Source organism: Hoplias malabaricus, chromosome Y, assembly GCF_029633855.1.
Source record: "Hoplias malabaricus isolate fHopMal1 chromosome Y, fHopMal1.hap1, whole genome shotgun sequence".
Lineage (NCBI taxonomy): Eukaryota > Metazoa > Chordata > Actinopteri > Characiformes > Erythrinidae > Hoplias > Hoplias malabaricus.
The window spans coordinates 7,276,794-7,348,882 of record NC_089820.1 but is presented as its reverse complement, the minus strand read 5'-3'; the positions used below and the strand labels follow the sequence as shown (position 1 = coordinate 7,348,882).

Sequence of the window (72,089 nt, the reverse complement as noted above, 5' to 3'; positions counted from 1 at the left end):
ATGTCTCAAAAAGCATTCTTCAGTTGATATTGACTTAATTCAGATATTTTATTATTCATAAATAAATGAATGAATGAATAAATAAGCTGTATTGAATATTTTTATACATATATAAAAGAAATATTTATGTATGTATAACTGTCTCATCTGGCTTTTATTTTCTGGCAGAAATTCCTCTGTTCCATGTCTTGAACGCCCGCATCACGTTTGGAAATGTTAATCAGTGCAGTACGGACGAGCCTCTGGATGCCAGTAAAATGTCTGCTACACCATCACCAATCACAGAGGAGGCTGGACAGAGCAGCAACGCCTCAAGTACGCCACATTGGCCAATGCTAGGGGTGCACAGTCTTGGAAATATTAACATGAAAAATTTGTTAGCAAGGCATATTTGATAAAAAATGTTGTTATTTTTTGGTAGTAAGCTAGTGTTATTTACTGTTTTTATAGAATAGGAATTTCAGTTAACATTGAACACTGCAACAATGCGCATGTTGCTTTTGTAGTTGAAAAAAAAAATAAAACAAAATAATTAGCTACCATTAACCATGGGAAAACATGGATATCATGCTTGTAATTATGCCTTGAAAATATATAATGTAGGCAGAGACTCCTATTTACAATTCTCATTTCTCTCTCGCTCTCAGCTTTCCAGGTGTGTCCATCAGTGTTCACTGTGCCTTCTCACTATCGCCTCCGAGGGGGGAACAGACACAGTGCACCACGGCACAATATCTCCAACCATGATGAAGAACTGCTGCAGTATGCCATACAGCAGAGTCTCTTAGAGTCCAGCAGCTGTAGCCCACAGGTCAGATACAAACCTGTGTGTGTGTGTGTGTGTGTGTGTGTGTGTGTGTGTGTGTGTGTGTGTGTGTGTGTGTGTGTGTGTGTGTGTGTGTGTGTGTGTGTGTTACTTTGATTGTATCATTATTATTATCATCATCCTTTTTCAGTATACTTTTAATTGTATTAAATATGAGTAGAAGTTTGAATCTTAAAAGAGCAATCTGTAATATAGTTCCTGTACTAAATCATAAAATGACCAGAGGTTTAAGGATCAGAGATTAGGGAAACATGCTAAGTTTGAAGCACTGGCAGTTATGGCAGCAGTGCTACAGCCACTATATGTTTCTATGAGGAGTGTTCATTTATTGGTGTTTTACCCTGTGATCCACCCACTGTACAATCGCTGTTGGCTAACTGTCTCCTGAACAGGCAAGCAAGTAAATGAAGAAAATGAGGAATAAGAATTGTTTCAGAAGATATCTTTAGCCTCACAGTCGTCTAATTAAGGTGGAACAGAATAATGAAATAAGAATCTGGCAAATAGTGTATTCTCTAATAGTGATAGTAATAGTGTAATAGTATTATTCTCATAAAATTACATATTTAAGGTGGAATTAACCAGTTGAATATGAAACTTGATGAAAATGTCTGCCTCCTAAAATGACCTTTAAGGTGGAACTGAAAAAAAATTATAAGGAAGGTAACATCAGTCACTATTGTGACTTGGAAATTTTACAAACAACTAGAATGTCCTGTAGGCCTGTGTTTTTCAAGGCCAATAAATGCTCTGCAAGTTGACATGTAACCCTTAGTCCTTACTCAGCTCACTTGGAACCATGACAGAGCAAGGATTAAGACAGTACTCTGTTATAGGTATCAGGTAACGAATTTGCCTAATGGAACAGCAAAAAATCAGAGTAGGGCTGAGCTGAGATGAACAGGTACCATGAAGTGGAAAATCATGTGTTAGTCCAGGTCACTTAAACACAGCATAATTACCTTCCTATATCACAATTTCAGTTTTGATGAGGAGCTATAGATTAAAGTGAATAGCTAGACTTCTTCCAGTGAACCTTCTAACTATAACTAAATGTGTACTATAAGAGAATTAAGAACAGAATAATTATTTGAGCAAAATTACATTAATGCAGTTGGATAAAAACCACGTTCTGGTGACTTTTCTTTCTAGGACTCTTGGGGTGACTCCAATGGAATTCTGACACAAGGAATGGTGAACAGCCTCAGTGACGCGTGAGTGTGCAGTGTTTGGGAAATTTATCCCCTTTATATTTTGCATGTTGTACCCTCTAATTTTAACCCTGTATTCATCTCTATACCGTCAGGACCGTCTCAGAAGGTGTCCCGGACCTGGACATCACACCCACAAGCTCAGGCTCTGCCTCCAGCCCAGACTCTGACCTTCGTTTGGCCATGGAGCTATCAGCTCAAACCCAGGAGGAGGAGGAGAGGAGGCGGAAAGAAGAGGAAGAGGAGCTCCAGAGGATCCTACAGCTTTCTCTTACAGAGAAATGAGAGAGACTGAGGAACGACGGAGTGAGTCAAGGATGGACAAAAGGGAGAGTCTGTCCTGGCGTTGCCATAAACCTCCAATTCGTCAGCACTTGAGTTCACACACAACTAGCCACTTCTTGCTCTGCCACTCACTAAGCATATACCTGTGTGTAGTAGTTTATTCCTGTGTGCATTTTTGAACACCCCTGATCAAATGATTTTTTTTGATTTTCTTGATTAAATTTGTTTGTTAATAGAATTTCTATCTACTATAATCACGTTATTTAGGGTTTAAATTAAAAGAAGTAGGATGACAAGGAAAACAATTACAACCTGAAATAGGACGGGAGGATGTGGCTTTAAATCTTGCACAAAGCAGTAGTTTAAACATTGTAAAATAATTTGACAAAGAGGACATGTTATTTAAACTTATTTTCACCTAAAAAGAGAACAAGCCATTTAATTTGTCCAGGGGTGTACAAGACTTCACACACGACTGTAAATGACATAAGGAAAGAACATGTTTCAGAACGTTTCCTTTAACTCATGATCATAAAAGCTTATTCTATAAGAAATGTATTGTGTATTCTAAGGATAACTGTTTATTCACCTCTCCTGAGATTTTCACAGGAGTTCTGAGCTGCTTCATTGAGATTATGTTAATGGCATGGTGTGTGTGGTTGTAAAAATGTCCATGAGAGGCCATTTTGTTTGTGTGTGTGTGTGTCAGTGTAATTAGCAGAACTGTAAAGATAAGGTCTTTGGAGTTTATTGTGGGTTTTTCCTGTCGTTACAGTATCTCAGGGTTCTTACAGGTTCCTGTAGAAGTCATTGGAAGAAGCTTCTCCTGGCGCCTCCCAAAAATCGATTATTTTCAAACAACTGCTTGGTTACAGCTTTATAGGACACTGGCAATGAAAACCTAGACCACAACACAGTCTGTATCACTATGACTGTGACTGAAATGGCTCCCTACTCCCTAATTAGTATCGTGAAGCACTATTTAGTTCAGTGAGCAGTGCTAGAATCGTAAATGAATTTGGACTGTAGTAACAAAGAAAAATGGAGTGCGTTTTGGTTCACATTCAATTCAGGTAGTGAATGTACAATGTTTTTGAGCAATCACATCCATGCAACATGAGAAAATTTAAATTGAACATGAATAAGTGCCTGGAAATACAGGTATGGTGGTGGCGTTTTACAGTTTCTCATAAGACTGAATGCGATTTTTGCCAGTGTTCTTTAAAGCTTGTCTTACATAGCAACACTCGCTATGGAAAAAACACATGTGGGCACAGCCTGGGTGGGTGGATGTAGATGGACAGAGGACAGAAGAAAGCATCCCTGGGTCTTGTTTCCCAGATCCACTGTCTGCAGAGTTAAGCTCCAGATCTTTTGTCCTCTGTGAACAGTGGGCCAACAATGTTGTGTTTCACAGAAATATATTGTCACTGTTTCTGAACCTAGCTACCATCAGCTAGAGTAGTAAGCCTGTTTTATTAGGTTTTGGACACCTGCACATCCATAATGACTTCTGAAACTGATTATGTTAGTTGAGTCCCCCCCCTCCCCTAATTTGCTGTAGCAACAGCTTCTACATTTCTAGGAAGGCTTTAATGATAACGGCATTGGATAAAGCTCCTGTACTGTAGAGAATGTAGTTTCATTGTTCCACAGAAAGGCTGGGGGAACGTTTTACACCACTTGCCTGCACCTGGAATTAAACATGGTGACCTTGTGCTTCTGCTGCTGCTGCTCTAGAGTTTCTTGCTTCACTGTGGAGATTTTGCGTGGTGTCTCAAGAATCGATGACGTTTATGGACAAGGGCCAGGTTTAGCCTTTCCTAGACTAATTTAAATAACAATATAGACACAACATATCATATATACAGCATACACTTACCATGAATCTTAAACAGATGCACTGTTAGATTTGTAGCTGAACTTTGCAGAGTGGTCAGTCTCGAGGATGAGTGTTGGATGGCCCAAAGCCAAAAGTTTCCAAACATTGGACCCATAAGAGTGCCTCAACACCGAAAGCAATAAAGAAACCATCGTGCCTCCTCACTGTGAACATGACCACAACCTTCGTCCTGTTCCTGATTCTTTTACTGTAGATTCACGCAGTGATTCAATTCAGCCTTCAAGCTTTTTCAATTTCTGTCTAGAAACCTTCACCACAGGTAACCCACATGGCATTGGTGGGGCCATTAATTTGATAGTACTGGCAAAAATTCCATTCTATTCCAAATATTCTCTGTCCCATGGATTTGGTGCCTAAAATCTGCTTCTTTAGTTTTACGCTGGATCATTTGAGGGAAAACTTAAAACTTTACGTTATTTTCTGTAAAATTTGCATCAGGAGTTGCTTTTACTTTTCTGGAGAAATGTATGCTCTATCCCCTTTTTTTTGAATGGACATATTCAAATACAAATTTAAAGCGACAAAACCTGTCAAGCTATTAAGTTCTTAGCTGACAATATCTGCAGCAAACATGCAGCTCAAATAAACAAACATTGCTCAGTGCTGGCCCCTAAATTTAACAGTCATTACTCATCTCGAACACCACTCACCTGTTCTTACGTTCTTGTTAACATTAATTATATATACAGTTAATTATTTGTGTTAAATAAAAAACAACACCCAGTTTGATTTGTGTTTTTGACATATGCGTATGATAATGAAAACAACAACTCTGCAAAATAACTGCAGTCACTTGTTTAGTAAATGTGACAAACCTACATTGCTTGTTGGGTAGATTAGCCTTGTGACTTCAGTGCAAAACTAAAGAAGCAAACATCTGAGTTTGAGCTAAGCCAAAAAAAAGAACTGATTTACTTTGCAGAACTGTCACTTTTAAGTTGTGTGAATTTTTGTTGTTTCAGTGGTTTTTGAATGCGGAAGAGCCTGTTTCTGTGGTGTAAACGTTTGCTTTGTCACTTTAGAGGTGCTTTCCTTCAGCCAATGCAAAAAAAAAAAAAAGTTTTATCTAGTTTATGTAGGCTGGCCTTTTTTTTTTTTTTAAACTAGACTCTGAAGGTGTCTGGCACTGGAGATGGGGCTTAACCTTTTTCTGTTTTATACTGTAAAAAGCAGTGTTGCTTGGACGATTGATTTTAAACTTCGCTGCACCTTTTTTACTGAGTCAACTGACCAAACATACTGCAGTCCAAGTGGAAGTTTCCAGTTTATAACTAATTTTATAAGATAATCTAATAATTGTCTTTCTTTCTTTTTTTTTAAATAAACAATTTTCATAGGCTACATACTCACTCAATGAATGACAAATATGGCTGTGATCTCTGACATGCCACGGACAGTGCCCATTTCTCTGTACAACAATATTTCTGTTTTTTTTTTGTTTGTTTTTTTCCATGGGTTTCCTCTGTTTAACTTTAAGGATCTAATTGCCAAATGACCTAACAAGCTTTACCATATCAGGGTTATATAGTAAAGGCTAATTATTTTACAGTAACTGAGCAAGTATATGATGAAATCTAATCATGTGGAGGAAATCCACAAGGCATTTGTAAAATGTGATGTCTGTTTGGGGGGGGGGGTAGTTTTCAGTACAATAAAAGCACTTTATAAGACTTCATTCATGGATTAAATTAATACTGTCTCCAATTTAATACTGTATTTCCAATTCTGAAATAGTTTAATTTCAAGCTATTCAAGATGTGTTTATTGAATACAATCATGGCTGAAAGTGTTGGCACCCCTGAAAATTTCCAAAAAATGATTGCAATCTCTGATGGTACAGAGGTGTGTAAGTGCCCATGGCATGGGAAACTTACACATCTGTGAAGGCACCATTAATGCTGAAAGGTACATACAGGATTTGGAGCGATATATGTTGCCATTCAAGCAATATCTTTTTAAAGGACGTCCCTGCTTATTTCAGCAAGACAATGCCAAGCCACATTCTGCATGTGTTACAGCAGCTGTGGCTTTGTAGTAAAAGAGTGCAGATAGTAGACTGGCCTGCCTCAGTCCTGACATGTCTCCCATTGAAAATGTGTGGCGCATTAAGAAAGCACAGAATACGACAACGGAGACCCCCCCCATGACTATTGAACAACTGAAGATGTACATCAAGCAAGAATGGGGAAAAAATTCAACCTACAAAGCTTCAACAATTAGTGTCCTCAGTTCCCAAATGCTTATTGAGTGTTAAAAGGAAAGATGATGTAACACAGTGGTAAACATGCCCCTGTCTTTTGGAATATTTTGCAGGCCTCAAATTTAAAATGAGTGAATTGCAAAAATAAATATAAAGTTTATCCGTTTGAACATTAAATATATTGTCTTTATAGTGTATTCAATTGAATATAGATTGAAAAGGAGTTGCAAATCATCGTATTCTGTTTTTATTAATGTTTTACACAACATCCCAACTTCATTGGAATTGGAGTTGTAGATCCGGACTCATTGCTGGCTTCCTAAGAGCTCTCAAGCACTTTGTTTCCATCCATTTCTGGGTGCTTTTTGAAGTAGATTTGGGTCATTGTCCTGCTGGAAGACCCGGGACCTAGAATGCAAACCTAGCTTTCTGACACTGGGCCCTACGTTGTGACCCAAAATCTTCAAATTTCATGATGCCTTGCACACAGTCAAGGCACCCAGTGCCAGGGGCAGCAAAATGACCCCAAAACATCATTGAACCTCCACCGTATTTGACAGTAGGTACTGCGTTCTTTTCTTTGTAGGCCTCACTCACTTTTTTGGTATACAGTAGAATGTTGTGCTTTACCAAAAAGCTCTAACTTGATCTGGTCTATCGACCAGACATTTTCCCAGAAGAATTTTGGCTTACTTGCATACCTTTTGGCAAACTGCCGTCTAGCTTTTTTATGTCTCTGTGCTAGCAGTGGGATCCTCCTGGGTCTCCTGCCATAGTGTTTCATTATATTCAAATGTCGACGGATAGTTCGCGCTGACACTGATGCAACCTGAGCCTGCAGGACAGCTTGAATTTCTTTGGAACTTGATTGGAGCTGCTTATCCACCATCCAGACTATCATGCCTTGCACCCTTTCATCAATTGTTCTCTTCCGCCCACGTCCAGGGAGATTAGCTACAGTGTCATGGGTTGTAAATTTATTGATTATATTGCGCACCATGGACAAAGGATAAAGATCTCTGGAAATGGATCTGTGGACTAACCTTGAGATTGTTGATATTTTTCCACAATTTTGGTTCTCAGACAGTTCTCGTCTCCTCTTTCTGTGCTCCATGTTTAGGAACACACAATGAAATCTTCTCTCCTTTTCATGTGGTTTCAGGTGTGATTTTTATATTGCCCACACCTGTTACTTGCCACAGATGAGTTTAAATGAGCATAATTTAACATAATTGTTTTTTGGCCCATTTTTGGAGTTTTGTGTAAAATTATGTTAATTTTGACTTTGTTTTTTCCTCTGTTTTTGTGTTGTTGTAGTACACACAAAGGAAACAAAGGTGTATAACAAAACTACAAATACATAGAAGGATATTCAGATCTTGTCTGTTACTGAGGACACTATGATTAAAAATGTGAAAAAATATTGTAATGTACCCAATGATTTAGGGTGGGGATATATATATATATATATTTCATTTAGTTAAATATTAATTAATTTGTGCATTCTGCGGGAGGTTTTAAGCAAGGCCAGTGGTGTCTATGGCATTATGAGATTCTGATTACCATCAACACTGGTGACATGGACAATGTCCTGCAGGGGTCACAGCACCACAAGATCACCTACATCTTCCTTAATTTTGTACGGCTGCTTAAAGTGTGGATGTGTCAGACAGTCAACCTAGTGTCCAAAGAGAGCAAGAAGCTCTTGAAAGTTAGAGTGGGTCACAACGATTCTGGATATTAAGCCTTCCTTCTCACTTCTCACTTCCGCACAGGTCTTTGAGTCTGGACTATGGTTACAGAGGCCAAGAACAGGAACCCCTTAGAAATGTTTGGATGAGTTGAATTTTCACCGAAACGAGAATTTAGGAATCTTTGATCAAGATCCAGGACAGAAAGAGTTAAACTAGTACAAAACTTTAAAAAAGCTGGACTGGGTCAGGTTTGTGACCTTCTCACAAACCTAAGTGGATAAATCTGCCACAGTCACTATGACTAAATAAAATTTGTCATTAGGGAACATTCCAATTATATATAATTTTTTTATGTTTTTACATAATACAGTCACTGATTGGAAAAAAATATGATTTATTTTCTACATTTGCTGAATGCTTGTATATATACTGTATGAGATATGTGTTTACTTTCTGAGAGGAGTGCAGATTTGATGATAAACATTTCTTAATTTTAACCAGATTATATTATTAATAGTTATGGACCATCCCACCTACTTATTACCACATTTTAATAATAAGGAGAAGCCATGTTTCCAAGAACGCACTGTCCAATAAACTTCAAGATGTTCTCACCCACACACTATTCTTTCCCAGTGAAGCTGTGCATAGGGGCAGGACAAAAAATAAGTAGTAGAGAAGAGCCATGGTGATCCTGAATCCAAGTCTCTGATGCTGATAACATTTTTGTTGCTGATCTTTATTCGAGGTTGTTTGAATATTCCTTAGAGTAGGATGAGAAGCTGATATAGTTAATGGAATTCCTAAATTGCCTAGTACACTTTAAAATGATATTTAATACAACTAACAGAATCTAGCAAACATTATTCAGAAATATTGAGGCCTCTTTCTGTTGCTGGCTAGTGCTGATACCATATTTAGCCAGTTGTAGAGTACAGTGAAGCTTGCGAGATATATTCCATATAGCCATAGTAATAACCATCAGTTATTTAGTGATTGTCAAATGGATTTCATTTTAACCCCTCGGGTTCATTGTATTCCTCTTCAATTGCTACAATGTGTCAGAAAAGTATGATGAAGTTGCTTGTCTCAAATCGCTGCTTGAAATTAATGTCATATTGTGACAAGGTGCACTGCTCTGAATGAAGGCTTCTCACTGTCCTGTCAGAGAGCTCAGAGGATGATGATGTCACAGTTCATTTGTGCACTGAGGCATCATTTCTTTGAGATAAGCAGATAAGACCTAGTGTGGACTCTGCAGTCTCGTCTGTGGATACGTGCACTGCTTGTGAGGTTGTTGGTATATCACCGTTGGTGTATCCTTAAAGTGCATCCATAAGAATGATTGATGGACAGTGGTTTCTCATGCATCTGCTGGGAATAATTCACATCCTCCAAAGAGAAGGAGAACATTGACTAAACACTTTGGTTAAAGTGTTGTGCTCTGAACGGTGGGTGATATAGATTCTGATGATCCCACAATCACCCTCTGTCAGTTTCTGAAAGGATCCATGTTTAACATCTTTGACAGGGCCTGGATTTTGTAAGACCAATGTAGACCTGATGACAGCCATAATCAATCTTGTACCCAAATCTAGTGCATTTCTATATTCCACTTTTTTGTGGCCTCTGCATGTGCTTGTTGGTACCAGAGCAGGTAAAACCAATGTAGCTCAGGAAATGTCCAAATTAAACTGGCGTGTCCACTATGTGTAATTAATGGTAATCATCATGGGAGTGAGTTCTACAATTGTAGTACTATTTTACATAAAAGATCATTTTGGTGACTTTTCCCCATGAGAATTCAATAACCTTAGATGCGGATTTGTTAGAACGATGTTATATACTGGTAGGGAGATGAATAAAAACAGAATTAGATGTATACTACATTGCAAAAATTTTATATATGAATTTGAGTGACATCCCACTCTCAATCTATAGGCTTTAACATGATGCCGGTCCCTCCTTTGCCGCTATAACAGCTTCAACAGCTGGGAAGGCTTACCACAAGGTTGAGGAGTGTGTTTATGGGAATTTTTGACCATTCTTCCATAAGTGCTTTTGTGAGGTCAGACATTGATATTGGGGGAGAAGGCCTGGCTCGCTGTCACCGCTCCGATTCATCCCAAAGGTGTTCTGTTGGATTGAGGTCTGGCCTCTGCGCAGGCCAATCAAGTTCTTCCACACAAAACTCACTTTATGGACCTTGCTTTATGCACTGGAGCACAGTAATGTTTGAACAGGAAGGAGCCATCCCCAAAATGTTCCCACAAATTGGGAGCATGAAATTGTCCAAAATCTCTTGGTATGCTGAAGCGTTAAGATTTACTTGGCACAATGCCGTCAAACAAGTACCGTTCTCCTGGCAACCATCAAACCCATACTCGTCTATCATATTGCCAGATGGAGAAGTGTGATTCATCACTCTAGAGAACATGTCCCCACTGCTCTAGAGTACAGTGGCGGTGTGTTTTACGCTACTGCATCCAACACTTCACATTGCTCTTGGTGAGGTAAAGCTTGGAAGCAGCTGCTCAGCCATGCAAATCCATTCCGTGCAGCTCTCTATGCACAGTTCTTAAAACTAATCTGAAGGCAACATGACATTTGGAGGACTTCACTGAGCTCCTGAGAGCGACCCATTCTGTCACAGATGTTGGAAGAACAGTCTGCATGCTTGGGTGCTTGGCGTTACACATCTGTGGCCATGTATGTGATTGGAAAATGAGATTTCAATCATTTGGATGGGTGAGTGAATATTTTGGGCAATATGTTTGGGCTACCAGTTTGTTTCTCTAACCTCTGGGCTACTGCCCAAATTTCCAGCTAGTTATTTCTACCAGCCCACCCTCATATAGCAGGCTTAAACTGTCCCTGGCTTTAAGACTATAGTTTTGTAGGTTTTTTTTTTCCTTCGGACTTCTCATGTTGTCCAAAAGATGTCGCTATTTAAACACAATGGTCTCGCACAACTCTCAACTCCAACAGGAATCTGTTTATCACACCAATCTCCATCAAAAGACCGGATCTGGTTTTGGTGCTGGTGCTTTTTTTCTGGTGGTTTTTTTTTTTTTTTTTGGCCTACCAAGAGCCAGGAAGCAGGCTTTCTAATCCAATCAGATGTCAAGAATTAACTGTATATGATTCACCCAGGTAAACTGGGTGTAGGAGGGCACAGGCCTGGAAATAGAAACCCTGACTTAGTTAGGTCTAGATTTAAACCCATGTGTTCAGTGTATTGCGCACACTGATGCGGAACAGCTGACTGATTCATGAGAAACAAAATGGTGTAAGCATACACTGTGACATTCCAAGTCCATATTCTAGCAAATGTACACAACCAATCAAAAGTTCATGAAGTCTGTTCTAGATATATTCAATTATGACCTTATTATAAGCTATGTATTTATTATGTTTTGTTTACAAGCAAGTCAATGACATCTATTACTAATACCTTAACATGTTTTTATCATTTTGGAAATGGGAATTTAATTTTTTTATATTAAACATCAGTTTTTATTAAAAATTTTATTTTGGCTGCTAATTTTCATGTAAAATTTTTAATGTAGTCTGGATATTCATACATCGCACATTATATATCAGTGCTTTCTGGATAAAAATATCTTCTCATCAACTTGTAACTGTACAAGACAAGAAAAACTGCAACAGGATTAAGTTAATTTGGACCATTTCTATTGTTTCACCCACTGTGATCATTTTTTACGTTACCTTGAGGACCGAATTAGCTTCTTTTTGTCTGTGGGAACGGCTCCATCCACACACTCTGTTGTCATGGCTGTGGATTAAAGAGACTTTAAGAAGGCCCTGCTTTCTGCTCTGTGTTAATGAGAGGCTGGAAGATAGATTAGCAAAAGAGCTCTTCAGGCTATGCTAATGCATCTGAGGAGGTGCTGAGGAGAGAGTGCAGATATAAACATGCAGCCAAGGGAATGAGCAAAAATAACTTGGATGTGTTCATTTTGTGTTTAATCTAAATCCACTAGTAAAAGTATTTTTATTTTGAGATTCAGTACTAACTAAAAAAAAAGCCATGCTGAGAATTAGTAGCTTTTCCTGTTCGTTTTTCAAACACTGACCTCTCTGACTTTATATCTCCGCACTTGTCCAACAAGGTAGTTATGTTTAGCAGAGTGGACACAGTGTTTAAAAACTCCAGCAGTACCACTGTGCCTGATCCACTCATATCAGTGCAACACATGAACACTTCACCACAACATGTCAGTGCACAAAGAATGATCTAGCACAAATCAGAGAACAAGCTGCAGAACAACAGATGGACTATAGTCTGTGAAAACTATGATTTTTTTGGTCCTTGCTTGTTTGATAGAAGACATTAGCTGTTCAGTACTTTGTGGTTACTGATGTCTAATTCTTCTCTTTTTGAAGAACCATATATGTTTAATAGGAGACATATCTGGGCTGCATGAAGTCAGCTCAAGAATACGTACTCAGAAAAGCCATGATGTTGTACTAGATGTAGAATGAGAACTGGTATTTTATTCTGAAATAACCATGGACTTCCTATGATATATTGCAGTAAATGTATCTTAAAACCCAATATACAGCTCTGGGTCAGCGGTACCTTCACACATATGCATTGTTGTTGTTTTTTGTGGCACAGTGGTGATTTTTGCCTTTGTGTTTTTTTTTTTTGTTACATAAACATATTTTTTGTTGCATTTTACAAAATTTCCCAGCTTTAACAGAAATGGGTTTTGTTTGCCTTTTGTTACTAGACTCTTAATCTACTCATTGGCAGGAGTTGTGGCACAAGCTTCCTTCTTTCTTTTCAATGGCGCTTCACTCCCCTCTCTTTTTTGCTCCTTGAAATTTCTTCTTTTGAATAACATGCTGTTACTGTATTTCCCCTCTAAGCTCTAGACCATTTTCCATTGCTCTTCTGGTACATTGGGCATTTTGATTCACAAACTGGTTATTCCCTTGAGAGGTCTCCATGTTGGGATCTCACTTATTCTCCTTTGTGATTTCAAACTACCATCAGAGAAACTGCAGCACTCTCTCTTCTCTGATTGCCATTATCTTTCTATCTCAACTTCAACAACTCTACTCCAGGACACAGAAGAACCACTCTAGACCTGATCTCCAGCAGATCTGTCCCAGACAGGGACGCCTCAACTTGATCATCCATTACAATTTCCCTCCATTTTCCTGCACACACCACCTCCACATGATATTCTACTCACCATAATCTTTGCTCTGTCTCTCTTTCATCTCTTGCTTCATCTAGTAAAACCATTTTTCCAAACCTTGTATCCTGCACTTCCTCCCACTAGTTTGTTCACATGGAAACAAAGATTAGATTTTAGGTTAAGCTTTAAAAGATTCAAAGTTGTAAAAACTGAGAATGTGATTGTAAATAGCAGTTACTAAACAGTGTACGCTTAAGACTCTTGGTCAGCAGTAAGAGACATGACATAGTGGTTGAAGAAAACAACCATCAGACAGTTCATCAGGATAAAGGTTCTACAATTCTGGTCGCTCCATACAGCTCACAGTGGCTCCAGCAAAATGGATCACTCCACCTGTACCGATCTGACCGTGCAGCTCCAGATATTTGGGAGAAAGGGAGATCATCAGGTCAGTTAACACAGGTTAGCACTTAGCATAGCATGAACCAGCTTGCCTCTTGCTCCTCTCTTTAAGGTCAGCAAGATCCTTTCCACCTACCTCATGGCTGATGGATGTTCTGCACAACATGAATAAAAGTGGAGGACATTGCAACCTGACTCAGAACTCTGATCTTACCAGTCTTTCCTTTTATAGGTTTTCAGTGGAAGTAACTGCAAAAAAAATCATCCTTCTATGAAGAGAAACTAGGAGCATCAGCTCTGCATTGCAGTGATTTGCTTCATAGCTGGAGGAGTGCACTTACCCAGTAGCTTGGCAGTGGGCAACATCTGTGCCATGTAGACACAAGACTCATTCAAGAACTGGCTGGTCACTTCATCTGCAGATGCCCAAGACTTGGTGTAGCTGTGTATGACCAGTTAATATTCTCATCTCATGTCATGCAGATTTCTCCTACACAATATTCAGAGAATTTGACCTTTGCTCTCTAGAGAGGTCACCCAGGTGCTTGTTCAGTCTTTCGTCATTTTAAAACTTGAATACAACAACTCTCTTCTGGCTGGGCATCCTATGTATACCAACAGGCCCTTGCAACTGATCTAGAATGCAGTGACATTACTTGTATCCAGTGCTCCTAAATTCAGCCATGGAACTCCTTTTCTGTATTCTCTTCACTGGTTTCCTGTAGCTGCTGTACCAGATCCAAAACCCTGACACTGGCCAACAAGACCAACAGGACCAGCCCTCTATACTTGATTTGATGGCAATGGTCAAAATCTTATCCATACGCAGAGACCTTCTATCTTCATGTACAGGATCGACTTGACCCACCATCCTTCAAGATGAAAAAAGAACATCCACTTTTTTCTGTATTGGCCCCTGTGGTGGAACAAACTCCCCTTTGGGGTCTGATCAGCAGAGTCTTCAAATGCCAAACGAAGACCACCTTCAGGAGTACATTAATCAGCACTTATCTTGCACTAATTAAAGACTTACGATTGCACTCATATCTTACTTGATTTGATATTCATTCAAAGTGTAGAATTTGAGCATTGTACACTTAATGATATTTGCATTTGTAAGCTTTAGGCATCTTTTGGATTGTCAGACTATCTATCATGGGCCTCAAGACATTTGCCAGTTTGGACACTGGATAAGTGTTTCATGTAGTGACTGATTATATTACTTGTTAGCTGCATTAGTATCATAGGTCAAGAGCAAGCTAGTGGGTTCGATTCCCGCTCCGGGTGACTGTCTGTGAGGAGTTGGTGTGTTCTCCCCCTGTCCGCGTGGGTTTCCTCCGGGTGCTCCGGTTTCCTCCCACAGTCCAAAAAACACATGTTGCAGGTGGATTGGCGACTCAAAAGTGTCCGTAGGTGTGAGTGTGTGAGTGAATGTGTGTGTGTGTGTGTGTTGCCCTGTGAAGGACTGGCGTCCCCTCCAGGGTGTAATCCCGCCTTGCGCCCCAATGATTCCCGGTAGGCTCTGGACCCCCCGCGACCCAAAAAATTGGATAAGTGGTTACAGATAATGGATGGATGGAAGAGCAAGCTAAAAACAAATGTGTTCAATAATGATACTGAGATGTATAGAGATGGAAGGGGAGAATCTTAATTAATTAAAACTATTATGGTAAAAAGACTCAATTTGTAATACAGATGAGAATAGTGGTTTTGAAAAACACAAAATGTCCCCCTGCAGAACAAGACACATTAAATTAGTTTGTTTTCATAAACATACATAAAAAAACGACTAACGATAATATCAAACCTACATTAACCCTGTTATATGAAGCTGTGGACCACCTGCATGACTTATGTTACAACACAGACAGAACTACGAACTAGTAACAACAAAAGACAGACATTGAAATTTCAGCATGAAATTTATTACACATCAATTTTTTACGACACAAAAAGTAATAAAATAAATCATCAAATAAACATCTGACAATAAATATTGTAGTACATACAAACAAAGAGATAAAAATCAAACTGCAGGTAATGCCCTGGGTAAAAATAACATAGCAGCTTTAATAATAACTTAATAAATTAACTGATCCAGTTTTAAGCACTTAAAGTTGATCTGAGGAACTAGAGACAAATTAATGTATACAGTAATTATTCTAACAACAAAATGTTCAAGATTCTAAACAAGAGTTTTTCCCAATGCTTCAAACACTGGGGACACTGTTAAAAAACTTTTGAACAGATGTGTGATATTTGTAGAATAAAGTCAATGATTTATTGAAGTTATACTCTTAATAGAGTTCATAAATAAAGAAATACTCAGTCCATCAGCAGCAGATAATTATTTAACACAGCATTTGTACTAAAAAAGAAAGGGTAAAAGTAACAAAATATTGCCATTATTTTCCATAAAACATTTGTTCTCAAAATACTGACTTTATTGTTAATGTGCTACCACTATGTCCTTTAAATATTTTGACTTTATTCTGAAAATATCCTTGAAATGTAAAAGTTTTTAACACTGTCCCCTAAAATGCAACCCCAGGACATATTTTTCTTATAACAAATAATTCATGGGAGCAACGTATTTGAAAAAATATATATAGATGAATCCTGTGTATTTCTTGTCAAAAGCATCTGACTATTCAGTAGGCATTGATTGGTGGCGAATAGATGTACTGGGACATCTCTGTGATTCTGGATGGAGCTCAGGCCAGCTGATCAGTCCAAAAACATCCCATTTCTTGTCCCTTTTCGGGCCCTGTTCCTCGTCATCTTCTCCGCAGGGGTTTGTAGACACACACCGCCATTATCAGCATGAGCACCAGCAGAACAGACAGGACACTGACCAACAGAACTAAAAGAGAAAAATACAACAAATATCACAATAATAAATATATGAAGCTTGGATGGAGAAAATTTTGTTCATTTTCATGACATCAAAAAGCCAATTCATTCGAAATGAACTGTCTAGCTGCAGCTTAGCTTACACATAGAAACAGATGTCAAAATGATTACTTAAATGTGATGTCTACGTTTCTGGAGAGACACTGTTCTCTCAGGTTTGTACACATCCAGAAGCTCTTTTAAGGTGAAATGGTTTGTTTGAGGGAAAGAAACTGTATGTGGCCTGATGCTTTAATTTGGCACTGCAGTAAAACAAGTGCAGTTCCCCACAATTGTAGATGTTCCTTTAAAGCCAAAGTTCACCTATTTTTCATATCTTCCCTCTAACCATTGTCTGTGTTTTCTGATGAATGTGCTTTGAATTGGTGCCAAGGATATGACTCATCTTTTGAGTGATTTTTAAATTATTGTCTCATTCCTCTGTTGGATTTTATAAGCCCCATTTCCAGAAAAGTAGGGATATTGTGTAAAAGTGAATTAAAACATGAATCTGTGATTTGTTAATCGTCATGAACCTTCTATATAACTCACACATACAAAAAAGATTTCCAAACTGGACACTGAGCATATTCATTCATTCATTATCTGTAACCGCTTATCCAATTCAGGGTCGCGGTGGGTCCAGAGCCTACCAGGAAACATTGGGCGCAAGGCGGGGAATACACCCTGGAGGGGGCGCCAGTCCTTCACAGGGCAACACAGACACACACACACATTCATTCACACCTACGGACACTTTGGAGTCACCAATCCACCTACCAACGTGTGTTTTTGGACTGTGGGAGGAAACACTGAGCATATTAGATTTTGTAAACAGTGAAACCTTTATAGAAAAATAATTCATGTAACACCGAGCTTTGAAGCATTGAAGCAAGTGTTTGTCCATCACTTTACATCCAATTCATGAGAGAACTGTCAAAAACGACAAACAGATCATTTCGGTTACGAATAATGAACGATTATTATGTTTTTGTATTTTTGACCCTTATACTTCAGTAATGAGGCTTGTACTACAAATATGCTCCAGTATTAAAGCTGGGATATTTTTTCTAATGTTGCAGGGAGCTTGTTCCTCTCTTGTTTTTTGAGCACTGTTTATATTTGGTGTGTGATTGTGCTTTGGTCTCTGAAATTGTTTTTTCTCAGCATTTGTATTTGCCTTCCTTTTGTTCAGTGATGTCTTAATTAAAGTCAAAGCAAAACACATCCAAACCACAGATGCTGTGTTTTTCTTTGGTATGAGCTGCTCGAGTAGCATGGTCGGCCTCAGCGTTTAGGTTGCTTCCATGTGGCAGATAGGGGCAAGATCGCGTGACTACAGCTTGGTAGCATGGTTTTAAAGGGACAGTACATGAACACACAATGGGGACAAAAAAAATAAAATAAATAAAAATTTAAAAATAACTGAAATGATTGATAAAGACATTATTATGTTGATTAGAAGTTCTGAATGTCAATTTAAATTAATTTTTCAATTAATTGCCCAGCCCTGGGACATAGTCACATGGGCCTGAGTGAATGGAAAATCACTGTCATCTAACACAGTCCACTGCTGCACCAAGAAATGCAGCCTGAAACTTTATCAAAGAGGAAGCCATATATTAATTTTGCACAGAAACACTGGCGAGGTCTCTGAGCACAAAGTCATCTGAAATGAACAGAAAAACTGTGGGAATGTCTTCTTCACATTTCAAATTGTTTTTGGAAAAACCCGGATTGCACGTGCCAAAAATTACTATTTAGACAGAACAAAAAAGTGCAACTATCAGCACCTGTGATGTCATAGAGCCCATAAAAGGCATGCACTGCATTATAATTTCTAAAAGACATGTTGAAACAAGCTACAGCTCTCCCAACACCCTGTGAGAATTTTCCATGTCATAAATTATATTTTATTTGCCAGCCGCTTCTCAGCTCTTGTTCACTGCAGGGGCATCCAAACTCAGGCTAACCGTGCTAGCTCCCCTTTGTTTACATTGTCTTGGCAGTGCCACTGCCAGTCATTCTCAAATGGGTCACACCCTCGCAGCTCACAGGACGTTTTTGAACACTCTAAAACTGCAGTAATATATGAATTGACTACAATAAGGGTAAAGGCAAGCTTTTACAAAAAGTGGATAGTAGATATAAATAATCAAAATACTGACGTCTTTTCTTGATAAAATCTCAACATAGTTTACCTAGTAATAACCTTATGTAATAATAATAAATTATAACTGCAAAATAATTGCTTTCATGAAACGTTCCAACTCAAAATTATGACAGTCTCTTAAACTGAAAATTATTATTCTTAGAAGGTAGGTCTTTACTGTTATTAAAACCGTATTGTGGCGTCGGCCACTATGTGGATTAGTTGGGCTACATACGACGTCACTACCCATAAACACCCAGGTTGTAAACAGTCGTGTTTTATCGTTAATTAAATAATTGTTTAAGTGTTTCAGTTTATGTAGTGGGCTTGTGGGTCTCGTGCATCATCGTTTTAGCTTTCATTCTGCGTTGTTGTATGTGGTTAATTTGATTTATTATGTGACTTACCATTTTCGTGTTGTGTTAATGTTTAGTGTTGTCAGCCACTCTGTGTGTGTGTGTGTGTGTGTGTGTGTAAGGGGAGTTTTTATTCAGGTAGAATACGTGTTACCTTATTCACTGAAAGAGGAATAAACGACCGTTCTGCGTTATCCTTCTAAGCCTCCTTCTTCGTCCACCACGCCACAATATTTTTATTTTCAAACGCTGCCATGTAACCCAGAATTCGTTCATTCATTAATTTTCATCCTCTTAAAATTAGATGCCCAGTTATTAAATTTAACAGTTTAAAACATGTCCACTGGAAAACAGACTTACATTCTTCTTTTGTTTTTCGAAAAACACGTTTTTATCAATCTTACAAATCAACAATCATAATTACGACGCTTTGTCCTATACTTCCCCGTTCCACCTTAAATGGTGCATGAGTTCCATTCGAGCTCCTAGAGCCTTCCAATGTAACTCCTGCCCATTTAAGATGGAATGGAAAAGTCCAACAAGAAGCCAAATTTAGCCTGCTATATTAAAACACTTAAGTACATATTGAACAATTTCTTACCTAAGTTCTGACTCCGAAGCACCTCATAAGGTCTTTCGTTGGATTTAATGTCTCCATAAAACGAAATAAATCCAGAAAAAGCAGAAAAACCGGGCTGATCCGCCATCATAACCTTAACGGGTGAAGAACAGTCTGCGCATGCGCACTGCATCAAATCCGTTCTACGGAGCCTTAGCGCAGCTAATCATTAAGCATGTTAACACAGATCAGCCAAAACATGAAAATTGCCCCCTTGTCGTTTTTATTAGATCCACTTTGAACTTTTACAAAGTCCCTGGCGAGGTAACAATATGTTCAAGAAATCTATATTTAGACTTACAAATCTAATTCTGTGTCTCTCTAATAGGCTTACAGTTTGCACCAGTGATATTTTTCTTTCAGTTATCTGAAAGTATAACAATAACTTATGAAGATATTTAAAATTTATCTCACTTACTTTATGTGTTAGCTGATATATTAAATGCAGGAATTTACATTGTTGACAGTCAATAAGGAAACCCTGAATTGAAGCTTCCATATTCCATAACTAATAATGCAGGCAAAATATTATTCTTAATTAATCAAAATATAGTATAATTAAGCATATTTTAAATTTGTGTTATGTCAAACCTTGAATGAACATACATCTCATATAAATATGGTCATACAAAGAAATGTTCAAGATGTCATACCACCCCATGTTTCGGCATTCTTGGGGTAATTGTTTACTAATTGAAAGTTAACTATCAATAAAGTAACTCTAAACCATTCATATTGTAGTACTGTGTAAATGCTGTATGTGTATGATCGCTTTTTATTTGCTGCCCTGCATTTGTTTCAGTTTTAAATGGATTATTTTATTTCTCCATTTTTCAGTGATATAGACTTTTTAAACTGTGTATGGTGGGATTTTCTGCTTCTTCAGAGAATAGTACTGATGTAATACAGGAGTGGAGAATGCATCTCAAATGCCACAGAGACAACAAACCTGCTTTGCTGCTTTGACTGTGTCAGAAAAGTGGGCACCTTTTCACATCCATCATTCAAACACTATTAAAGAGTTTCAGCTTCTTGACAACTGTTCTTGACATCATTAACAGTTTTTGTTATGCCTTCCCAGGATATCTTTCACATCTGTATCCATCCTCTCCATACCGAACGTCTTTGTTTCTTTCCCTTCTTTATCTATCCTCTCAGTATCTTTCCACTCTGTACATGTCTTCTCTTTACTTGTTCTCTCTTTAACTTTCCCCTCTGTATCTCTTTCTATCTTCTTTCTGTCGTCTCCATTTGTCTCTGTAATGGCAGCTAGCGCTCATCCTACTCCATTCAATCACCGTTGCACCCTACACCATGTACAGCTCTATTCATTGTGGTGGTAATTAAAAGAAAGTGTATTGAGCTTGCCACTCTTTTGTGTGCCCCCTTCTATGAACCTGAAATCCACCAACGCAACCAAAACATCCCCCCACCAACCCCCCACCCTACCTCTGAAGCCTTTGATCCATTCTGTTGTCCTGTAGAAGTGGCTGAATATGGACTAGCATGGTCTCTTTTATATTCTCTGACCTCATACCTGAGGCTGGTGCGATCGGGGGCCTGTAGATGCTCCCAGTTTTTAATAAAACATCTCATTTAAATACTTGACACAATGTGCTTCTCAGCCCAATGCAAATTAACATTGTGATTAAAGGATGACATTGAAGCAGCCAGCCCAGGTCTCTGCTGAAAAACGGGATTCGCAAGTAGAACCAAAAGCAGGAATATATATTCCTGCTTCTTGATCCGTTCCTGATTTCTGTTTTAAATTTAGCTATACTATCAATAAATGGGTCTCTATCAAGGTTTATGAATAAAAATCTTGCCAAACTCGCATGAGCACATTGCTAAAACATTGGTGGAAAAAAACAAATACTATGAAACGGCACTGTCACTGATGCTGTGAAACATTCTGTGAAACATGAGTGAGTTAGTTATACAACCTGCAGATATAAACAACGAAAGCAGACCTAAAATGTACACTTAGTCACACACACACTCACACACACACACACACACATATACACAATCACAGCATTATTTTAATGATGTGTATTGGCTGGGATTTTAATTTGAAATTTTGTGTTGTTTTTTATTTTTTTATTTTGTTTTGCAGAATTCTAAACTTGGGTGTTATGTGAAATATTCAGCAAAATTTTAATAAAAAGCACAAAACATAAATATGAAAAATCTCTCCTTAAAAATGACCAGTACTGCTCTCCTCTCGATGTAAAATGAGCAGACCTAAAAGTGGGTAATGCTTATGTCACAATTACCCTGACCAATCACCAAGCTACCATAGCCACGCCTCTTCTCTGAGTCAAAGACTGCTGAGCTAAAGCTTTGGAGCTATTAGTGAGCAAGCTAGCCATCCAGCTATTCACCAAGCTATGGGGAGGGAGTGAAAGACATAAACAGAGCAAACAGAACACAAAATAACAAGCATGAATGGATTAAGTCTGAGTACAGCAGAGTTAGCAGCAACACATGGTCAGCATGCTTGATAGAGTATCAGCAGAGATATCAGCCAGCAAGGTTTAACACAGTGTCGCCACTCCTTCACCTACTGCTACAAGCGCAGAGAGCCGCAGTGAGCACTTGCCCCAAGCGCTGCGCTGTTTTCACCTGTAGCCTGTTAAAGCATATAACTGATATTAAATTGACCTCTTCTCGTTTTTATTTTGTTTCAGAACGCTTTTTGCCCATAAATTTTAAATGTTCTCTAATGTATTACTGTGTTTAAAACATTCAGTTTAGGGTTAGTTATTAGTATTCTCTCTATCAGTTTTAGTAATTATTTTAGATAATTTTAAGCATGCAAATTTGAAGTAAATAAAAAGCAAAAAAAAAACATGCAAATATTCTGGCAAGATTTTGCCTTATGCCCCCGGAACAGAGGAAGAACTAGGGGCGCACATGTTTCTGTGATAAAAACCATAGGTGGTACTTGGAGGTTTTGGTTTGATAATGTATAATGCCAAGTCTACCCCCCTGTGCCATTTTACTGTGTAATGCAGGGGCATGGTAAACGGGAGGGATTCCAGGTAGGCTCTGGACCCCCCGCGACCCTAAATTGGATAAGCGGTTACAGATAATGGATGGATGGATGGTAAACGGGAGGGGATGCGGGTGTTTCAACACCTCCACTTTTGAACAGTTCTGAAACACGATGCTTTTCATTGGACGTGACCTTTACTTATCCAATCAGCAGCCAGAGTTATCTGTCTATCATTCAGTGCTTCAGCCAATGAAGCCAAAATCCCTCCTACAGGGGGTGGAAGTTTTGCAGCGGCACAAATGCACATTTCCGCAAGTCAGATTCACAGCTGTGGACGTGATTAGAGTCGCCAACCCTCCCATATTTGGACACTAAATGCCGTGTTATATTTTGGACGGATACGGGACGTGTTTTTTCCCATATGTTTGAGAAGAGACTGTTAAGATCATGATTAATATGGAATCAGATTTTTGCCAAAGAGAATCGTACAAAAAAATCATCACAAACATAACATAAAACAAAATATCCAGCTCTGATGTTTGTGCTCCATGACTTTTGCGCGTGAGCTCTGAGTTCTACCTGTGCTCTCTTAGCTTTGTGCGTGAGCTCTCTCAGGATTGTGCACCTGATCCCTGCCCAGGTAAACAAGGAACGTCCCTGGGCGTTCAAAATAGGTCTAAAAGTAGTCTGTACATCAAGGACATATTTTAAACGTCAACGGACGTCCAAAATCCATCTTAACCAATTGATAACGTCAGTGGACGTCCAAAATGCGTTTCAAACAAGTCATTTATTTCGGGACCAATTAATAACGTCAATGGACGTCCAAAATACGTCTAATAGTCGTCTTTTCAATGTCTGTGTTTGGACGTCTTTTCAACTTTCATTTTCAACCTTAAGAGAACGTTGATTAGACGGTAGTCATTACGTTATTTCAACGTTGCATCAACGACACAATGTTTACTGGGTGAGATTTGCGAGCAGTTTTGGCACAAACCTCTCACGTGGGCGGGTTTTCTCATGGGTGCCTTCCCATTGGCTAATGAATTTTTAAGTGACAACTCAGTGTCAAAGGTATTTTGGATTGCGCATGCGTACTCCAGCAGTGGAGACACACAGTGGGGATTTTACATAAACATGAATACTCTCTGTGATTTACTGGTTTAAAATGCTGAAATACCTGCAAAGTCCGACGATATCAATGTAAATATTGAGGTAGTTTCGTCAAAAAGAAAATTCCTGTGAAAACAAACCTGTTTGTCTCTCGTAAATACTGATCTGAGGTAAATGCACAGTGATGTCTGTGTTTACTCAGGATAAAACAGAATAAATGAGCATTTATTTGTAAAATATTTTTATATGAGTGCTTGAGTTCCTGTACAGAAACCAATGCACTAACGTATTGAACCTATTCCACAACGGCTGTTATGATTTAAATGCTCAGATTTTATTTTGATGATCAGAGTTACTCTGTTTTTAACAAATTTCATATGTGCATTTTGTGTTACATGAGGTCGGAGAAAAGAGAAACATGACGATAAGGAGTGTGAGAGATGTTCCTGTTCCTTTAATGAATGCATATTTAATAAAGTTGTATTTAACTTCTGCAAAATCCATTGTAATTTTCACATTTTGTGAGGAAATCATTATTAGCAATCAGCAATAATTATAATAATAAATATTATTAATATTAATAAACAAAAACAGGTGAAGTGACAAAAAATGTAAAATCTTCTAATTGTATGCAGTTTAAGCAAAAAAGGGCTAAATGTTTAAATATTAGGAAAGGGGAAATTATATGAGAGCTATTCAGCATCGTTCATACGCGTGATACTCGGCACATGCGGAGTCCCAAAGCCAAATAACACACGCTTGCTGCAGTTGAGTTGTGAACAACGTCCAGTTCACTGGGTTGTCACTCAAAAACTCATTAGCCAATGGGAAGGCACCCCTGAGAAAACCCGCCCACGCGAGAGGTTTGTGCAAAAAATGTTTGCAAAACTCAGGGATCAGACAAAACACAGAGAGCTCTCGCACATAACTCGTGCAGCTCGCACACAAAACTGAGAGAACACGCGCAGAACTCAGAGCTCACTCGCAAAAGTCATGGAGCACAAATGTCAGAGCTGGATATTTTATTTGCAAGTTATACGTTTTATGTTTGTGATGATTTTTTTTGTGCGATTCTTTTTGGCACAAATCTGATTCCATAGATTAATTTGAGACACGCTGTTCTCCCTCAGTCAGAGGGCGGGACAGATACTCCACGTCTCCTAAACCGAGAATGCACCTCTCATTGGTCGTCACTTTTATTCCGCCAATCAGAAGTCAGAATTAGCTGTCCATCATTTAGTTCTGCTGCCAATGGAGTCACAGTCCCGCCTTGTTTTGCGGCGGCACTGAGAAACAGGTCAGTATTCTTAAATATATATATCTTATTTTAGCATCGTGTCTTGAAGAAACTACATTTATTTTATCCCTCAACACATCTGTAATGACAATTAATTATAATCATACACTGAATAAGATGTAAAATATCCTAAGCCAATCCATTAGCGCTGCACCTAGGGCCGACCACACTCTCTTTCTACCTGCAGCCTCAAAAAATCCTGTTATCACCCATTGTTCCTACACCTAACAACTAAGGTCGATGTGTCCGTTTATGATCCAATCAGCAACCAGCTACATCTAGTTACATTTAAGTATAATAGTATCCTACACCTACCCTCTATGGTTGCTGTGGCCTTTTTGATCCGATCAGCAACCAGCTACACTTAACAACTAATGTTCCTCACCGAGCCCAGCTCATGAGTACCAAAACCACCTTCTGCATCATTAGCTCTTCACAGGGGTCATCAGGTAGGCACCTCCTCTTGTCAGTGTTTTGCTGAATTAAACCCACGACACCTTCAGATGGTTCAACAGTGAAGTCTGGCTGATTTTCAGAATCAAAATAATTATTTATACATAAAAATCACATTAGATAATTTCATGTAATATTAAAAATAATATGAAATTATTTATATGGGTTGTCTGTGAAGACACCATTTTAAAATATTGTTATATAAAAAATTAAGCAGCAGATGGATACAGGCAGGGGCGGCACGGTGGTGCAGCAGGTAGTGTCGCAGTCACACAGCTCCAGAGACCTGGAGGTTGTGGGTTTGATTCCCGCTCCGGGTGACTGTCTGTGAGGAGTTGGTGTGTTCTCCCCGTGTCCGCGTGGGTTTCCTCCGGGTGCTCCGGTTTCCTAGAACACACGTTGCAGGTGGATTGGCGACTCAAAAGTGTCTGTAGGTGTGAGTGAATGTGTATGTTGCCCTGTGAAGGACTGGCGCCCCCTCCAGGGTGTATTCCCGCCTTGCGCCCAATGATTCCAGGTAGGCTCTGGGCCCACCGTGACCCTGAATTGGATAAGCGGTTACAGATAATTAATGAATGAATGGATACAGGCAATTTCTTTCTTAATGCAATATAATCAGTGTCAAGCAGTGTAACAGTACTATCTAGGAAAATCTACGAATCGAATTGGGACTAGGTATTGGCAGATACTCAATATTAAAAGACTCAAATGGAGATCGGGGCAAAAAAAAAAAAACTTGATCGGGACATCAGTAGTACAAATATGTTTTAAGTGGTGTTTTTGTTTGTTTGTGTTTGTGTGTGTGAAAGAGACTTAACATGCAGGTAAAGCATAAAAAAGTTGCCCTGTAATGTTGTTGATGTGGTGTTTTTAGTGAAGTGTTGATCTTTCCCTGTTCCAACACATTTGTGTCTAAATTAGTACCATCATCAGAAAACTGTTTATATTATATACCGATGTTTTCTTACTTTTGAAACCTGCCGTATTTATCAGACAATTACACAACCTCAGTGGTAAAAGGCAACACTTATTATTTTTATATTGTGTCCAACGTTCCTCAAAAAATACAGAAGGGGATTGACCTCAGGATCCTGAGACCCTGAGGCTGTGTGACAGCAAAACCACCTGTTGCGTTACTTCACCTGCTTCTCATGATTTGTGGTATTACAGTTATGGATGTAGACTCATCTGTCTGGACATCTCTATTTCAGTTTCTGTTTTCTAAAATTAATACTCTCTTCAGGACAACAAACATACACAGACATGTTCTCGTGTAAAACGTGCAAACACGTGACACACAGGCCCACTTGCAGCCATGTGCACATCACATATATATGTGAGAAGCACATGTTTTCTGGAAATTTGTCCACTCAAACTGATAACTCAGTCCTACAGGGAGAGAGAGAGAGAGAGAGAGAGAGAGACAGAGAGAACTGGCTTAAATTTCAGTGTAAGATATATTTGATACAAACTATTAGTTTTTATGAAATGTTCTTCTGATGCTACTCCTCCTAGGGGTTTCAAGATACAGCCATGAAACTTAACATGGTCATAGAACCTATATATAGAACCAACTCGGGTTGCTTGTGCTTTTTGGAGCGATTTGAGGTTCCAAAGTGGGAATTGTTCCCATAGGAATGCATTGGCCAAAATTTCAACCTGGTCTAAGATGGTCAGACCTGGGCACACTGAGACCCATCATGTAGAAAATCGGACCTCTTGCACTCATCCATCACGTTTAATCCCTCTGTCAATATCCCCCCATTCACTTGAATGGGGGATGGCTACAGTGTGTGATGTGGTAGAGAAAAGTCCTGTATATTTGAGATCCTTTAAAAATATGGTTTTTGACTTAAAAACCTCCCATAGAGTTCAGTGTATTTTCAAAGCAGCTCAGCTCATCATAATGTGATCAATTCTTGCTCAAACTGCTAAATCCATCCATTCATCCATCCATCCATTATCCACAGCTTATCCAGGTCCTATAAATTTAACGTCATAGCCATTAAGCAGCATATAATCTAATTTGGCAACGATGCTAGCAATACACGACAAGCCAAATTCACGTAAGTTCATGAACTTTCACCCTCTAGTTAGGGTTCAAGCACTCAGTGCGTAGAACCCTCTTGTTTTTGTTACGGTTTTTTAGGGGTCCAAGCAATGCAAGTGCTGGAGCCCTATTGTTTTTGGTCTGTTTCCTCTTCTTCTTCTTCTTCTTCTTCTTTTTCTCCGATGAAACGCAATGGGCAGCCCAAACCGTAGGTCCTACAGACTTGTGGTTTGGTCAACTGGTAGTAAACCCTCACGCTACTCAGGCGCAAAGAATCAGCCCAATCAGCCTGATGGTGGCGCTATAGTGATGCGGAACGCGCCGCTGCCTGTATCTCCTACCTTGTGTGGCGTAGAGACAAAATTATGTATATATAATAATAAACAACTGGTATTTTTGAAATCTGTAAATACTGTAGGTAAATAATTATTTAAAAACTTTTGACACACTGTTGTGGCAGTTATTCAACAAATATGCATGGGCGGGGCTCCATGCATTCTTTGAGCTATAACTCAAACAAACTTTGCCCAAATCAAACAAAACTTGGTACAAATATGTATGTCATTATTCTGAAGTAGTGTGCCAAATGTGACCACATTGCACAGAAAGGGGGCGCTACAGTTAGACAGCAACTGGTTGCATAGGTTATTATTTGATTACACCGCCACCTAGAGATGCAGTACCAGCAAGATGCGATCCCTATTTAAGCAGAGGCTGCAATCACACAGTAATGAAACTTCCCAATTCTTTTGATAATTACTAAACTTAAGGTTCTTACAATTCACATGATACCACATATATGTCCGTGATATCTCATATATACCTGCAGAATCCCCCCTCAACCCCTCCCCCTCCTCCTCACACACAGACTGTTACCTCCCCCCCTCACCTCCCCTCCCCCTGCCAGTCAGAGAAGGCCAGAGGACACAGACAATTTAATGCTGATCTAAACAAATCAACCATAACATTAAGACCACCTCTATATGGAGGTTAAGATCCTTTTCACCTGCACACGTCAATGGTCATACAATATGAATATGAATATTTATCATGATTAAAAATGATAAAGTCACCTATACCTCTTCATGTTGCCATTTACCCTCACTCAGTACATCAGAATAAAACAAACCATAACAAATGGTATTTCCTGATTAGTTATAATCATCAAATTAAAAGAAATAAACACGAGATATATCAGTCTGTGTGTAATAAATGAGTATAATATAAGTTTAACTCTTTGAATGGAATTACTGAAATAAATCAACTTTTTCATGATATTCTAATTTTATGATCAGCACCTGTAATATACAAGTTTATAGTATATATTGTATATAGTAATATACAATATTACTATTCTGAAGGAGTTTGTCCAATTTTAAAAGCACTGCTCACACATTACATACATCACACAAAGGCCCTCTGACATTACACACATCACACAGAAACAAACACACCTCAGAGACTGTAGAACACACGTCACAAACACAAGCACCTATTACAAATAATCTGACACTGCACATACCTACTTCGCTCAATGTCTAACAATTTTGTCATAAATGTTAATACATCCTCTCCCGATCAATTCATAGTACAGGAGTTGTCAGATTCGACTTGACTGCCATATTAAGCCAGTTAGTGCTTGAACCCGCAAATAGCCGCTAGCAGCTCTAGCTATTATTATTATGTGATTTATTGTCTTTTTTACTTATTTTTTTTTACATACCTGTTGTATTAAAATAATAAAAATATATATGGTGTTAAATTAATTTTCAATTTTATTCTCAATATACTATTATTATTATTTAATATATTTCTTATTTCATAAAACTATTTTAAACTAATTTTAGCCCCGTCAACACTATACACCGAGTACCGGTCATTTGACCACAGCAACCATTTCAACACAATTCTTTGTAATAGAGGGGAAGTCATGAATTTTTAAAATATTTTAAATAATGATATTTATTATTATAATGATATTTATAATAATAATGATTTACGTAGTCACACAGCTCCAGGGACCTGGAGGATGTGGGTTTGAGTCCCGCTCCGGGTGACTGTCTGTGAGGAGTTTGGTGTGTTCTCCCAGAGTCTGTGTGGGTTTTCTCCCACAGACCAAAAACACATGCTGGTAGGTGGTTTGGAGACTCAAAAGTGTCTATTGGTGTGAATGTGTGAGTGTGTGTCACCCTGTGAAGGGCTGTTGCCCCCTCCAGGGCATGTTCCCGCCTTGCACCCAGGGATCCCGGGTAGGCTCCGGCCCCACCGTGACCCTGAATTGTATTAGTGGTTTCAGACAATAAATGAATGAAGGTTTTTCTATCCTGACCATCGCCATTTTATATTCATTTAGAAGTGGTCATTGTGGATAAAGTGGCTCTGAGTTTGAGGTTAAATAAAACACAGCATACATTTTTAGAGATCTAAATGTTTTAGCATGTCATTTACAACATCTACTTTAAAAAATTATGGCAGAAATCAAGAGTCATGAAGAATGACTTGAACAGAAGAGGCAGATCAATGGAAGAAGAAAAGCAGTGAAAGTTCTGTGCACTGCTTCATTACAAATAAAACATGAAAACCATGAGTTTTTAGTGGATTACAGCATTTATTAATAACACAATAATCAATAACAAAAATATGATAATTAACATCAATGAAATCAATATTTACAGATTACATAATTTAATCAATTACATCAATAAAATCAATATTTACAGCTTCAGAAATTCAGAAATAATTTAAAAAAGAAAGGGTAAAGTCAGGGATAGTTTTATATTTATATTTATAGCCATAAAAAAAGGTTTAGAACTAGATATGTGGGACGTGTCCTAAATTTGCCCCAATTCAGACTGGTCGGTGTGTGTGTGACGACGGCCTGATTTTGTACGTTAGGTTGTATTTGGCTTTACACTTTTAGGTTTAGAAATTGGACGTGTCCTAAATTTTCCCTAATTCAGAATGGTCAATCTGTGTGACGACAGACTGATTTTGTATGTTAGGTTGTATTTGGCTTATACACTTCACATTTTTATGGGTTAAAATGTGTTACCCAACCCTAGCGATAAGGTACATTCATTTTAAAGATGAATAATCCTAACTAAATATATGCATTTGTTTTGTGTGCACTGATAAGACAGACTCAAACCCAAGACTCCAGTGCTGGGAGGCGAAAGTGTTAACCAACATGCTGCCCAATTAATACTGCACATGTGATTAATTAATGTATAATATTTGCATAGATGACACCAGCAATGCCATATTTTAACGTACAAACCATAGAGTTGATAGGCCTGTCTTTACAATTTTATTTATATTGGCATTTTCAAGGTGTACTGTCACTTTAAAAATGTTTAGCTTCATGCTTGTACTTTCATCGAGTGTAGGTTTAAGATTTCAGTTAGAGATGCACCGATACCACTTTTTCCCTACCGATTCCGATATTTCATGTTCAAGTATCTGCCGATGCGGAATACCGATACCAACTCTGTCTATTTTAATTACTAGATAGGTGCCAATAAATCAAGATACGGGAAAATATTTCACAGGACAAAAATAAAATTTGAAGAGTGAAGAGAAACCCACCATGTTCACCTGGGCACAAGGGAAAGTTTCTGCGCTTGTGTTCTGACAGGGGGGTCACCATTCTAGAGAAAATGCACCCCAAAACACAGAGTGAACAGGAGACTGTAACATTTTATAAATATATAGATATATAGCTGGGAACTGTCTTTTATTCCCGCTTCGCAGACACATTTCTGCATGTCTGTCAACAGATATCATTAGTTTGTTTGGCTGGACTCACGAATAAGTAAGACCACTTATGCATGATAAAAAGTTAAATACAGTGGAACCTCTACCTACAAACTTTCCGTGACCCGGTTCGTAAGTGGAAAAGTTCGTTTCTCGAGTCAATTTGTCCCATTTAAAATAATGGAAAAGCAATTATTGCGTTCTAGCCCCCACCCGGAAAGTCACCCTTTTTGCACTGATATATGTTTACAACACTCTCAGAGTAGTACAAAAATACATATAGCATTACTAAAAATAAAAAAGAAATACAGTGGTAACAGTAATAAAAAAAAATTAAGTTTTAAGTGGTTACATATTGAAGACGTGACGACTAGCTGGAGGAATAACACAGGCACTGGCTGTGGAGGTGGAATAACGGAGAGTAGGAGGGTGAATGTGGGGAGACGAAGCATAGATACGGCTTAACTTAACACAAATTTCGATGTCTGCTATTTACACTAATGCTAAATTGCTAAAGCTACAATTTGCTAATCTTAAACGCTCACTCAAGTCTGGGCGCTGGGAGACTCGCCTTTTGGGGTCAGTGGCAATTTCCAGCCGCCGGCTCAGGTTTGTTTCTTGAGTCATGGTTCGTTGGTGGAGGCAAAAAATATTCAAATGCCCGGTTTGTATCTTGGAAAGTTTGTTAGTATGGGCGTTCATTAGTAGAGGTTCCACTATATTCACATAAATAGAGTTTGGTCTCTTATGTAGCCTAATTACCCCAACTTCCGGTCACTTTAATTACAATATTGGAAATCTTAGCTAACTGTAAATAAATAGAAGTACTTTACTCACTCAAATTAACATTTTTCAGGAGTCAAATATGTGTAGATGTCCAAGACTTGCTTGACTTTGAAAGAAAATATGTTTTTAGATATAAACGCTTTTGTTTAAGTAGGTGCCAATACTGCTGAGATTATTGGTGCCCCCTAACTTTGGCCACCTCCCCTGCTTGTGACAGTCAAATGAGACCGTTGCTACCACATTCAACGGTTTTGAGAGGTTTACAATGAGATTACGTTTGTCCTGTGTTGGTATCCGTACTCTACATGTAAGGATTACAATGGTGGTAGATTTTCCCCTCAGAGAAAAGGAAGCTAAGCGGTAAGCTAACTTTTACACTGAGGAAAATATCTGTCGTGAAATGGAAATGTGTTGTGTTCCACATGCAGTTTTGCAAACAAAGAATTACGACACTGTTAGAGACACTTAAATATTGTTTAGATGTGTGATTTCTTGCAAGACTGATGTTTAAATGCCCTACTAGGGCTTGATCTTATGTTTTATTGTTTTACCCAATGCGATTGGCGAAAAGAGAGAGCAGAATTGCACCATATACAGCAGTGGCCGGAATTAGGGGACGGCCGGAGTTAGGGGAAAGACTGATACTAATAACACAATACCTCTCACTCCAACGAGAACTTGCTTGTTCAAGCGGATGATTTTTCATGTTCCTGTCCCAACATGACGTTTGACTTGCCTTGTGTTATCAGGCGATTGTTATTATTGAACCCTGTACACAATACTCATTGTGAGGTTTGAAAAGTTGAAACAGAAATGTTTTATTATGTGATATAATTTGTTCAGTGATTAAATATTTCTTGTAAATGTGTTCACAGCAAATAAATGAAATTGGCCCAACCGAGCCAGCTACGCCAGGTGATCCAAGTAAACACCCCTCTCAGAAAGCTGCTGAAGAGGTAAGTGATACGTTAAATTTCTCTTCTGTACCGTGTGCTGCAAGCACAAACTGAATGAGTGCTGTAGTTTATAAACTCAGCAAATATTTATGCCAAATTATAGTTTTTCAACAAGTAGCTTGTTGCTATGTCACAATACACAATATATATATATATTGAAGTACAATCTGCTCAACATTTACTGATTTTTTTTGCCCTATAAAACCACATTAATTATATTATTATAGAAATCACCAAATATTACACACACAAATAATTTCCAAGGATTTCTTTATTTCTAACAATATAAAATTAAGTTTTTTGTTCACTAATGAGAACGAATTGGAAGCACTTTTCAGTTGCGCTGTCTCACTCTACACATGCTTAATAAATTGGACAAATCTGGTGTTTCATTTCTGGTGGCCATTCAAACAAAATAAACATAAGAAAAGAAGACGGCAGAATGTGGAGATGCTCAGCAGCAGAAAATCACTGCATAAAAACGGAAGAACTTGCCATTATGAAAACCTTATTCCTCATTTTTATTATTGGAATACCACAAACAGTTAACTGAGCACTCAAATACCTGTGGACATTCCTACTGTGTCTTTACATTTAGTACTTGTAAAGTTATAATTAGACTAGATAAATATTCTGGTTAAAGTTTACAGAAATGTGAATACATTTTCTTTTCAAAAACCTCTCCACAGTTAATTGACAAAGTGAGTGTCATCGCATTCAACTCAAACCTACCGGTGGAGCAAGGCACTGAAGAGGTATGCATTGTATTTTGTTTTGTTAGATCTTGATGTTAATAAACTGTGATGTTGCCATGTTTTGTAGGCTGTTGTTGGCATTTTTCAGTAGTAAGGCCTTTTTTGTTGATGAGCTTGAATACAGATGGAGAGTACCATTTCCTTTATGGATAGCATATATTGACAAATAAATAAATAAATAAATATCTGAGTCTCAGAATTAAAATCTGAATACTTTCCCCCTTTTCCACATCTCTCCATGTGGCATTCCTGTATTATTTGATGTTATCATCCAATCCCAAATTTTAGAGGTTAATAAATATTTCATTATGTTAAGTCAACAAGCAATTACAAACAAAGTGTTCTGTAGTAAATAAACACCAACACTCTGCTTAAAAATGCATGCAAATTTAAGGTAATCCACAATGTTGTGCTGTGAAAAATGTTAGTTTCAATTAATTTAATACAATACTTTCATTTCTGATTGTTTGTAGGATTCAAATGACACTCTCAAATGATTTCTGTCTTCAAATTACTCTTCTGACCATACAGACTACAATGACAAAGACCATGTACTCGATTCATGTGATAGCTCCTCAGATGGCAGCTCCAACAGCAATGAATATAACACCTTTCAGGAATTCAGTCCTATAAAGGGAAATAGTTCGAAAGCATTATGTGAAGATGTGAGCCAGTCTACCTCAATCCCCCAGGACTCTACACACGAGGCATCAATGCCTACTTCTGCAAACAGGTGGCGATACAACAAGAAGCAGTTTTGTTATTATTGTGAAAAGTCATATTCAAAAATTTCCAGACATCTGGAATTTGTACATAAAGATGAACTAGAGGCTTTCCAAAAAAATCTAAATCAAGAAGAGTGAGATTGAGAATTCTAAAGAACAAAGGAAATTTTTGTCACAACGCTATGGTAATCCAACAGGGGAAGAGAGAGATGGTTGCGTGTAACCAGCCCAAGACAGCAAAACGTCCACAGGACTTCACACATTGTTCGCATTGCCATGGTCTGTACTCTAGAAAATCACTGTGGAGACATGTGAAAATCTGTCCACAGAAACCCAGGCAAGATATGCCCGGTGAAAAAACGAGAAAAAAAGGGTTCTGTCCCATAACTGCCTTCCATGTCCCCATGAAGTAAGTGAGCGTCTTTGGAAGATAGTTTGTGATATGACACAGGATGAAATTTCATCTACAGTAAAACAAGACAAGTACATCTTGCTTTTGGGTGAACAGATGTACAACAGACTAAAGTTAAATAGTGGAAAAAAATGAGGGAGATTGCAAGGCTGCTCTTAAAAGCAAAACAACGGACTCCTCTCTCGTGTATGGAGGACTTCATTAAACCTTACAATTTCCCTCATGTAGTAACTGCAGTGAGAGCTGTGGCAGGTTACAATGAAGATGACAACACCTACAGAATACCCTCCTTGGCACTGAAACTTGGCAACAGTTTGATGAAAATTGCAGGTTGCGTGAAATGTAATGCACTAATGTCTGGACATCATGAAGCAGCTGAGGGAGCAGGGAACTTTCGAAGACTTTATGAAACCCAAGTGGAAGGAGGTTGTTTCATCTTCTGCACTGAACACTCTGACAGAAGGGAAATGGACCAAACCCAAAATTGTACCATTTACTGAAGATGTAAAGAATTTGCATACATTTTTAACTACTGAGCAACTGAATGGCAAGACTGCCCTTCTTTCACAACCTAACAGCAAAAACTTTGCAGCCCTCTGCAAATCAACACTTAGTCAGGTCATACTTTTTAATAGAAGGAGAGAAGGGGAGGTTTCGATGATGCTGCTTCATAATTATGTCTCCCGTGTGAGGACACAGTTGCATCACGATATTGCTTTGTCTCATGGAGTTACGAAAGCAAGTTGCCACATTGTCAACTGTTTTGAACTTAAAGGAACATGAGATGGATCAGTTGGCAAGTGTCATGGGCTATGATATTTGAGTTCATCGGGAATGTTATCGACTTCCTGAAAGTACATTGCAGTTAGCAAAAATGAATAAGCTACTCATTGCCATGGAGAAAGGGAAATTGAAGGAAATCCATGGGATGAATTTGGATGCTATAGTGATAGACCCACTAGGTAAGTGATTTTATGAATCATTACTGCTGTTCATGGTTTTGGCCATTGACGGTTCTCAGAACAGTACTGATTAATTGCATGGTTCATATCCTGTTAGATGAACTCGATGTGTCCAGTGATGAAGACGAGCAAAAAGAGCAGACAACTTGTAGAAGTAAAGATCTTTCAGGTAAGAAATATAAGCAAGATTGGTTAATGGTCACTGCATTTTGAAGTGATTAAATTGGATCATAGATATACAGGACAAATGTAATTTTTCAACAATTAACCATAAATTTCCTGTTCGATCAAAAAGAAGTAACTACAAATTGTTTTTGTGATAAATTATATTTATAAATGATCACATAGATCAATAAACATTTAAACAGGCTAATATGCCTATTGCATTATTGCATATTGCACTGGAAAACATTAAAAATCTAGAACCTATGCCTTGCTCCTCTATTACCTAGTACCATTATGTAGAAAGTTTTTTTTCCCCTCCCTCAGTGTTTGAGAAAGTATTTAAAGGAGCAGTCTTTAAGACTGACACCAAGTGTTTAAAACTACAGGGTGGGCCATTTATATGGATACACCTTAATAAAATGGGAATGGTTGGTGATATTAACTTCCTGTTTGTGGCACATTAGTATATATGGGTTGGAGAATACTTTTCAAGATGGGTGGTGACCATTGCGGCCATTTTGAAGTTTGAGGAAACCTGAAACTTAGTTTGAATTAGTGACACTCTATGATCACTGTACAACCATACAATGAAATTTGACCTCAGCATTTAACCCATCCGTGTCGGTGAACACACACACCTGGAGCACGGACAGCCCGGGGAGCAGTTTGGGAGTTAGGTGCTTTGTTCCAGGCCTGGTCCTCTAACCATTAGGCCACAGCTGCCCCACCGTAATCGTTAAAAAGAATGTGACATAATAAACCAATTTACACAGACACATGTTCATCATTTCAGATTACAACATCTACATAAGCTAGAGAAAGGCAAAAACGTGAAGGAGCGGCTACCATTTTCGCTGCATTTACAAGCCTTTACTGTGTAAATCCAACTTAAATTTTTAGTCTTGACAAGGCTGGTGTTATCTGAATTCTCGATTTTCCCTTTCACCATAAATGTAATTTTAGCAGATCTTTTGCTTATTATTAATGTAATGTACTTAGTTTTGTGTTCTGGTCTGTTTTTGTTCCTTGTTTGTGCTCCCCTTGTCATGTGACTTTCCCCGTATTGTTTGCAAGTCATGTGATACCCTTCCCTTGTGCATCTAGTGTCACTTGTCTTAGTGTCCAGGTGTCTCTTGTTGGTGTGGTCTTTATATAGTCCTGTTCAGTGTTTCTTTTTGTGGGTCATTGAATGTATCAATGTTGTTTGTATGCATGTTGTCACTTCTTCATGTCTCTCTCTTGGCACGTTATATCTAGTTATATGTTTAAAGCCTTGTTTAACCTTGCTCTGTGTTTAGCCTTGTTCTGTGCTTAGCCTAACTCTGTGTTCAACCCCTTTATTCAGTAAAGACTTGTTTAGTGTTTAGTCTGTGTTTAGCCCTTGTGTTTAGTGTCCTAGCCATTGTGATTTGCCCCTCTGTCTCATTCCCTAGACTCTCTGTTTAGTTCTGTTGTTGTTATTAAAAGTCTCCTGTACTTACCTACATTCCTGTTAATATCCTTGACCACTCCTACACAACCCCATTGTTACAGAATGACCCACCTACTCAAGGAGGTAGTGGGAGATTTGGGACTCTCTGTGGGACTTACAGAACACACTACTGCAGGGGGTCAGTGCAGTGCTCAAAAAAGGAGCAAAAAGAGTCCTGCTCCTGCTTCGAGTCCTGCTCCTGCTTTGAGTTCTCAGGTTCCCGAGTCTTCACAGGCTTTAAGTTCAGGCCCCATGGACGTAACACTGGTGCGCTCATCTGCAAGCCAAGGTGACTGAACTTGTAGCTTCGGTCCGGCTTTCCTTGCCAGTGTTAAAGTCTTGTGAAGATCGGGACCTTATGGACATAATTTTTAAATTGACTGCATTTATGAATTTGTTTGGGGGGAGCATGTTGACCGGACCTCAGAGTCCAAAGGATCAGCGTGTCCAAAGCTCACAGGGGCTGCTCCAGAGGACCCAGAGCCCCTGGCTGCTCCAGAGGATCCTGTGCCGGCGGCGACCTCCGCTGCTTCTGTTCCTGTGCCGGCGGTGTCCCCTGCTGCTTCTGTTCCTGTGCTGGCGGCGACCTCCGCTACTTCTGTTCCTGTCCCCGAGAAGGCAGCCAACCCGGCTGCTCCTGTTCCAGAGATGGCGGCAACCTCCGCCACTTCAGTTCCAGTGATGGCGCCGACCTCAGCCGCTCCTACATAAGTGAAAGGCAATATTTAAAAGAGCCGCTGTTTAGACTAGACAAGGCGGGTTTTTTTTTTTACCCTTCAATTATAAATGTCATATTAGGAGGCAGATCCTTGCTTCTTGTTCACAATTTTCATATTTAAGCATTTAGTTTCACCTTAAATGGGTCGGTTTAAGGGTCTTATAGGTGTTATTCTCCTGATTCTTACTTGAATGTTTCATTCCATTTTAAATAGATGGCTATGCAAAGCTAAAAATAAGTTTAAACAAAACTAATTTTGAAACAATTCTTATTTCCAAATTCACCAGTTTAAAAAGTGTCACTAAAATATCTGCCTACACTAGTTTAATTCTCAGAGGCTTTTCAAACAAAATACTTATTAATTTGTTTAAAACACACACGTACACCATGGAGAGAAACACATGAATCTGCCACAATTTATTTAAAACATACTATGGTATGTACACTTTTCAGTTATGTTGTTCAACTTTTTCATATAAAATGCACAAAAAACACTATCTTTATACATTTCAGTCTCAACAATACCTCACTTTCTTTATATAAAACTCACAAACTACGGCGTTTACACCTTTAATCTATACATAAGCATCTGTACTTCGGTATTTTTTTTCCCCCAGAAATAACATGCTTATATGTTCTAGAGAAATTTAACCAACTCTGGATCTCTTTTGTAGTGTTGCTGTCTCTAAGCTGCTGCCATCATTCAAAGAAACGGCCAGTGTTTCCTCTCCTTTTACTCTTGACTCTGGTTAAAGAGATTTTTGGAAGGGCACTGAGGCTTTTGGGTCCGATAAAAATATTATTATTATTAAAAGTTATTTCTGGTCACTGTGATTGGACAGAGGGTGGGATCTCAGGCTGGAACTCCAATAGGGATCTGCTCTTGACTGGGTAATTCTCAAAGAGAATACAGTGCTGCAGCACCGCTCTCAGAGACACCAGTGCCAAAGCTTAGACTTTTCTTTAATCTATAATGACACACCGTGGACATTTTATGACTGAGTACAGTAAATATATCATATATTGATTGATTACAGAAAAGGACAAATGCAAAGAAATCAAAATGTATAGTTGATCAAAAAAGAAAATGGCATAATAGGCTTTATCAGATCAGAACTCCAGTCCTGGAGGGCACCGGCAAAATCCAGCAAACTTTGGTGATTCCTCACCTCACACACACCTGATTCAACTCTGTTAATTGTCAGCTTTTAGGGGATGTGTTTTAGCAGGGGGATCTCCAAAATTTTGCTGGATACCGGCCCACCAGGACCAGAGTGGTGACCCCTGCTTTAGATCAATGACTTGTTAGTGTACATTTCATGCAGTTACTATACACCGGGTGATGTTTACTGGCTATAAAAATGAAAGAAAAATAATTTCTTTAAGGTAAATTAAGCACAGTGATGCAGCTGTTAATATTAAGTTTACAAATACATTTTAAATTGTTTGTTGTGTAATGTGTACTTCTAATGTAAAATTCAAACATTCTACTCATTTGTCATGTTATAGTAACTGTTGTGTTGTATTCAAGTGATTATTGATTATTGCAAATGAAAAGATGCATTTCTTAGTTCCATCAAGGGATACACACTGCAAAAACACATGCAATGAAAGCCTGTGAGTTTTGGTTTAGATGATTTAATGTTAATGATTTTGATGTTGGTGATGAATGTAGCGGTTGAAGAACTCCAAAAAGGACTTGCTGAACAACTTCACTGTAAAAAAAAAAAAAAATCAGTAACTCCAACTTAAAATTATTAAGTAACTGATTTCATCACTATTTTTAAGTTAGTACAACTTTAAGCTCGAGCAATTCCTGTGAGAGATGGGGATTTTGTGACATCACCGGGTTCATTTCACGGGGGAGCTGTGCCAGTGGAAAAGCGACAAGCTTTAAGCGAGCCTAGACGAGTAGCGTAGAGCCCGTCCCATGCCATGGAAAAATTTGTATATTTACGCCGTGGAATAGTGTGTATGATTGACTGGTTTGCCTATTGTGCAGACCTGTCCCTTATTCGACCTGCGTAACGCATCATGAATATGAGAATCAGATGACGGTAACTATGGGATGTTGGGCAACTATCAAGCAAAAATGTGAGAAACGTCCACCCATAAAAATGCCACCATTAGTATCTTCAGTTCCCAAGTGCTAGTGTCATTAAAATGGAGCTGAAACAAGAGAGGTACATGTCTCTGTCGCAACTGTTTTTAGTGTTTAGACAACATCAAATTCTAAATGTCTTTATATTTACAAAACACAACTCAGTTTGGTCAGGGACAACGCTAGAAATTTTTGTTTGTGATTATGCCATTTAAATAAAGGTTCAAGAATAGTAACAAATCGTGTCCCAACATTTTAGGAAATGGGGTTTTCGAAACTAAAATGGCGCCGGAGTTTTTCCACACCCTGACTCACTCGCTCGCTCAGAATACAGGTCGAGCTTGATGTATTGGTTTCAAATGAAAAATCAGCATTATACTGATAGAAAGATTATGATAGTAGTCGATAACGCACTCACATATTCACAAGACGTCCTTCACAACTTTTTGAAGACGTTATTTTTCAACAACACGCTCACAAACGGTAGATTAATCCACTCCGAAGCACGACCAGCATTAAAGATGTTCCTCCGCGTGCTGTGCGCAAAATCATTTCCAAAAGAGAAGTCTCCAAACCTAAAAACACAGATTATGTATTAAGCACAGTATATATTTTTCACTGTAATTATTTCGCTTCCATTTTTTAAATTTGTGAATAAACTGTTAGGTTAATGAGTTTTAAACTTTTTACAAAATAATATTTTTTAAACACCCACTGCTAGTGAAACTATGCATTCACACGTTCATGATTTTTCTTGATATTTTAGTGGACATTTCACAAAATGTACATTCAGTCCTAATATATATATTTTAGGACTGAATGTACACTTTGTGAAATGTCTATATTATATATAACTTTATTATTTTAATAACGACTATAATAGTAATACTCAGACAATACTCAGTATATTAATCTGTACTACTACTCTTCTTACATATGCAAAATGCACCAAAGTACCCAACCAAAGAACACATTGGCCATGCAGCTTCCATAAAGCTTTGTTTCAAAAAGTGTTAAATACGTACTCCTTTTGAAGGCTTGTATGGAGGCATTGCATTTAACCTGATAAGTTATCAGTAAACTAGGATCTCTTAAACATGGGACATGCAGGACATATTTAGAAAGCTTGCATCAAAATAAGTAACATGTCAATGTATATCGAATATTTGATTAACTTTTTTTATAAATCAATATTTTTATGAGCTTAAAAGTGTATTACTACATACCTTCAGTGTAACGTAGATCTTTCAAGGTCACCGTGGCTTGCCGCTTTAGTGAATTCAAAATTCTGTGACCAATAATTTTGCACATGCTCATCTGCAGATTCAAGCTGGCAAACTAATGCTTCAATTCAGTTCAACACATTATTTTATGTTTGCTCAGCTAGATCCATTATAAGTTCAGATGAATTGATGTAAAATGTTGGAAAGACTTAAATGCTGCTGTTAAGTTGATATCACTTGTAATTTTATGTTGCCACAACATTTTGAATATCTGATTTTTTACAGTGAGTTCACATGCAAATCAGAAAGAAGAAAATTGGGTGCCACATGAATTGAGTCAGAAGAATAAGGGAAACCTATGAAATGTTTGAATCTACACAACAAACGGAGAAAGGCTTTCCTGTGGAAAATTGTGACTGGTGATGAAAATGTAATTGTTGAACCAAGAAATCCATTGAAACATCCATTTACTGGCAAAGGATTGCATCCTGTGAAATTCCTTCATGACTTTGCTAAGCCTTGTTGCTAAATGTTATTGATGGTTGGGAAGTTCTGGAGCACCCAGCATATAGTCCAGACATAACCATTTCCGACTATCATTTGTTAAGATTGATGCAAGGTGCTTTGTCTCATGTACACTTCAAAACATTTGAAGAAGCACAAAAATGGGTTGATGACCTTGTGTGAAAAAACAAAACTTTCTTCAGTGCTAGAATGCGCAAGATGCCTTAAAGATGGTACAAGGTGATGGATAGTAAAGGAGAATACTTTGATGATTAAATGTGTTGTTGTTTTCACAGAAATGCCTAATACAAAAAACCCCACTATAAATATAACAAAATATAACTAGTTGAAGCTTTTTGTAAGTTGTAGTTCATATATGCATCATGTTTCATTACTGCATTTACTGGTATTTCCTGCCATAATTTTTCACATGCTCCACTAGCCTAGCCTCCAAGTACTCAGTCCACACAACTTGTTGCTTTTGTGCCATTGTTTGTTGACACCTGCTGACATGGAGTAGATCTGCAAAGACTTTTGGAAAAACAGATTGAGACATTGAGAAATTGGCTGGCTCACACTGTGAGACAAGCGACCAAAATTTCGGACATGTCAGAAATCCATCCAATCGCCCGACTTATCCATCAAAGCTCGTTTGGGCAGTTAATCGGAGGTTGCTATCCTTGCCAGGACTTGTATCCTAACAAACTGCCTTAATGCTAAGAAATGGAAACTCCTGAAGTACAGCCATGCACCCATTCATCCACTTTGGCCTCCAATCAGTCAAGATATCCAACACCCAAAAATGCAATATCCATGGCCAATGAAAATCAAAAATACTCTGGCAACAGATCTATTTGCAGCAGTTCAACCAAACACTGCTTCACTCATTTCTACCTTTCTCCATACACATCAGCTTGTGTGCTAGCTTTTTCTCTCCAACATACAGTTTGCCTCCTGTTTATGTCTGAAAGTCTCATTGGACTGATGTCAGCCAACATGATGATGTTGGGGTAGTAAGACGTATGATATGAGTAAAATATCAGTTTTATTAAGCATGATTTTAATCTGTTTTAAATAAAAACCTGCCAGTTCAGAATTTTTTTTTAAAACACATTTGTAATTTTGTCATAAACACTTCAAATACATGGTTATTTCCTTATTTTTGTGTATTTTCTTTCAGACTCCGCGATGCTAAGTAAGAAAATAAAGTGGTCAGCTACAGAGGTACAGGCTGTTGAGAAACACCTGATGAAATTCATTAGGACATGTCAGGTTCCTGGAAAGAAGGAGTGTGTCTCTTGCCTCATATCAGAACCTGTGGCACTTAAGAAAAGAGACTGGACTGCAGTTACATTTTATTTTAAAAACAGAATCACTGCATTAAAAAGGAAACACAGTATGTAAAGAACCATCTGGGCCAGCCGTTTTTGTGAAATGTAGGTGTAGTGGAAATAGTATGCACACGCTGCGGTGGCATAAGCACTACATAGCAGAGTCAATGATAATTAATTATTATTTGATTAATAATTAATTATTTAATTCATTTGATAAGCTCAATGTTTGGGAGTAATTAAATAATGTAGTGTCTTTACCTGTCCAAATTTAACTTGGAGGAGTAGGCCATCTTCACATATTATACAGCAGAATTAGCTAGAATTAATTATTATTAATGAATTATGCTAATTATGCCCTTGAAGCCCTGATTGGGTCGCAAAGATTGAGGATTGGAGCCCCTCTTGCTCCTGATTGGCTGTTTCCTGTACCTTGGTAGTGACATCACATAAAATGTATGACCCTTGACAAGACAAAGGCTTGAAGACCATCCCTTTTTGAATGAATACCCCAAGATTTTGAATCATACTTTTGCAATATAAAAGATTATATGTTAACACACAAAGTAATATCATTAAGACAAACCATGTTTAACATGTCCAGGGGCCTGGAGGTTGTGGGTTTGATTCCCGCTCTGGGTGACTGTCTGTGAGGAGTTGGTGTGTTCTCCCCGTGTCCGCGTGGGTTTCCTCCAGGTGCTCCGGTTTCCTCCCACAGTCCAAAAACACACGTTGGTAGGTGGATTGGCGACTCAAAAGTGTCCGTAGGTGTGAATGTGTGTGTGTGTCTGTGTTGCCCTGTGAAGGACTGGCGCCCCCTCCAGGGTGTATTTCCGCCTTGCGCCCAATGATTCCAGGTAGGCTCTGGACCCACCGCGACCCTGAACTGGATAAGCGGTTACAGATAATGAATGAATGTTTAACATAATTCTTAAACACATACCACACATAGTATGTGGCTACCTTGGTTCTACATAAGTTCATATAAAAAAGAAATGACTTTAAACACATGTAAATTAATCCCACATATTTTGATTTTCCAAATGGAATTAATTTCAAACAATTGTGCCCATAGGCAACTTGTTCATCATGTAAACCAAGGAATTAAGGAATGTGATTATTTTGTTTAACAATCTTTCAAAATGTGTGATACGACAGTTTTAATCAAGGTTGAGTCTGTGTGTCTCTCTGCATTCTGCATTTGAGAATAGTTGCATGACCCTCCAAGACCCTGTGTTGTAAACTGTCCTTAAAAGGGCCTGTAGTGTCAGTTTTATGACTCTCTGACACAGCCCTTCAGGCACCAATTTGGAGCCAGTTCTTGCTGAAAAGCTTATCTCAAATTCCAATCTTGGCTTGGTGTGGCTTGGGGATGTCTCTGAAAACCAGCGAAAGCTTGGGTATTTAAAATCACATCTCAGAAAGTCAAATTTCTTATTAGAAATTAATACACATTCATCATATCACACTACATAGGTTTAGATAAAATGTTTTTGTTTTAATAAATATTTTAGGGGTTGAGGATGTAGGGATGGTGTAGCAGGATTGAGGATGTAGTGATGCAAGGGGTAAGGATGTAGAAATTAACCAGCGGAACTGATGTAGAGGGATTGAGAAAGTAGGGAAGATATGGAGGAGTTGTTGGGATGTGTATGTAGGGATGGCGTTGAGGGATTGGTGAGGTGAAGGGACTGAGGATGTGGGGATGGTGTTGAGGGATTGGTGATGTGGAGGGACTGAGGGTGTATTTATTTATTTATGTATTATTTATTTATTTATTTATTGAGAATGATTGTGAATATAATGATGTAGGGGTTGAGTAGAATTATATAGGGGGGGCTCATGGTGTAGTGATGTAGGGGTTTGAGGATGTAAATGTTTTGGGGTATTGTTTGAGAATGGAGAGATGTAGGGGGATTGAGGATGCATGGTGACTAGGGTACGTGTTATTGATGTTGAGGATGTATAGTGTTGGGGAACTGCGGAAAATATAGAGCTTAAAAATATAGGATATGTTTTTAAGGTCTTTTAAAGCTCTTTAAAAAACATTAAACTATGTTTTCTTATCACTATACTTTATCATATTGACTGGTTATACTGCAATGCAGTCTTGTAAAGTTCATGGAATCTAAAAAAAAAACAAAACATAAAGGCTGTGCCTGAGATCAGTTGGGGTCTATGTTCTTGTACAGTTGTATTTTATGTTCATCCATGAAATGTATTGCTTTTAGAGTTTTTTAACTTGTTGACTGTTTTGTTCAAGGAATTTTCTTATATATTAAAAACAAAACATGGCCAGTTGAATTGCTGCTTTGTTACATTTAATTTTTTTCCTGGCTTTACATTTACAAAAACTATTTTTTGAAGTATGTCATATATTGTACTGAATATCTCTTTTTTTTTTTATTTCTACTCACAGTAACAGCCTGTGGAGAAATCTACTGAATTGGAATGTACAACAAATACCACATTTTGCACATTCATTCATTCATTCATTATCTGTAACCGCTTATCCAGTTCAGGGTCGCAGTGGGTCCAGAGCCTACCTGGAATCATTGGGCGCAAGGCGGGAATACACCCTGGAGGGGGCGCCAGTCCTTCACAGGGCAACACAGACACACACACACACACACACACACATTCACTCACACCTACGGACACTTTTTGAGTTGCCAATCCACCTACCAACGTGTGTTTTTGGACTGTGGGAGAAAACCGGAGCACCCGGAGAAAACCCACGCAGACACAGGGAGAACACACTAAACTCCTAACAGACAGTCACCCGGAGCGGGAATCGAACCCACAACCTCCAGGACCCTGGAGCTGTGTGACTGCGACACTACCTGCTTTTTATTTTTTTATTAATAAGGGATTATGATTCCAAGATTCAAAGTTCAAATCAATTTCATTCTCACATATATGGTTAAACTGAAAAAAGATCATGAAATAGAGATGTATATAAGGATCCAAAAAATATATATATTGGTAATGAGGGAAGAAAAAATACAGTGATAGAAATTAAGTTACGAATAAATAAGAACACCCCATGAAACCTTTGACTAACGTTTACATGGAATGTGGTCTTTGTTTGAAAAGAACTGAGATAGTGGTAATATAACTAAACACAAAATGTAAGAGTGGAGTACAACATAATGATGTACAATTGGGAATGAAAAATTGTAATTTAAAGTGTATGTTGAGTCAAATGTTGTGTGTGCTAATTATGTACCTTGTATATTCATAGTCACTGTCCTGGTTGAGGGCACAAATGGCCTGGAGAAGAGCTCATCCTCTGTATTTGCTTTCAGAGAGCAAAAGCGATTACCTGACCGCATCAGAGAAACGAGTCTGTTTTTTGGGTGGTTGAGATTCTTGATGATCTTCTGGATCTTGGTCCAGCACTGCATACTCTAGATCAAGGGTATTTAATTAGAGTTCATTAAGGTCCAGTTAGAGGAAATTTCCTCAGGCCAAGTTCTGGATGTCATAACTTGTGTTAAGAGTCAGTGCCATGTCCTGTATACTGAAGTAGCCTAGTTCCATCATCTCAAAAGATTTTTTTTGTTTTTTAGGTGCGCTTCACGTTGCTGCTTTTATTTAGCTCTAGATTTGCCAACTTTCTAAAATCAAAACAAGGAACACAGGCCTGGCCTGTATGCACTTGTATATCTTTTTTGAGTGTAGTCAATCAGATGTAACATTTTTGATGTCAAACATTTATTAAGCCAAGTGCCATCAGGATGGTCAGTGCTCCTCAGCGGACCGTGTATTTTGCCAATACTGTTACCAGTTTTAAAAACTATTCTTTAAATTGCTCATTGATTACAGTAAGATCTGAAGTGAAAGATTATTGGTCTAAGAGTCTAAAAGACAGTCTTGTCCTCGTTACATTATCATACTTAATTTGTGTCCAGACATAATTCTGGCTGCTGATTGGCGAAATAAAGGTGAAGACCAATGAAATGCACGTTCTCTCTTTAGGCGCTGTGTCTCAATAGTTTATCTGTTTTGGTCCATGTTGATAATGTCTGTTTGAATAATAAAAATAGTGTTAAACTCAAGTCTACAAGGATCATTTCAACATAATTACCCCCTCCTGGTGCCCAGGTGAGTCAGGGCGAAGCAGATGAGTGATGGCCTCATCTGTAGGGCAGTCAGACTGGTTGTTAAGAGCTGTTAAAGTTTAACCAGCTTTTTCAATTAGTATGGGATGGTTTGAGGCAGTGGGTCTGTTGTCCTTGATTTTAACCATAAGAAAGATGTGTAGTCATGTACCCAAATTCCACCATGTCCTTGCAATGTGGTATGAACAAGAAAGAGTTGTGTGTGTGTTTCCGTGTCCTTGTTTATCACTTAAAACTGAAAATGTCCTGATTTGCAGTAAAAATTCAGACCGCTTTAAAAAAGTATTTAGGCAAAATATCAACTGATGAACTTAACATATGCAATTTTTGTAATACAAAACTGTTTTCTCCTTGTCTCTAGCCCTCTCAGAAAGGCATGTACCAATTTTGTAGGTTTGTTTCCCATGTCCTGAAAAATCACAAAAACAAGCATGTGTGTGTGTGTAACATCATTTTAATTTAAAACTGAAACATTCTGCTTGTTTGTCATTTTATTGTATCTGTTGCACAGTATTAAAAGATGGCTATTGTCATTTTATTCATCAAAATAGAACCTGAAAATTAACTAGTTAAAATATGGTGAGCAAGAAAAATTCATTTGTCACTGCATTTGTTCCACATGTTTTTGGGGATAATATCGTATCCAAACATACATGTGAGTTTTGGTTTAGATTATTTAAAGATGCTGATTTTGATGTTAGTGATTGTGCATTTAGTGTATTACTTCTTATAGTTTTTAAATATATATGTATATTTTTGTAAAATTACAATTGCTATGCAGGAAACTATGTGCATGATTTCAGAAATAGAACTGAGGTGATGTCAAACACATTCACAGTAAAACGATTTACATTACATTTATTTAAAATGCAGTGTGAATGCTCATTCATTCATTAACTGTAACCGCTTATCCAATTCAGGGTCGCAGTGGGTCCAGAGCCTACCTGGAATCATTGGGCGCAAGGCGGGAATACACCCTGGAGGGGGTGCCAGTCCTTCACAGGGCAACACACACACTCACACATTCACACCTATGGATACGGATACTTTTGAGTCGTCAATCCACCTATCAACGTGTGTTTTTGGACTGTGGGAGGAAACCGGAGCACCCGGAGGAAACCCACACGGACACGGGGAGAACACACCAACTCCTCACAGACAGTCACCTGGAGCGGGAATCGAACCCACAACCTCCAGGTCCCTGGAGCTGTGTGACTGCGACACTACCTGCTGCGCCACCGTATAAGGTTAAATGTACACAAATAGAATATGGTTCCATTTTATAGTGTGTTAAACTAAGCATCTTCCTGAAGAAATTGTAACACCTTGTTGGCTCACATCATGAATTAATTAGACATTATTCATTGAATTAGATTCATTGTTGATCTTTATTATTACTTGAGACATTTATACAGGCAGGACTCTCTTTCACAAACGTTACGGTACCCTACTAGTTTTACAAAGGACACACTTCTCATCATAATAGAAACATTCATGCCAACAAGAATTAAAAATGTGGTAACATCCTCAGCTGTTCTTTTCTTTTTTCTGAAAACCAGGCAGAAAGGAAAATGTACACTCGGTTATAGGATGCTCAAGTTTTGTCAGGGAGCTCGGAATACATTTATTTTTAAAACAGTCTATTAACGTGTTCCTAAGAGGAACACTGCACATATGAATGAGTACTAGGTGTATTTAAAATTTCAACATAGAATAGTTAACTTTTTACATTTTTGTTTACATAGAATACTTATATATAGGCAGATTTAAGGCAGAACACAGTTTTAAAAAATTAATTGAGAAAAGTGCGTGGCTTCTCTCTTCCTTAGCTGAGATTCTCATGATGAGGTATTCTCATTTGAATGATTTACCATAGCTTCCCATTTCTGAACTTAAAATAAAATAAGAAGCAAAGACTTATAAAATACATCAAATTTTTAACTCAGTTAGAAAAAATTAGGCCCGTTTTCCCTGTGGATCATATGTAACAGATATTTAGAAGTTTATTAAAATTACTTTACACTGATTTGGTTGAAATGATTGTTTGCATTCGTCTTCTCAGATCATCAAATGATACTGAAGCCAAAGGAGCAATAAGTAGCACTGAAAACTGAAATAAACAAAGGTGGTACCGTGCTAAAAAGTTCAAGATTTTTTATTACTTCTGACAATTAAATTTGGCAGTTAATTCTTGTTTTTTGGAATTTAATCTTTGTAAAAAATAAATAAATAAATAAATAAGATCTGCTGAATGATAATGTAATTTCTTAGACAAAGTGTTTCTAGGCTAAATTTGAAAGTGACCCCTGCCTCCTGCTTTCTGACCAGACAGTGGCAAATATTGCGAGTTGGACAAAAGATGCTACTTATTGCTTCTTTAATCAAGAGTCTGTGCATCACCTTTTGTGAGTAAATTTTATTTGGTTCCAGTGTGTTTTGGGGTCAGCTTAAGGTACAGGAGTTAAACCCAGTGTGTCTGTGTGAATGTCCGGGAGGGTCCTCTCAGGCCGGAGACAAACAGCCAGGCGCTGAAATCAGAAAAAAGAGGAAAGTAATTGTTCTGGTAATTGTACTGTAATAAGAGCAATCAATTATCCTAACATTTATAATGTATCTAAACCAATGTGCAGAAATCCAAATACATTTCCCATATCAGCCAATGATTATTTGCAAAATTTGGATTGGTAGCTTCAACAGAACTCAAGAATTATTAACATAGAGCACATTGACTGATCGACTGACTGATAGACTGTTGAAATATTGTTTAGTGTTCACTGTTTCCTAGGAACATTGTCTTAATCGAGTTCTGTTTCTACACTTGTGCAGACATGGAGAAACTCAAAGTATGGGTACACTTTTAAAACTTGTTCTTTGATTCTTTGGTTCTGTAGTAAAGAAAATGGCTCTATGTAGAACCATGAACACTTACAAATCCCTTTTCATAATTAAAGGAATACTTTACAATGTGCAAGCCTTCTTCATGTTCACAGAATAGGTGCTAAATGGATCTGTGTTGCACAAAAAGCATTTTTCTATAGTTACAACGTCAAGCTTGTTACAACAGAAGAATCATTTTTGGTGCCACAGAATGCTTTTCTAAATGGTGCTAAATAGAACCAGCTATAGCACATTTTCTATCAATATAAAACCCTTTCCCCTTAATAATGCAATGGGTTCTTCAATTGTTCAGGGTTCTATATAAATCCATTTTCTTTACCAAAGAAATCTTGAAAAAACCCATAATTTTTAAGTGTGTATGTGTGCTGAAGGACCTCTTTTACTGAGACTTTTGTATTGGATTTCATAAAAGGTATTCTATGTTAATAATACATTTGAACTTATCATCACCTAAAGTGGTATGTTGAGTTTATTGGCGAGTTGCTAAACAGCAGTAAAAATGTCTATGCTATATTGCAACTCATTATCACATTACAATTACTAGGCCATACTGTTGGTCATGTTTTTTTCTTAAGTTATCAAGTTATTATGTGTTAAGTTGAGTCCTGCTTTTCTTTGTGTGAGTGTCTAATGTGACGTAGCCCACCTGCTTGAGAGAGCCGGGGGTCCACACCAGTTTATAAACCATATATATAGGGATCCACATGAAGGAGGAGATGCCGATGATGTAGCCCACTGTGATGCTCCAGTCAGGAAACTCATAATCGAACAGTGTGAGAGGAGCAGGGTTCAGCAGGGAGCTGATGATGATGTACTGGACATGAAACATGAAACAGGACATGGTCATACACTATTTGCCCAAAAGAATGTATACATCTAGTTTTCTAACATCTCTTCTAAATTGAAGGGTACTGATTGGGAATTTGTTCCTTCTTTGTGGCAGTAACAGCCTCTGCTTTCCTGGGAAGGCTTCATACTATATGTAGGAAGATACTGTGAGAATTTGATTGCAGGCACAAGAGCATTATGAGGTGGGGAGCTGTTATTTGCTGATTATTTTGGATCCTAAATCAGCTCAAAAGAAAGATTACACCAGAGAAGGCCACTCAAAACTCGACTGACCAGCCCTGGGGAAGCTTTTTATCCCTCCATCCAACACTTGGTATGTGCAGCTTCAAAGTTTACCGTTACATTCCAGGCTTTTCTGAAGAGATTACATAATGTACACACAGTTGATCATTTGTGTCCACGCCTTAAAGTAGTTGAATTTGTGTTTACAAACTTCTGCACATATGTTATACTTTCAAAAGATCTTCAAAAGGCACCGATACATATTTTTAACCTGGGAATTATGGACGGGTGCCATTTCTTTCTTTCTTTTTTATTTTATTTATTTTTATTTTTTGGTCTCTAAACAAACCCAGTGTTAGAAGAATGATGAATGTCCTCAGCTCTCCAACTCAGCTTTCAAATAACCCCCGAACACTGGGGAGATGAAAAAGGCGTCCATTTATCACAGTTAGGGAGGAAAAAAGAGCAATATGGAGAATAGACTTGGAGGAATGCAAGGAGAAAATGTCACGTTCCACCTGTCCAGGGATTAGTGATTTGCACATACAGAGTTGTGGGAGGATATTAGGTTATAGAGGTGAGATTGACATTTGGTGCGCACTGTTTTCAGACTGAGATAGGGTTAAAATGGGATTACTGTGTCACTGTGGGAACTTCAGCTCTTCAAAATGAGAAAATGATGGACTGGAAATTATACTGCCTTGTGTGATGTCCAAAAATATCTAGACACCTCTTCTAATCCATTACAATGCAAACAAAAGCTTGTCCAGTCTGCATAGAAAAGAAATGATCAAGAATGTAGTAGCTAGACATGAGGCTATCACCACACCAAGTCATGTAAACTCAGTGGCTTAGGCTGTGGAGCAATGGAACTTCATACTCTGGAGTAATGCATCCCCATCCAATGCTTTTGGGATAAGTTGTGATGTAGACCTAATCATCTATTCTCAGGACCCAACCTCACTACTGCTCTTATGACTACCATAAAATACTCGTAGCAATTTTTTCAGTCTCATTTAAAGCCTTCCCAGGAAATTAGTAGATGGAACTGCAGGAAACAAGAATGAATACCCTGTTAATTTTATTCATTTGAGATGAAACCAAATGAGCAGATGTCCACAAGCTCTTGGTCACCCCACATTATAAACACAAGGCAGCAAATATTCAAATACTCACAGCTAAAAATGCTGGGCTGATGGCCACCCAGCACACCTTCCAGAATAGCCCAGGAGTGTAACCTAGCATAGCCTTAATGTCGTTGCTGAATCTGTTGATACCTTAAAGGAAATGATAGGAGAATGTAAAATGAATTCAGAATTTGTTAATCTGAGATGGCATGTGCACCCTTAAATTTGGCTCAGATCTAAATTTCAGTTCACTATAACCTTTTTAGCAAATTTAATTGTGTACTGGGGTATACACACTAGCACAAGCTAAATTCACATAACTCATGATAACACACTACCCCTCGTATGCTTCACAGCTGCCTCACTTGTCGTCATTTTAGCCATGTTTATGCAAATGTACTCATTTTCATATTCTCATGCAGTGTTTTTGTTAATTATGTTTTATTTCTGTATGCTTACAATCGCAAGTAACTTGATGCCAGTGCTTCCTTGAAATATTAGGATTTTGGGATGCAAATGAATTAACTATATTGTTGTTTTCTGGATCAAGGTTTCTCTTTCCTTACCATAGAACCAAGAGACAGCAGTGGCCTCAAGGAAGACCACAGCAATTATAGAGGAACCAACTCCAAATTCCTCCAGGAGTTTTACCACATACGCACCTCCCTGAGGAAACAAAACAAAACATAAAGTGCAAGTTAAAGAGCCAGTCAGCAAAGGAAGATTACTTATTCACTCTCCATGAACACAAAATTTCAATTGTAAATACACTTCAATTGTAAATTGTCTGGAGCAGCAGTATATGAGCTTAAGGACACCATGCTCAATGCCAAGCATCAGGTATATTAGGCGTATAATGTATGTGGAATTCTGTTCTCAGTAGAGATGGAGCTGCATTGTTTTCCAATAAACAAGCAATTTATTTTAGAATAACCAATGTACTTTAAGATAACCAGGACCATGTGATAGAAACTCACCTTAGTAAGGGTGCTGAGGGAGCCCAAAAAGCAGACCACCACCAATCCCAGCACAAACAACTCCCTTCTGTGGGACAGGAAGTCTGGGTACTCGTCCATCACAGCTGTGATTACCGCTTCAAGGCCACCAAACTGTCAAAAGAACATACAACACCATTTTACAACATGGGAGATAAACTCCCCTCCACTGACAAACTGGAAACAGAGATGCTTTACAGCTTATAATACAAAACAATCAAAACAATTAAGATTTTTTTATTAAATGATTCAGTGAATTTTTAAATATCTATCTAAATGAATACATTATGCCTGTTTTGAAAATGAAATAACATATAAACTGAGTTTATATTTGAATTTTTGCATTAAAAAAAATATATATGTATAATACTCCCTTCAAATCAAAAAATTGCTAATCAATTTTTCTAAGCTTTTTTGAAACAATATATTTGTGTGTATTTTGTGTAAGTGTGGATGCACCGTGCTGTCCAGTCCTAGGGTTATCATCATCACAAAGAAGATTATGGCAAAAAATGTTGAGCCCATCATGTTAGCAATGGCTTCTGGGTAAGTGATGAACAAGAGACTTGGCCCTGTAGACAGAAAAATATCCAGTGTAGCAGAAAATGACATTTTATAACTTTATTATTTATCACATGACCAGTTGTCTTGGGTAAGGTTTTATTTACATTGTTTATTAACAGAACATGCATCCATTTAAGTTGATAATGAACCATAAGGTTGATTCTAAACCTTCTTTTTGGGCCTCATTCCCTACATGCATTACAAGCCTGTCTTAAAGGAGAAATCAGTCATTTTCTCCAATGATTCTTCATCATGTCATGAAACCTGGATGTAGAAGAAACCCAAGTCTAAACTAAATTCCAACATTTCAATTGTCCCAATGTGGGGGAGCATAAGCTGGTTCAGAGACTACAAAGTAAAATGATTCATCATCATCATAAAAAAATATAAAAATAATACAATTTCACTTTCATAAATATGGTTGATCATTTTTGGTGGTATAAATACATACATACATATATATATATATATATATATATATATATATATATATATATATATATATATATATATATATATATATAGTAATAGAACTTGGGTTATTACCTTTGTTCTTGGCTACATCTTCTACATTCACATGTCTCTGTTCAGCCATGTATCCCAGCACAGTGAAAATTACGAAACCTGACACAAAGCTGGTCAGACAGTTAACCAGACTGGTCACAATGGCATCTCTGGAACAAAGATATATTGATATGTATTGTTTAGTATGCAGCAACACACTAATACTACATAGAAACAAAATCACATTTACTGATATTGGCAAAACATATTGTAATCATTTTACAAATGGTTTCCCATTTTTTGCCCTCCTTCTCCCTGCAACAAACACAAGCTAGCCAGAGTGGGAGTTTGTTAGCTGGCATAGCAGATCTGAACCAGTGTCTCCTCCAAGTGTCTAAATCTAATGGCTGTTAGCAGCAGTTTGAAAAAAAAATTCAAATGTGTCCTCATTCGCCCTGGCTGGAGGCACTGTGTATGACTGGGGAAGTCCTAGATAAAAAGGGAACTGGAGACAGTTAAACTGTGGAGAGAAAAAGGTAAAATAGCTTAGATTTCCAGGTAATCAGCCATGCTGATTTGACACCATGTGCTAAGCTGAAATTCCAAGTTGCAAGCTCTTGTCAAACCCTCATTAATACTGAAAAGGTGAGTGTCGTGCTAATGGTTAGCAAACATTATAGCGCTAGGTTGTGCTATGGTAAACACACTGTGTAAATCTAGTGGAGAACACCGGAACTTACACAGCCGCTCCCTAGCATTAGTTTCATCATTCATTCACCTCTCATCTAATTCAGTCAAGGCGCCGAAAGTCTCCAACCCAGACCCAGCTTCATCAAGCACCAGCTGTTTCACATATGAACACAATTCAGTTTCCCTAGACTCTGAGCAGCCCTCAACCTCTCATTAAATTTTTGCCTCAGAAGCTTTTGAGCAGGAAAACATTGCTAACTCCTGCTAAATGATATAGTTTCAGATTAGCCCTTTACTTTGTTAATGTGAATAAAATTATCTCCTGTTTGTTCAAATGCAAACAAACAAAAGAAAACAAGGTTGCTTTAGAGCTACCCTATAAGCCAAAGATTTTTGGACACCTGCTTATCCAACATTTCTTCTCAAAAAATAGTATTAGCCTGATAATGAATTTGTTTCTCTTTTCCCCCTTAATTCATTACTTGTAAGACATTGTTCAAAATTGATTATTTTATTAATTATGTATTAATTTAGATTATCAGTGATGATCATCAGTTTTTCAGCTTGATAAGGATTTACCAAATCCTAAAACACTACGTGTAGCTGTTGTTGGTGAAAGAAAGGATGGAGTGAATGGAGGGGACAGAAGAAAGGAGGAATGCTGTACCTGTAGCAGTTGTTAGTGAATGGGTTGTAACTAGACAGAGCGAGAAGGACCCCAAACCCAGGACCCAGGGAGAAGAATATCTGAGCAGCAGCATCCACCCACACCTGCACAGAATCACAGAATGCAGCTGATTCATTACAGTGTTGATGTATTTCTTTTAATATTTAATTATTTAATTAAAACATCAGTTTTCCAAGAGAAAAGTTTATCTTAATTCTCAGGAAATATCCATGTATACGTTGGTGTCCAAAACTGATTCTGACTCTGACTCTACAATTGTATTCTTTAGTTTTTCCTGATGTCACCTAGCTACTATCCAGACTATCAGTGCTATATTAAGCTGGGAGTGAGGCTGACACAGTCCTCCTCGAAGACTGAAGCTAATGTAAATCTACTGCAGCTCAACATGCTTGGAGGAGAACACTAACTGACAATTCTGTTACACCAGTGAGCATGCTTAGATGAGACCCATAAGGGCAAAGGGACAATGAGCTAAAAGCTAAAACAGTGAGCACCACTGCTCCACAGCCCATTGCCAGGATGATTTTTACTCCTCTGTCCCAGGCTTGGCATTGTGCATGGTGATAGACTTGTGTGTTTTTCTACATTATGTAAATGGTGTGTGAACAAGGGTGTCTAAAACGGTTGGGACACATAGTGGAGATTCTAGAGTAATCTACATGCAGCATGAAGGTCTGTTTGATTTATACATTTTCTGTCCTTTTTTTTACAGTAAAAAAGGCAGCACTGAATTGGAAATGATGACAGTGAGGTTGGTGCTGGAAAAGATCTAAAGCACTACAAGAGAGGGAGCATGTGAGCAACAGAGAGAGAGAGAGAGAGAGAGAGAGAGAGAGAGAGAGAGAGAGGCAGAGGCTATATGAGGACCTTTCATAATGGAAAACAAATGCAAAACCAATTAAGCATCTGATTAGCGCTACAGCCTTTATTTATGCGCCTCATCCATGTTTCCCCCTCAGCAACATGACACAGAACAGACAGGACACAGAACAACAAGACACATGGCCCTTTCCGACCTGAGAGCACTTATTTTCATGTTATGCTCATTTTCTAAGTAGAGAACACATTCAGATATAGCCTCTGTCTGCACATTTTAACTTTTGTACAAACCACATGTTAAAAGCTAATCAAACTGTTCCTAGAGATATTTTTTTCTGGTGATATAAAGTAGATTAAAACTCGTGGGAAACCCCTGTTCTAATGTTGTCACATTATGCTTGGAAACCTGCTGCTCACTGATAGGCTTTTGGGGTTCATAAATATAATGAACAACACTCTTAGCTGCCTTTTATGTATAAAAGCTGCTAAACAAATAATTATATTCTTATTCTTTTACTTATTCCTTTCATTGTACACCAAAACATGTTTGCCACATGTTCTTTCATCATTTCCTGTCAAATTGAATGCAGCAATCAGGAGTTTGTGTCTTTTTTTCTTTTTTTTTTTTGCAGTAACAGTCTCTTCACCTCTGGAAAGGTGTGACACTAGAAGCTGGAACATTGCTCTGAGGACTTCATAACGTTCAACACTTCAGTCCCATTTCACTTCATTCATTTCTATAGAAAGTACACAAACTGTGTCCAGAATTATTGAACATTAAAATAACTCAGTTCACTGATTAAAAGAGGTGAATATAATCAAGTTAAAGCAATACTCACACTTGTTTCCTGAAGCTTCTCCCATTTGGGCTGAAGATAGAAGACCACTCCCCTCCAGGCCCCAGGGAGAGTGGCCCCTCGGATCAGCAAGATGAACAACACCACGTATGGAAGGGTGGCAGTCACCCAGACCACCTGAGAGGAGGAGAGACCAAGAGATGTAGCTATGTATGTATTCACTTTAGTCCAATATACTGAAGTTATAAGGCAGTTCTATTAAGTGGCCAGTCAGTGAAAGTAGAAGGGAGTTGTTTCTAATAAATTGGCAAGAAAATTAATTTATTCATTCATTCGTTCATTGTCTGAAACCGTTTATCAAATTCAGGGTTGCGGTGGGTCCGGAGCCTACCCGGAATAACTGGACGCAAGGCAGGAACACACCCTGGAGGGGGCACCAGTCTTTCACAGGGCGACACACACATTCACACATTCACTCACACAGTCACAATTCTGGACACTTTTGAGTCGCCAATCGACCTACCAACGTATGTTTTTGGACCGTGGGAGGAAACCAGAGCACCTGGAGGAAACCCACACGGACACAGGGAGAACACGCCAAACTCCTCACAGACAGTTATATATATATATATATATATATATATATATATAATGGACATATATAAAGGGATGTTTCTAATAGTGGCCAGTAAGTATATACCGTAGTTATTTGGCTTTTTCTCATACCTTCCCTGACGTTTTGACCCCTTTCCAGAGGCTGAAGTAGACTATGGTGAAGATGAGGAACAGGCAAAGCATCAGCTGCCAGCGAATGACGCCAACGTTTTCCAAACCAGATGATTCATGCAGCTCCAGAACGTTCCTCCTGCTCAGAGGGGATGAAATTGCAACATAATTTTCAGTTGGGATATTGTGTGAAATGCAATAAAAACATGAGTCTGATTTTTGTTAATTATCCTGCATCTTTATTTCAATGATTTCCAGTCTTTATTGTATTTTGTAAATATAAACATAGCTTGAAGTTTCCCGTCTGCAACAAATTATGCCTGTTCCAAGTAAGAATGGAAAGTGCAACTGCTACAGGTCCATCTTTCCTCTGTTGCTCTTTCCCTTTCATCTAACCACTCTTTCCTTCACCAACACTGCTACAGGTACAGCGTTCCTGCATTCCTCTGTCCCCTCTATTCACTCTATTACACTGTCAGAAAAAAGGCACTAAATGTACAAACAGTGTGAATGTACCTTTAAATGAACAAGAGTTGTTTTAAAGTCCAGTTGTGTTCCTTAAATGTACATTACATTCTATTCTCCAGAAGGAAAAGTGAATATTTGTAAGCTTTCATTTTTCATTTTATCTACTATTAATATAGAACATGGTACAGTTATGTCCATCCATCCATTATCTGTAACCCTTATCCAATTCAGGGTCGCGGTGGGTCCAGAGCCTACCTGGAATCATTGGGCACAAGGCGGGAATACACCCTGGAGGGGGCGCCAGTCCTTCACAGGGCAACACAGACACACACACATTCATTCCCACTCACACCTACGGTCACTTTTGAGTCGCCAATCCACCTACCAACGTGTGTGCTTTTGGACTGCGGGAGGAAACCGGACACAGGGAGAACACATCAACTCCTCACAGACAGTCACCCGGAGCGGGAATCGAACACACAACCTCCAGGTCCCTGGAGCTGTGTGACTGCGACACTACCTGCTGTGCCACCATGCCACCCTTACAGTTATGTTCCATTATTAAAAAAACAACTATGTAGTCTGCTTTTTTCATTTAAAAAAATGGAAATCAAATCTGGGAGCACTGTGGTGCAGCAGGTAGTGTCACTGTCACACAGCTCCTGGGTTTATAGCTTCTGTTCCAGCCTTGGTTTCCTCCCACAGAACAAAGGGTGTGTGCTTTGTAGTGAAATGACAGGATAATATGGCCTTGCATATATTTTCCATTATAAAAGGTCCTCATAAAGTCTCTCTCTCTCTCTCTCTCTCTCTCTCTCTCTCTCTGTTGTGTCCACTTACATGCACTTACGTGTAAAACTCCTCGGCAGGTGAGCGGGAGTAGTTAGTCCAGGTGACATTGTCTTTGCCAAAGTAGTTAGTGCAGTTCTCTGTGTTCCAGGTGTTGTCACAGCTGGTCCAGGGCAGGGTGCTGCTGAAGGATGAGTAGAAATAGAAGAGTGCCCAGGCAATGATGGTGTTGTAGTAAAATGACACGTACAGTGCGATGATGCAAATGGCAAAACCTATTCCTGGAGAAATAAAGCATAATTTAGCTTGGAATATGCTAGGGCATCATAAAATAACCAAATTCCAATCATGACTAAACATATAACCATCATAAATAACCATATGGTGTTCTCCCCGTGTCCACGTGGGTTTCCTCCGGGTGCTCCTATTTCCTCCCACAAAAACACACGTTGGTAGGTGGATTGGCGACTCAAAAGTGTCCGTAGGTGTGAGTGTGTGAGTGAATGTGTGAGTGTGTGTGTTGCACTGTGAAGGACTGGCGCCCCCTCCAGGGTGTATTCCTGCCTTGCGCCCAATGAATCCACGTAGGCTCTGGACCCACCGCGACCCTGAATTGGATAAGCGGTTACAGATAATGAATGAATGAATGAATGAATGAATGAATGAAATAACCAATAGCCAAATTACACCATCATTACCCCTTGCATATCATCCTATACCCAAATTAAACTATGATGAACCATCCTGAGGATGATGGATTCCAGCACTCCAGAGAATACAGTTCCATATCCACAACTTTATGCTGTGAGGATCTGTACCAGTCTAAGTGATGCTTTGCATTGAGCATTTTGGTGTTAAGCCTTAGACCAGTGCAGCTGGACACAAACACACACACACACAGTTTGTATAATTACCTTTGAATATGGGGCAAATGTGTTTCCAAATGGAGATGGCACCAGTTCTGTGGAACTGACCAAGAGCAAGTTCCATGTAGAAGAGTGGGACACCCCCAAATACAGCCATTAGGACATAGGGGATAAGAAATGCACCTGTAGACACACCATTAGAAAAACCATTAAAGTCTAATAAAATAGCATTAAATACCATTAAAAAACCTGAAGACCTGAAGGAAAGTGAGTAGTGATCTAAGCCAGAGACTTTAGAAATGAGGGGGAAACAGAACACTGGTTATACATAAATAAATAAATGTGGAGAGGGGGAGGGGGAGGTTTGAACTCTCTGAACAAAATTGCATCCAACTATTTCACTTCTCAGATTATACATGTAATTTCAAATAAAAAATCAGTTTGAACTATTTCAAAAATTTCAAAACACCTTTCTCTTTGAATGGTAAGACACATACAAACCCAAAACAAAATGTATGGAAGTTTATGAGACTCTCCCCATTCAAAGACATGGACAATATTGGTTTGGGCTTAAGTTGTCCATCTGACTGAGAAAGTCTTGCATTATGAAGAGTTCCTTACTGCTGGTTTTATGGGTCTACTTATCTAAATTTATCAGACAGTTAATATATTTGGTATGAATGTGTAATATCATAATAACAACACCAAAGCTGCAATAATAACTAGTCATTGTGAGTGATAGCAATGACTATCAAACAACATTAGAAATTTTATTATATAATTATATAATATGGCAAAAACAATAAAAACCACTGTAATATAATAAATATGAAATACATTTCATATCATACAGACTTCTGAACATTTGAGCTTCTGCAAATCCAGATCAAAATAGAAAATCTAACAATACAATATATACGCTTTAAATGATCCAACTGTATTTCATAAACTTTATTAACTGGTTTCAGGCACAATTAAAACATGAAGATAATTAGTCAAGTCAAAGTGAACTTTATTGTCATTTAGTGCACAGTTAAATTAAATAGAGAAATGTGATACAAAAGATTAAAACAATATGTAAGGTCCCTGGCCAGAGTAATATATTTTCAGTACTGTATTTATTGTTCTCCATATTTCACTGAAACGTATTTCTTTATAAATTTTGGTTGCTAAAACATTTCTTTTTATTAATAGGTGTACATTCTGTGAAATATTTCACTATCATGAAAATGATCAGCTTAAATTTGCACTTAAATATATGAATAAATAATAAACTACTACAAATAAATTACACAATTCAGAAGAGGTCTTCAGCACCATGGACAGCTACTGTGGTAAGTTTGCGATCACAATTTTTAAGCATCTGTAATAATTGTATAACAACCTAACTAACAACAGTGTACTGTTAGTGTCACTGCAGGTGAAACGCATTTAGTACAGCTTGTGTTACACGATATACTACGTAAATACATATGGTAGAAACAACCGTAACTCCATCTATAATTAGACACACACACACACACACACACACACACACACACACACACACACACACACTGCTATACCAGTCAACTTATAATCGCAGTTACACCCCTGTTTTTACACATGTGTAATCAAATGACATAGAGCTACCAAGAAAGCATCGTGTAATCACATGAGGCAAATGTCAAGTTGACACGTGAAATTACACAAGCTGTAATCCACCTGTGGCTGTGACTACATCACCAGTACTTACACGTTTGATACATTCGTTGTTCATGTCTAAGTACACGATTGGATGAAAGAACATGGCTTGCGTTTTCAAACGCTCCCCTTTTTTATTTATTTATTTTTTTAATTAATTTTTATTTATTTATTTAAAAACCCAATAAACTTCTACCCTCATTATTACAGCACACATATTTAAGACACTGCCTCGGTTCTAGTTTACTTGAAATTGCTTTGAATTCACTTAAGAATATACATTTTACTTCCGTTTGGCAGGAATTAATTAGATGTGATAAATTTCATTTTTTTCGTTATGATATACATTTACTTTCCTTTTCATTTAAAATATACCTTAAAATACACGTTAAATGTATTTGATGCTTACGCATTTATAGTCACAGTGGGAAGCAAAATCGTGTTCTTTACCGCTCTTTCGCAGCTTAATTTTGCAGCGTGAAGAACGCAAAAACTGAAACGCTCCAAAATTATTTAGAAATAAAAGTGTTTGGATTAAATCCCATTCAAACTAACGGCATTTCCCTTCTCTGTAAAGGACACCATTTCGGAGTGGATTGAGAACAGTTACCAATATAAAAAAGTTTACAGTTTAAATATAAATCGAAGTGGAGCCACACTCCAGACTAAAATATTCAGCAAACGTCGTATTTACGATAACGTCACCCTGTAACTTTACAGGAGGTGGAAAACGACTGTCAGTAAATTTGAAATGGAGTGAAAGTCAATTCGCAGTTTCCCGTCCACTGCTTGAAGTGAAAATTTGTCTCAGTTGCAATATCAACTGGTGTTTTAGAACTGGTTGAAAAAGCAAAGCTGCCAAAAAAAAAATCACAAAGACTTAAAACCCGCGCGGACCTGGTTCTCCGACATTTGAAACGCGTTCTCACCTCCTCCGTTCTGGTAGCAGATGTACGGGAATCTCCAGACGTTTCCCAGATCCACGGCGAAGCCGATCACTGAGAGCAGAAAGTCCATCTTCTTGCTCCATTTGTCTCGAGACTCGGTTTGGACGATAAGCGGCACCGGGACTGGGACAGGAACCGGCCCGCGCGACACAGCCGCCGCCTCCTCATGAGGCATCACTGCTTGTAACTTTAGTCACAAACCACCACCAGCAAATGTCTTAATCTAAATATATGTTTTTCAGTGAGAGATTGCGGGGTTACTGTGCGTTGGAGGGCGGCATGCCGCGGTGTGGAAGCGTGCGAGCTGAGGCAAAAATCCCCCTCAGGATTGGACACTAGAACCCACGTCCAGCCCACCAAATGCCCTTCAATCCCATTAACTCCCCCTACAATCCCACCAGCACGCCCCCCAATCCCACCCACCTGGACCGAAGAGAGACCACCTAAAACCAAGGACATATCTAATATCTTGAGTTGGCCTCATAATTATTGATATATGTTAACTTAATACACTTAATGAAAAGTGTTATACAAATAAAGATTCATAATGCAATTTCCCCCCTAAGGCCATGCCTTGGTTATTACACATTTTAACACCAGAGACCATCCAAATGTTTGTTTGTATTTTTTGTTCTATACAGCCATGAGCCAAATTTGCATCCCTGGCATGTGAAAATTTTCATAAGGAAAAAAATTGTGTGCTATGATTTTGAACAGGGTACATTTTTTTGACATTTTCCCCCTGATCAATCAGTGCACAGATTTTGAACACAATTACAACATACAAAACATAAGTTCTTGCAATGAACCTCTCTTAATGCCGAAAGGAATTCCACTTACATTTAGTTGATATGAAGAATCAAGGCGGCTTTGGTGTGAAATGATTAATTGTAGAGAAATTACACTCATTACAGCCTACTTTATAGTGGAAGTGAATGGAAATATACTGTATTCCTCTCCACCATCAGCAGTGGACTGCACCCATCTAAAGAAATCTCTCATCTACAATGTCAGAAAAACTCTCATTGTGGTGGTATGTTTTGATGTCACTAACTGGTATGCACAGGTACATATGTAGTACTTTCTCTTATTGGGAACAGAATTTTCAGGTTGAGCTGATTTCAAATGGCATATTTCATCTCCAGTACACAGCTCTATTTATTTTACACAGCTCTAAAATGAAAGCTACAAATATACACTTCTTCTGGAGAACAAAATGTAACCAACCTTTAAAGGTACATTTAAACTGTTTGCTTTTGGTTAACAATAATGTACCTGTACAGTAAGTTTATTTCTGATAATGTATATGGAATTATATTGAAGATAAATTGTGGTATCTTTTTAGGTCAAAATATATCTCAAAACATCTGTAAAACAATGTCTCAGGCAAAAAGTCCAACTATATATGTAGGCGTTTTCTGCTGTGATGGCACGCCACCCATGGTGTGTTCCTGCCTTGTGCCCTGTGAATCTGGGTATGCTCTGGACCCTCCATGACGCTGAATTTGACAAGCAGTTACAGAACATGGGCACATGGTCTATGGGCAGGTCATTGGGTTCTGGACGTAGAGGTATTCAAGCAAGGGGGCTGAAAAGGACACAAGGTTATGTTCTGAAGACTTTTATTTTGTTGCCTTGTAAGATATAGTTAAACTAATCTTGTATCACATATCTTTGTATTAGATTTACCCATTTTTTTCTCATGCAGATATCTTCTGATCTACAGTCATTCTCTTAAAATCCTATTAATCATCAGGACCTGAATTTCAGAAAACGTTCTGAGAACAAAACTCAGAGAAGCTTAGATGAGCGTAACCTCTGGCTCCCAAGCCTCTCCGGTGTAACAGCATCTGTTCGGCCGAGAATAGATGCTATGCGGTCTAACCGGCCTCGTTAAGCAAACTTAATAAAATGAGTTTGAAATTGAATCCGCCGCTTTTAGCGCGTCCAGGCTGAAGGAGTCCTAAGTGGCTTCAGAGACTGTGGTAATCACATGGGTCAGCGGCTGGAGAGTGCAGGAAACAAGGTTAAGGCCCACAAGATGGATGCTGCGGTGTATGGATTTACAATCAGCGACGTGATCCTGGCACAGCCGGAAGTCTCATGCCACAGACTGTCTGTCTGCAACTGGATTTTCCAGTGAGATTAGAATTACGTCACAGGGCTCATCCATCCTCCCAAAGTGGCTCACAATTGCCAGCTGAAGGGACCATCTCTCTGGAGGAAACTGGGGTTAAGTGCTTTGCTCTGGATCACAATTGTTTTGCAAAGTACAGCCCTTTCCTCATTCAAGTCATGGTCTTCTGAACCATCCCAACAGACCTATACTGCTTCATGTCTGCCTGGAAAACAAGTACCCATATGCCCTATTGCCTTAGACTTTTCCATTATTCTCTACCCCACAATTGTCTTCTGTATACTTTCCTTCACAATATAAGTGGCACAGGAGCTCTTTCATTCATTTTAAAATGAAGTTAAAATGAAGGCCTTGTCTTGCAAACAGAAAGCACCATGGAGAAATGCTTCTGTTGTTCAAATCCAAAAGAGGGAGTGTCGCAAGGCAGAACGCAGATGGCGTAAAACAAGTCTTCATATTCACAAAGAAATCTACAAAGATAGGCTACGTCAATACAACGCGACAATATGCAAAACACGACAATCCTATTTCTCTAGTATCATCAACAATAACACTAACAACAGCAAAATCCTCTTCACCGTGGTCGACAGACTTACTAACTCACCCACACCAATGGCCCCTGAATTAGTATCAACTGAGAGATGTAATGAGTTTGCATTCTTTTTTAACACTAAAATCCAGAATATCAGACAAGCGATTAGTACATCTATATCCAACAATGAGTCTGTACCCTCTCCATCACCTCATAAAAACTCCTTAGTTAAAATGTCAGAGTTCAGTACTGTTGATAGTAATATTTTAACTGACACAGTTAATCATCTCAAATCATCCACTTGCAGTCTTGACACACTACCAACCAATTTTTTAAAGAGTGTGTTTCACACTATAGCACCAGACATACTCCACATTGTAAACACCTCACTCATGTCGGGGGTTTTTCCGAGCTCACTAAAAACTGCAGTTGTAAAGCCTCTTCTAAAAAAGAAAAATTTAGAATCTTCTCTGATAAGTAACTACAGGCCAATTTCTAATCTACCGTTCATGGGCAAAATCATTGAGAAAATAGTTTTCAGGCAAATCACTGGTTTCTTGTCCATAAACAGTAGCCTAGACAAATTCCAGTCCGGGTTCCGGTCTAATCACAGCACTGAGACTGCTCTAATCAAGGTAATTAATGACATCCGCTTAAATACAGAGGCTGGAAAGGTATCTCTTCTATTACTTCTTGACCTTAGTGCTGCCTTTGATACCATTGACCATAAGATTCTTATAGATAGACTCGCAAACTGGGTTGGACTCTCAGGAACAGTCCTGAAGTGGTTCATTTCTTACCTGGAAGGCAGGAACTACTTTGTAGAAATAGAAAATAATATTTCAGAGAACATGCCAGTAACCTGTGGTGTCCCCCAGGGCTCTATTCTTGGTCCACTTTTATTTAATTTATATATGCTTCCTCTTGGCCAGATTCTACAGAACTATGGGCTGTCCTATCACAGCTATGCAGATGATACTCAGATTTACATGGCCCTGTCCCCAAACGACTCTGGCCCAGTTGACTTATTAAGCAAGTGCCTTGAACACATCACAAACTGGATGGGACACAATTTTCTGCAGCTGAATAAAGATAAAACTGAGATTATACTATTTGGGAATAGCACTGAGAGACAAAGATTGGCTACGTATCTGGACTCGAGAGCCCTCAAATCTAAAGAACTGGCTCGCAACCTTGGTGTATCAATGGACTCAGATCTCAGTTTTAGTAGTCATATTAAAGCGGTTACTAGATCAGCATTTTACCATCTTAAGAACATCAGTAAGATTAGAGATTTTCTGACTAAACCAGACCTAGAGAAACTTATCCATGCTTTTATTTCTAGCAGGATTGATTACTGTAATGGTCTCTTAGCTGGACTTCCAAAAAAGACCATTAAACAGCTTCAGCTGATTCAAAATGCAGCTGCCAGAGTTCTCACTCGGAGCAAAAGAAGAGATCATATCACCCCCATCCTCAAATCCTTACACTGGATACCAGTCTGTTATAGAATAGACTTTAAGGTGTTATTACTGGTTTATAAATGTCTCAATGGGGTAGGACCAGCGTATTTATCAGATCTGCTACAGAGATATGAGCCGAGCAGAGATCTCAGATCTTTAGGAACTAGTCAGTTAGTCCTGCCTCGGGTCAAAACTAAACATGGAGAGGCAGCATTTAGCTACTATGCCACTTTTAAATGGAACCAGCTGTCTGAGAATATTAGAAGTGCCCCAACGTTAGACACATTTAAATCAAGACTTAAAACTCTCTTGTTTGAGCAGGCTTACAGCTCAGTTTAAAATATTCTGCACTTTTCTGTAACGGCATTTTATTTCTTTTATTTCTTTTCATTTATTTGTCATTTTAAATTGTTTTAATCATTTTAATCATTTTACTCTTTTTATGTAATTGTCTTATTGGAATTTATGATTTTACTCTGGCTTTTAATGTAATTTCTTTTTCTGTAAAGCACTTTGAATTGCTTCTGTATGAAAGGTGCTCTATAAATAAACTTGCCTTGCCTTGCCTTGCCTTGCCATTGTCAGTAACCGCTTTTCCAATTCAGGGTCATGGTGAGTGTGGAGCCTACCCAGAATCACTGGGCGTAAAGTGGGAACACATTCTGGAGGGGGGCACCAGTCCTTCACAGGGCAACACACACACACACACACACACACACACACACACACACACGCATATGCCTACGGACACTTTTGAGTAGCCAAGGAAACCCAAGCACACAGAGGAAACCCACACGGACACAGGGAGTACACACCAAAAGCCTCACAGATGTTCACCCAGAGCAGAACTGGAAGCCACAACCCCACAAATATGGAGCTGTGTGACAGCAGCATTACCTGTTGTGCCACCTTGCCACCTATGCATTTTCACATTCATTAGAAAATCTTAAGTATTATGACAACTGGGTCAAAACTGAGCAATGTCAGGCATTTACTTTAGGCAGCTTAGTCCATATAATGTAAAGCATTCTGATGGTCACGCTCCTCCATGGCACTTCATTTCAAAACATTTTCAATCCCCATATCCATTGAGGCAACAGCAAGTAAAGGAGAAGAGTCAAAACCAAATGAGACAGTAAAAAGACCCTTAAATGGTCAAGGTATGAAGTTGTCCTAGAAAACAAATCCAGATACAGATTTTCATGGCTATCTTGGATGGTAACTGTGAAGAAAAAAGGAAAGGATAAAGAAGAACTGATCCTGGATCTGTAGGGGGAAAAACAGAAGAGAAGACTCCAGGAGAGTCCTGAAGGTGAGCATCAGGCACAGGGTTCATATCTGAAAGATGGATGGATGGTTCTGTCAAAATGAATCAACTTATACATATAAAACTACATCAGTCTGACAGAAAGTCCTACAAAATGCCCTGAACACGGTTACTGACTGTCTGCTCCCATCAAAACAACGAGTACCAAATTCTGCACAACAGTAAACCGGCAGCTGCCACCATCCAGTGGTGTAGAAGGATTTATCTCCACCTGTAAGGTTAAAGCTCCAGGCCAGTTCTACGTCTTGCTCCAGCACATCTGATCCAGGTAAGCAGATCATTAACAAGATGTTGATTTCTTATTTGTTCAGAATTTACTGTATTAATAAAACGTAAATGCTGCCTGTTTTGCTTCCCTCAGTTGACCTTAGTTGATCTCTGCAAACGTTCTCCTACAACTGAAGGAGCACACATGATTTCTCCACCTGGAACTGGGACAATACTCTATACAACCAAACCTTTTACTCAACTGCTCATACAGCACTTCTTTTGAATTGAGGGTAATAATAATGAGAGTATTGCAGTGACACCTTCTGCTTGCTTGGGAAGGCTTTTCACTAGATGTAGAAACATTGCTGTGATTATTTGATAGCCTTCAAACAAAAACAAATAAGTGAGGTCAGGTGCTGAGGTTAGATGATTAGCGCTTGATCCCCAGTGTATTGACTTGATGGATCTCTGTCACACCGGAGCGCAGTTCCATTTCTCCACAACCCAGTGCTTACGTCATTTATACTCAATTAACCCACGCTTGGCATTGGTTGTTGTGACCTCAGGTTCATCTGCAGCTCTTCCAGAGCATTCTAATTGTTTCATGCGTCGGTAAAAAGATTATACAAGCTGTAGAAAGAACTCCTTGCACACAAAGGTTTACATATAATTTATAATATGTTTATCTTTCCATTGTATGCAAATATGTGTGGCTGCTAGTGCAGCTAATCTCTCTCTCTCTCTCTCTCTCTCGCTCGCTCTCTCTCTCTCTCTGTAATGTATTTCTGTTCTGAGGAGCTCATTCATTTTAAAGAGAAGTGTGGATTATGTCCTGCAACTCATTTCCCTGCTCTTCTGCTTCTGTCTCTGACCTGAAAGAAGATTAAACATGCAGTGAATGTGTTCACATGTGTACTGCCCTGGTGTGACCTAAATTATGTACAGGCGCTGGTCATAAATATGGAATATCTACTCCTAACAAAAATAGTGGCTATTAGTAATGGTGTGTATGTGTATGTGTGTGTGTGTGTGTGTGTCCATTCTGTGAATAAAGACTAAAAGAGCTTGCAAGTGTTTGGATTTCCTTTCATAAAGTGGTTTCTGCCAGTAATGCACTGCTTTTGTGTCCTGCATTCATTTGATCTAGATAAATAAACAAGGGTGTGCTCCCACTCTGAAAGCCTTGCTGTTCTCAAAGGGGTTTATTACCTCCTCAGTGAGGCCAAAATCTTTAATAGGGCAGTTAGCCATGTCCCTGCATTTCACAATTGCAATCCTACAGCTCGAGGAAATCCCCTCTCATCCCTCAAACCTTAGAGAAGGAGCCAAGAGCTAATTTAACTCTCCAGATGCACTTCTCAAAGCATTGTTTTTTGCCCAGGTCACAGATTTCAAAGGAACATGACCTTTACATTTTAATGTCTTACATCTACGCTGACATGCTGAGTAATCAAAAATTTTGCCATTCCAGGACTTGGCTAAGGATGAGTAGAACAGCAAATTCCTGAGATCAAGGGGATTAGTTAGAATCCAGAACTAGTCAGCCAACGTCTGTACCTCGTTAATTGAACTCATTTATGATTTTGGTGCTGACTGGCTTTAAATTATCAAAGCAATGTTCTAATATGGGCGGCACGGTGGCGCAGCAGGTAGTGTCGCAGTCACACAGCTCCAGGGGCCTGGAGGTTGTGGGTTCGATTCCCGCTCCGGGTGACTGTCTGTGAGGAGTTGGTGTGTTCTCCCTGTGTCCGCGTGGGTTTCCTCCAGGTGCTCCGGTTTCCTCCCACAGTCCAAAAACACATGTTGGTAGGTGGATTGGCGACTCAAAAGTGTCCGTAGGTGTGAGTGAATGGGGGTGTGTCTGTGTTGCCCTGTGAAGGACTGGCGCCCCCTCCAGGGTGTATTCCCGCCTTGCGCCCAATGATTCCAGGTAGGCTCTGGACCCCCGCGACCCTAAATTGGATAAGCGGTTACAGATAATGGATGGATGGATGTTCTAATATCTTGCTTTACACCTTGCCATAAGAGAAAATGTAGGCTGGTAGGAGTAGGTCTGAAATGGCATTTTTGTGTGTGTTTGTGTCTGTGGGTTCTTTAAGTCTGCATCTCCATTCTCACATTAGATCCTTCTCATTCTCAGGAAGAACATGTAGAAAAAGGGGTTAAAATCTGAACCCAGTCTGTGCTGGTGTAGTCTGTAGCTGAACCTTAGGGCAGAATTGGTCATATTCTCACCTTAAAAAAATACAAATTGCAGTGCCTTTAAGATATTTCACTTGGACATGTATATATGCTAAAACACTGCAGTTAGAATCAAGTGGACACCATTTTGTAGCTCCTAGTTACCCACCAGTCATTTTCTGACACATTTTATACTGACACCTTGTGAGATTCTATACTAAAACTGTTTTAAGACTGTGAGGGATCCACTCTATTGTGGAAAGCAGTTGTAGATAAAAAAAAAAGAAAGAAAATCAGAGCAGGACGATGGTGCAGCATGCAGTGTCACTGTTGCACAGCTGTGGGCTCCTGAGTTCAATTCTCACCTCAGGCCTTTGTCTATGGTGTTTTCTCTCCACACCTCTGGTGGTTTCCTTCCACAGTCCAAAACCACATGTCAGTAGGTTGATTAGCTGTGTGAAATTATCCACAGGTGTGACTGTATGAGCATGTGGTGCCCTGTGAGGGACTGAGGCCTTGTCCAGGGTGTGTTCCCATCTTGCACCAATTGACTCCAGGTGGATTCTGGATCCTGATTATAATGAAGCAATTACAGAAAATGAAAAATATGAAATCACATTAATAAAACTGTTTATTATTTTCTCATATTGAAAATGACTAATTGGTCCTTTAAATAGGTTAGCTTTGGTTGTTAAGGCCTAGCTTTAAAGGTGATGTAGCTAGTAGTATGAGACCTAGCATCCTAGAGTAGACCTCCCATTGCCTGAATTATATGCAATTTGTCCATATAGTTTTCACTGACGTTGCTTGTCACAAAATCTCTCCCTGTGGTTATGGTATAACTTGCAGTTCTGTACTTCAAGATAGAAAAAACAGAGAGAGAGGCTCTGAATGCTTTTCCCCACAGAGTATTTATCAGTTGTTTTCCAAACAGCAGATAAGGCGTCTGAAACTAGATCAGCTCAATTCTGTTTTGGCCCACATTCACATATTGACAGA

The 72,089-nt window shown here is 38.6% G+C and overlaps 3 protein-coding genes across 4 annotated transcripts in view; 2 read left to right on the top strand and 1 right to left on the bottom strand.

Annotated features, from left to right (window-relative positions):
* Window positions 1-5,855, top strand: part of LOC136679104 (ankyrin repeat domain-containing protein 13A-like) — a 16,540-nt gene extending 10,685 nt beyond the window's left edge. For both annotated transcript variants that reach the window (XM_066657404.1, XM_066657403.1), the window contains 4 exons: window positions 169-315; window positions 648-811; window positions 1,979-2,040; window positions 2,133-5,855. In XM_066657404.1, the coding sequence (XP_066513501.1) occupies window positions 169-315; window positions 648-811; window positions 1,979-2,040; window positions 2,133-2,322 (563 nt within the window). In that variant the 3' untranslated portion in view covers window positions 2,323-5,855. The remainder of the gene's footprint in view (window positions 1-168; window positions 316-647; window positions 812-1,978; window positions 2,041-2,132) is intronic.
* A 30,028-nt stretch (window positions 5,856-35,883) lies between these two features.
* Window positions 35,884-38,318, top strand: LOC136677883 (uncharacterized). The gene is made up of 4 exons (XM_066655577.1): window positions 35,884-35,971; window positions 36,069-36,140; window positions 37,729-37,874; window positions 38,016-38,318. Exons 1-4 carry the CDS (start codon window positions 35,884-35,886, stop codon window positions 38,316-38,318), a joined length of 609 nt encoding a protein of 202 aa, XP_066511674.1.
* Window positions 38,319-50,027: 11,709 nt separating this feature from the next.
* LOC136678623 (sodium-dependent serotonin transporter-like) lies at window positions 50,028-63,415 on the bottom strand. The gene is made up of 13 exons (XM_066656687.1): window positions 63,223-63,415; window positions 60,659-60,793; window positions 59,806-60,025; window positions 58,488-58,626; window positions 57,804-57,938; window positions 56,125-56,228; window positions 54,810-54,937; window positions 54,159-54,271; window positions 53,682-53,813; window positions 53,271-53,370; window positions 52,754-52,854; window positions 51,153-51,320; window positions 50,028-50,136 (listed from the first exon to the last, which is right to left on the bottom strand). Exons 1-13 carry the CDS (start codon window positions 63,413-63,415, stop codon window positions 50,056-50,058), a joined length of 1,749 nt encoding a protein of 582 aa, XP_066512784.1. The 3' UTR covers window positions 50,028-50,055.
* Between the last annotated feature and the right edge of the window lie 8,674 nt (window positions 63,416-72,089).

What these genes read in the sequence shown, in the direction of transcription:
- LOC136677883 (XM_066655577.1), top strand. Translation starts at nt 35,884, where the DNA reads ATGAATAAGCTACTCATTGCCATGGAGAAAGGGAAATTGAAGGAAATC. An exon ending in TATAGTGATAGACCCACTAG is followed by an intron (nt 35,972 to 36,068) that starts GTAAGTGATTTT and finishes ATATCCTGTTAG; the next exon opens with ATGAACTCGATGTGTCCAGT. An exon ending in GCCCCATGGACGTAACACTG is followed by an intron (nt 37,875 to 38,015) that starts GTGCGCTCATCT and finishes GTTTGGGGGGAG; the next exon opens with CATGTTGACCGGACCTCAGA.
- LOC136678623 (XM_066656687.1), bottom strand. Translation starts at nt 63,415, where the DNA reads ATGCCTCATGAGGAGGCGGCGGCTGTGTCGCGCGGGCCGGTTCCTGTC. An exon ending in CTGCTACCAGAACGGAGGAG is followed by an intron (nt 60,794 to 63,222) that starts GTGAGAACGCGT and finishes GTGTGTCTACAG; the next exon opens with GTGCATTTCTTATCCCCTAT. An exon ending in AGAAGCTTCAGGAAACAAGT is followed by an intron (nt 56,229 to 57,803) that starts GTGAGTATTGCT and finishes GATTCTGTGCAG; the next exon opens with GTGTGGGTGGATGCTGCTGC.